The sequence below is a fragment of the Aethina tumida genome, chromosome 2, assembly GCF_024364675.1.
Source record: "Aethina tumida isolate Nest 87 chromosome 2, icAetTumi1.1, whole genome shotgun sequence".
Taxonomy (NCBI): domain Eukaryota; kingdom Metazoa; phylum Arthropoda; class Insecta; order Coleoptera; family Nitidulidae; genus Aethina; species Aethina tumida.
This window is the reverse complement of record NC_065436.1, coordinates 28,243,832-28,315,920: the sequence shown is the minus strand read 5'-3', so window position 1 is coordinate 28,315,920 and position 72,089 is coordinate 28,243,832. Positions and strand designations below refer to the sequence as shown.

The window sequence follows — 72,089 nt, the reverse complement described above, 5'->3', positions numbered from 1 at the left end:
TCATAAATATTGTTTTCTTAGCTAGAGATAACTTGAAGCTTGTTTCTTTTATGATATTTTAAAGGCAAATTTTACTACACTTTTCCCTTGAAAGTTGTACATATTATTTTAAAATTGTAAGGAGGTATTTTTTGAGATAAGTATCTTATACTAAGTAAGAAGGTGCTAATTGAAAGCTTTTATTGTATGTCAAAAATTAAATTAGGTATGTAAATAGTATTTTATTCAAATATCATAAGCTTCAACATAGACTCTAACAAAAATATAATTACATATATTATATGTTTTATAGCCAACAATATTAAGTATCTTAAAATTTATCATAAATATTTTTTCTTAGCTAGAGATAACTTGAAGTTTGTTTCTTTTATGATATTTTAAAGGCAAATTTTACTACACTTTCCCCTTGAAAGTTGTCGAAAATTAAATTAGATATGTAAATAGTATTTTATTCAAATATCATAAGATTCAACATAGACTCTAATAAAAATATAATTTTCCATATGTTTTATCTTGAAATTTAGAGATAACTTGAAGCTTTTTTTATTATATTTTAAAGGCAAATTCAACTATGTTTTCCACTTAGTAGTTGTACATATTATCTCAAAATTGTAAAATTTTTTGAGATAAGTGTCTTATACTACGTAAAAAGTGCCAACCAAATGTTTTTATCGTTGTCGTGAATCAACCTATTTGGTACACCGTGTATATCTTAAATTGGAACAAAAGTCGAACGTAAAAAGTTTAATAAAACGCAAATTAAAAGCGTAATATCAGAAAATGCCGATACAAATTCAGGTATGAAGTTCGGCGTGGCGTGTAAAAAATGTGTCGGGAGGCGTGCATTAATTAAAAAGTGGCGGCGAGGCGTGAGCCTTGAAATTTTTAATAACTATATAAATTAGTTAAAATTTTGTGTTGAACCGTCGTCAAGCGGCAACTCGCCATCAAGAACAGGCTGCAAACTTAATTAAAGCGGCTAATTCACCCGTGACGAGTTGCTGCAGTCATTATTGTAAGTTGCAGGTAACGGGAATATTGCTCCAATATCGTTACTGCTACTTGCAACTCGACAGCATTAATGAATTGATCTCGCCCCTATTCATGTTACAATCTAAGCAAAACGATCCCCCCGAATGCGATTTTAATATTAACCGTTACCAAATTACGGTTTATCGAAATTGGATATTCCGATGATTTCTCATTGTGTTCTGAGGATGGAAAACTTTTTGAATTTCACCGCCCACTTTTAATTAATTGCCACGGTCCTTTTCGTTTGATTCATTTAAATATTCCGCTGCGGTTAATATCGGCCAATTCATACTCTAGTCGAATACTTTATGTAATTTGTGCCGAATTTACACAGTTTACGATCGAATTTAGCGGTGGGTTATTGGATATTCGCTGAATACCGGTACGCAAACTGAAATAACCCATGCGATATGGACTCAAATTTTAATTAATGCATTGGAACACGTACACTAGCCAAAACTGGGTTTTATATCCAATTCGATTGTATATGAAATGTTGAAATGGTCAAATGTTACCAAGTTATTAAAACAGGACCGTCACCAATATTTTTTTTAAATGGAATAAATAGATTTTATAATCATTTTTAAGTCTTTTTAGTTCCAAAATAGGTTTCTGAATATCAAAAGTCTGTGTAGGGCTCCTTCGAAGTAAAACATTACAATTTGAAAGGAGCACCACTAATTAAAATCAATCAAAACTCTTTATATTTTATGTAAAATTATTGTATTATATTCCTTCTATAATCATTTTTTATCTACATCAAAGTAATTCCTATTTAATTTAAAATAAAAAAAAATTAAATTAGCTGTTCTAGAAACTTAGAACTTTTAGTACTAAAATTTGAAATTTCATAATATTTGAATTAAAATTATCAACATCAATCTGGTTTTCACATGTATTGACACTCTGACCAACAATTATATGCATATTTATATGGTTTGTTATTATTCATATATATTACGGGCTGTACAAGATCATGATAAAATATAAATACAATTCAATTGAAATATCAATTGATATACAATCATATTATTTATGTATAGTAAATTTTAATGTACTTGATTTTTTGCATCATTTCGATCATTGGACATGGCCATTCAAATAATAATCAAACAAAAACATTATTTCTACAATGCACAGAATATACACATTGAACTTTTCACTAAATCCATTCAATTTCACTTATAAGATATACATAGCACTATACATCAGCTGTATAACTACAGATATACTGCTATAAGCATGTCGATGACGTGAACGCACGAGATTTCACTCATCCAAAAACTGTCTAAGGCGCACAGCACACTCCGCATGCGCCAGTCATGAGCATGTCGGTGACGTGAACCCATAAGATATTCCCCTATATAGTATATGAGTTTATAGGCGCTTATTTGAAATTAAATTCTCCGACTTTTCAGATACAACCATTCATACAAATTTGATGATTATTGTTGTTTTAATCGAGATTTCATATCGTTCTATAAGCTTTCAATTGGATTCAGGTCCGGACTTTATGCTGTCCAATCGAGAACTTCAAGATGATTATCTTTTAACCAATTTTGAGAATAATTTTGGACGCATGTTTCCCATCGTTATCATGCACAAAAGTTCAAGTCACTGGTAAATTATCGTTGGAAAATGGTTCCATTACATTTCCCATGATATTTCTATTCACGAATTTTACTAATAATTTTCTGTAATGGTTCTATACAGTGCCAAGAAAAGGGACCCCAAATTTCTCTTGCAGTATTTCAAAATATTTGTAGACAAGAATATTATACAAAATATTAACTATTTTAATAAAATATGTTGGTTATCTTCATAAATCATAAAATTTTAAAGAGATACTGTACTCATTTTTAAAAGCAATGCCAAAGTTTATGCTGCGATTTCGAATTCCTTCAGATGAAGATGAATTTGTATGTTAAAAAATCCTCTGCCCAAGCCTAAATGGACCTCTTAAGGACTGAACGTTTAAACATATTTTCGAACAATTTGATAAATTTAATATGCCACTTAAGCGAGCATTAAAAAGTAGCATAAACAAAAGGGTAAAGTATGCCGGGAATGATGCAATTATGCCGAATGGTTTCGAACACGGATTTGATTTCATGAAATCCACCAGCGTGAGCCGAGGCGAAAATTATTTGCGAAACGTTTTCCCCTTTTGTGTTTTCGCATGTGTTTGACGTGTAACGAACGTTTCCGCCACACACGATTTAGATAAATATGTGTAACATAATTCAAAATATTTCGGGCGCGTCGCGCTAGAGTGTTTCGCCGCAAAACGCTCATTAATTATAATAGAGCGGTGAGGCGTTAACTTTTCTTTTTTTTTAATGACTGAATAAATTAGTGAAGTTTTGTTTGGAATTATCTAGTCATATTTAATTTTTAAAAAGCGCCCGAAAGTTTTTAATTCGGCATTAATCATCCCCCCATCAGTGTTTGAATAACTTTGGTCGGCTGTAAATGATCGACGGTGGCTTTGAATTAGAATCAAGCTGTTGCATGACCACACGTGTGAACTTTATGCTGCCTAAAAACTTCTAAGCATAAGTTAATCTATCTGCTTTCCCTCTTAATGAAATCTGATTAACGGACTTGCATGTTTTCATCGCGTAAGCAATAAATTTATTAAGGGAATTATCGCAAACCGCCTATATGTTGTTAGAATTTTAATCGGGAGTTTTAATGGGGTTTTTAATGGCCTAGATATAACCGTAACGATCACACGGAGATGTGGGAAACGAGGAGCAGGTAATATTTTTACAACAGTGTGTAATGTATTTGCAATGAAAAATTCAATACCTGCGGGATTATTGAAACGAATAAAAATGATATACATTTAATTTTATCCTTATTCATGCTGAAAAACACAAATAAAAAAAGGGACTGCGTATTTTAAGTGGGCTATTCATATATTAAACAGGAAGTTACCTGTAATACGATCATTTAAAGCACTCTTTTCCATCCACGTTAATTAAAACTCACCATTTCCTCTGCACCAATTGAGTTTCTGATTTCAGTTTTGATACGTTTAGCATATTAAAGCTTTTACTAAGATTCCGAGGAGTCATCTCCAACAATGTCATTTGGAGTTGTATTTCTAATGAGTTTTTATTTTCCTCAACAGATTTCGACTCTTTAATTTTACTACATACTGCTTTTTCTAAAAATACGAGTTTTTATTTATTATCATTTTACTTTCGAACTCAGCAAGTTCTTACATTATTACATGATTTTGCCCAAGCTCTTCAAGACGACCCTATGATACATTGTCTTTCTCACTTCTAACATTTTAAGTTGTGCTTCCAATTTTTCAGCATTTTCTACCATCATTTTGTGTAAATTATCATCCTCCTTGTCAGTTAAAGTTTAAATAGATTTGCACTGCAACTTTTTTGATTCTTCTAATTTTTCCTGAAATTATATGTAAACACATAAATATTTTCAGCAAACTAAATATCAACTTACAGGTTTTTCATCATTAATAGAAGAATGACTTTTAGATCTGGGTAAAAATTCAATGGCTTGTTGTAAATGTATAGCTGTAGCAACTTCAGGTGGAACTCTATTAAGTGCAGTTTCTAATTGCCCCAACATATCTCGAGTACAATCATCTTCGGGCAAAATATTTTGCACATGTCTCTTCAGTTCTTTGGTGAAATATACGTCAATCTCGAAGTAACCTATTTGGTTTTTATTATTTATTGATCCAAGTTTCATTATTGGATTTCTTGCGAGACTTCACCTTAGACTTGGACTAAATAATTTAATTGCCTTGAACTTTTTTGTATTTTCTTACTATTAGTTTAAGAAAGAGTCATCCCGAATATAATCATTTCATTTTTTTTTTTATTTTATTAGTATCTTGTGAACTTAAATGAAAGAATTAAATATATCTATTAAGCTAAGTTTTTGGGTAAAATTTCATTGATACATTTCTTCACTAACTTTCATCATGGTTTTTAAATCTGGGTTCTACATCCGAGAGATTAGTTTGATTTCTTTATAAGCATTTCAACACAACAAAACTTGAGTTGTTGGGAGTTAGAGATCGTAGTTCTTATCGTGGTAGTTTGTTTCGAGAGAGTAGCGTTTCTTGCGTATTTTCAGATGGCTATTTATATATTTAACATGGAGTAACTTGTAATACGGTAGCAAACTCCCTCACCCACATCAATTAAACCTTACCATTTCCTCTGCACTTTATGCAAGCTCCTGAAATAGACGCACCACCCTCGACTCAATTAACCATGTGTCTATAGATCGGTGCGTGCGAAACACGTTTTAAAATAAATTTTGATATTGGCCGCCGCGAATGACGTACATATCCATGTCACCGCATATATCGATCGGTCCGTTATGACGTTATACCTACGTCATCCTTTGCATCCAGCCGTGCAATTGCAGTGTTGCAGGAAAATTCAGAATTATGCAGGTCGGTTATCCGTCGCACGGATTAGATTGCGCGGATACGTCCCGAATATCGCGGGCCTCTCGCGACATGTTCGCGGCGAGAAATTAAGCCGAAAATTTCTGACGGAGACGATGATGCGGGATTATCGGGATGATATTGCCAAGAACAACTGGAAAGTGGCGACGAGAATGTTGGAATATGGAGTCGGCGGATGGATTAGTGTCTATTGAATGGGATTGCGAAATGCAGATGCGGTGCATTCAATGGATATGGGGACATTACGATGCAATTTCCACGTTTCATTGCGTTGCATGAGGAATATGATTACGGTTGAAGCCATAATTGAAAAATAAAAACTATATAATAGACTGCTTTTAATGATATTATAGATTCTATAAAATAAAAAGTAGGTTACAAAAATACAATTTGTATAAAAGGTATATTAATATAAAGAAATGTCACAATAATTTAATTAATTACATAGTTTACAACTAAAGATCACAATAATAAATATATACAAAATACAAGTCATAGAAATATACATTGAGCACGGAGATTCTGGAACGATTGCGTGAAATTTAGAGCTAAATAATCATGAGCTCATAGATTGTCCACTCACAGAATAGACCTGCCTTTTCAGCTCCGTCAAAACATCCTTAATACTGACTTGAGAGTTAGTTGCTTCATACAGAGGGGGTTTCTCACTATCAATTTTATCCTAGAAATAAAAAAAAATTAAATTAACAAATGTTCAAAACATGTGATAAAGGTAGGCGGAAGGTAAAAAAGTTTTCAACAGACATGGCTTACTTTAGGTTTAACGTGATCAATTTCGTTTTCTAAGTCTATCAAATTTTCAAAGATCTTATCACGGTCTGTTATGTCACCTTCCGGCATATTTTTGAACATTTCTTCTTGGCGTTTATAGCGCGGATTGCCTCTGGTGATTGGAGATGGTAAACTATCACCAGTTTCTTTTGATTCTGATATTATATCACCTAGAAAAATTGAAATATCGAATCTGTAGGTTGTGTATTAAATTGATTAAATCTTCATGGCTTTTCAATAGTAAGAACAGTATACTAATAAGAAATATTTAATAAAAAGAAAAGATGATGACAAATAATTTTATGAGACTTATCCCCTTGAAACGTTAATTAAGATTGAAATTCTACACTTACTATCACTACACGTTTGCGAAGGTAGATTGGAAAATGCGTTGCTGTGCAACTCCATCAACTGCTCGTTCACGACCTCCTGGAGCTGCGACATCTCGTTTCTGATTTCGTTTATCTGCCTGTCCCGAACGGCCAGCACGGCCATGTACTTCTCCTTCTCTATCTCGCTCAGCTTCAACTGGTGCCGTAGCTTCATTAGCTCCGCGTCGGTGTCGCTCTTGTTTTTCTTCATTTCTTTGATGAGGACGCGCAGTTCTTCGCGCGGCTTCGACACGTCGGCCAGTTGAAGTTTTAGCTGGCTGATTTGGGTCTCCAGCGTGGACTTCTCTTCCTCCATTTTGTAGATTTTAACGTTGACCGTTTCGGCCTGAAAACACGACAGTTCAAAGATAATGTAAATCAGAGGAAGATGGGCGAGTGGGGGAGAAGTACAGGGCGATGTTATAATAGAGACCCAGACCTAACAGGAGGTAGTGAACGTTGCTAGAGCGTCTCTCGTATTCTACTCACTATTTTTGCAATAAGGTGGTTAAGTAGAGCCCTTTCAGTAATTCATTTACCACCTGTTGTAAGCGCGACATTTCGCTCTTGATCTCCTCAATTTGTTTGTCGCGGCTCGCGATGTACTTCTCCTTTTCGTTTTCGCTGATCTTTAGTTGCATTTGGAGTTCTTTCAATTGCGTTTCAGCTTTCAGTTTTGATATGTTTAGTGCATTAAAGGTTTTACTAAGATCCTTACGTGTCATCTCCAACAACTTCATTTGGAGATGTGTTTCTGAAGCGTTTTTTTTACTCTTCTCAAGAAGCTAAGATTACATAATTTTAACTTTATAATAGTGCTTATTCAACTTTTACTTAAAATGTCTTAATGAATTATGATTTTGGATAACTACTTACATGATTTTTCTCTAGTTCTTCAAGACGACCCTTATAATATGCTACATTGTCTTTCTCAACAGCAAGTTTGTTCTTTTTCTGTTCATTTTCCTGCTTCAGCTTTTCTACTGTCTCTTCTAACAGTTTAATTTGTGCTTCCAACTTTTCAGTATTTTCTACCATCATTTTGTGTAAATTATCATCCTCCTTGTCAGTTAAAGTTTGAATAGATTTGCACTGCAACTTTTTTGATTTTTCTAATTTTTCCTGAAATTATATGTAAACAAATAAATATTTTCAACAAACTAAATATCAACTTACAGGTTTTTCATCATTAATAGAAGAATGACTTTTAGATCTGGGTAAAAATTCAATGGCTTGTTGTAAATGTATAGCTGTAGCAACTTCAGGTGGAACTCTATTAAGTGCAGTTTCTAATTGCCCCAACATATCTCGAGTACAATCATCTTCGGGCAAAATATTTTGCACATGACTCTTCAGTTCCTTAGTCAAAAAATGCACCAATCTCAAGGGATCATACTTATTGAACCCATATGGATCTTTGGTTTTATTGTTTTTTAAGCAGTTGGCCCAGGTTTCATTGTTTGACTTCTTGACAGACTTCATCTTGGATTTCAGATCCGGTTCTTCCAATCGAGAGATGTGTTTAGTTGGTGGGCTGGTGGCGTGGTGTTTGGTGGTTTTCTTCAAGGGCATTGAGTTGTTGGAATTCGGGCTGGTGGCTCTTAACGTGTTGGTCTGTTTTGGAAGAGCAGGCGAAATTTTTCTTGACGTTTCGAACCTCTTCTCCTGTTTCATCATGCGATTGTTGTATACTTCGCACAATGCTGGTTCAGAGGATTTGTACCTTTGTGAGGACATGCTATTCAAATGATTGTAATTACACGCGAAATTTTAATGATTTTAAACAGTTCAATTCGAATAAGTTTGACAGAAAGGTTAAGACAATTATTTGTTTACATGACAAAATCCCGCCATGTGAGATATTTGTGTCTGCGCATGACAACCGCGCAAATGTTTTTATTTGAATCCCGTTCCTACTGCAATTTATTTGCTAATTTGTTGATATCTTTTATAAAAAAATCAAATTCATTTTGTAATTGTCACTGAAACAATGCTATGAAATATTATTATGTTTTTACCTTTCTTATAGAACCTCTTGTGTTTTACAGTGTTCTGTGATGGTCACCATTACCATAACTTAGTAGCGACATATGCGGGTGAACTTTGAAATAAAAAATGTTAAAATCTCTTAAGGGTGATTTACATAATTTATAACATTTTAAGGGCGATACGCACAATATATTTGTTAATAACAATAATATTAGGTATCGGATTTATTTTACTTAAAATAAGATAATCCCATTAAAATAATGTTTATTTAGCAAAAAATTCACCATGTAATCAACAATCAAATGTACGAGATCACATTGGCAATGTGACTTTCGTGTGCTTTTATTGCTTTAAATTGGACACGAATTATAGCATTTGAATACACAATTTTTAACACAAGAAATATTTTGAACATATTTAAAATGACGTTCAAACTGAAAAATGGCAGAATTAAAATTAATTTTTTCTTTTAAATTGTACAAAGAATATGAAAAACTTGATTATTTTGAAAAATATTTTGTGGCGTAGAGAAAGAGAACGAAATTTAAACACAGTGGTATCAAAGGTTATGAAAATATAAGAAAAAGAATTTTTTGAAAATTATACTTTTTTCATTATTCAACGTGTTCTAATTGCTCCCAAATTGTGACCACCTATTTTAGAATGTCTTGTGTACTTCTTTTTTTTTCAAATAAATCATTATTATATATTATAGCATTACTTTTTTTTTTGTACCTAATATTTGTATTAACTTGTTAGTTAATACGAAATAGTTCATTCATCTTCATATTCTATTGTAGCAAGAATGAATGAACCCCAGAAAAAATATAAAAATATCAAATAATACAACGCATAGGACGTAGAACCGGCAATTCCCATCGGGAGCAGTACCGAGATTTAACCGGATCCTAGTCGAAAACAATTGTCGAGTCTCCCGCAAACCGACGCCGCGGCAAAAACGTGACGGCATCGCCTTTTGGATTTTTGCGGCGGAACAAAAGCCCGCGTAGTCCGGGCCTTGGGAGCGGCGCGTCGCCGTCGGAGTCCGGCGGGCCGTGGGTGGGGATTGGGGGTTTGGTTTATTCGCAGTGCACGATGGATGTGGGTCAGCCGGGGGTAAATATAGGTTCCCACTTCGTCCTACTGCGCCTCGCCTTGCCCTGTCTTTACCGTAAGGGGTTTCACCTCAGGAATTTTCCGGCGAACGAACGTTAAGTCGTTCGGTGCGATGCCGAAGAATTGATAATGGAAGGCGATGCGTTTGCCAGAACAATTACACGCAATTTACAGGCGTAGATTCTAAGATACCGTACATCAGAATTAAACATCATTAAATAACCTTCATTCATTTTATAAATAATTTCTTCAGTTTTAACTTTGTCAATTGATGATAAAATATTAATGTAAACGTATGAATTTACTGATATAGAAATGTTCTATAGAACTCACATGCGAATGAACCAATTAAAATTTGTGTCGATCAGAAACGTGACCAATTCCCGTCGTTCACTTTCCAATCGGCCTAGAATCCTGACACAGAGACCGGTGTGAGAGCAACAGCCGACTGGCAGGACTGGAGAACGGTACCCGGCCGGCGCTGCCGACGCCCATCGCACTCGAGGAGCGGCTGACGTCACGCGGTGCGCCCGTCGCCATGGAAACGGGGGGGACTACGTCACGAACGACGGCGGAGGCGGCGGGCGGAGGCACTCAATGGTCCAGATTTATCTCGGGGCCGGCCACCACGAAACCAGGTGCTTGCAGATCTCCACACCGACACTTCAACATAACTAGTGTACTGAATGTTTTTGAAGTAAATTCCATTTGAATGCTAATTGAGAATTGTATAGTACAGTTGAAAAATAATCCTTCAGCAAATTGAAATTAAGGAAAAACAACGTTTTTACAGTTAAGTAATGAGGAGTAATTTTCAAGTCACTCAGCGGCAATTAATTTTCGAATAATAAAGGTCGTTTTACTAAATAAACAAACGGAAATGAAGCGTATTCTTTTAAAATAATACCTAATAAATTACATGTCTCACATTATTTCGTTTAACAATAAAGGTAGTATTTGTTCATAGGTCAAAACTGGGAGATTGGTTTTGATTACAGATGACACAATAGTTATTATCTGGTTAATTACATTGATTAGAAAATTTTCTATGACTAATAAATTTTTATTGAAAAGAAAATTTGCTCTATTCTGTTTTTGTTTATTCTGTTTCTATTATATTATGTATTTTTTGAATAATAAATGATATTCATACTACACAATTTACACAAAAGTGGACTCAACATTTAAATTTTAAAATTAAAATGTTGACTTAGTGGACATGTAGTATATTAAAAAAAGGTATATTTATTTGATAAATGTTTAAGTCACATTTTTTTACTTATATTTAGTGAAAATAAGAAGGTCTTTCTTAGATTGAAAATAATAAATAACTACATATTTTTAAAACAAAAGTAGCAAACCGTTGAATAAATTTAATTATTTGTAGTTATAAAAATATTATATTTAAATAATATATATTTAAAAACATATTTATAGTTGTGTGCTTTAGGATAAATTATGAATAAAATAATAATTTCTGAAAATTATTTTATTTATATGAAAAAAAATATTATTTTTTTTATTTATCTTTTTATTAAAATAAAATAATTTCATATATTTTAAAAATATATTTGTTTTAAAAGTTATAGTGACTTATTATTATATTATATTAGACTAAGATTCATAAAATTAAAAATAATAAATAACTACATATTTTTATATTTCAAAAATAATATATTGATTTTAATATAAATTTAAAAATTTTTTGAACTTTTTATAAAATTAAATATAATAAAAGATTATAACATACATTTTTAAAACAAATATGTATTGGATAAATAACAAATAAATAAATTAAAAATATCTGAAAATATTGACTTATTTTATTTTTATGAAAAACGCAGATTGTTTATTTTTTTATATATTTTTATAAAAACAGAATAGAAGTCTAAAATAACATATTTTAAATATTTTGAATTTCACAAATAAAATAAATATGTAAATAAAACATAATGCTTTTACAACAATAAATAAAAGCTCTGATCCAAAATTAAAAATATAAATATTTTATTAAAATTTATATTCATTTGAATTTAATGCATCCAAAGATACACATTTTAATTTTTTATGAAAATTATTTAATATTTGTTAATAATTTTTAATATGCCATCTAATTGTAAAAAAGGCAAAACCTATTTGCGTCAAACAATAAAAAACAATCCCTCATTGACACAGGATATAAAATTAAACTCGCATATGTAATTATTAGAAAAGCTTTTGGAACTGCACAAAAACCAACAACAAAAAGCATTATTAACTATTGTGCGATTGCAATTGAAAATTTTGATATTAAAAACTACAAAAACAAGTCTGTGTTGGCACTAAATCCGTCGAAAACAGCATGAATTTAATTCCAACCGGATTTTTAACCGTATCGAAGTTTCTCCGGCTTGTTGTTTGCCGATGTGTTGAGCAGAATTTCTACGAATGTGCGGCGATCGTAAATACGGTGAGCAATCCGCGGTAATAAATTAGGGCGTCTCGTTTTGGTTGCATAAAATTCTCCGTCGGATTCCCGAAATCCTGAAAACAACTTGTGTCGCCTTAAATAAATTGTCGTCGAGTTTAAATATTCCGCTCATTGACACATGGCTCCCCCGGTACATTTTCTCATTACGGCTGTCGCGTTCCCAAAACACCGCGGTCCGTTGCAATTTATGTAATGAGATTTTATTTTCCGTTTTGGAGCGTGCGTTTTTCGACGGGATCACAATTTTAAACGTGTTTGATGGCCGTGCTAGGATATCGGTTCGGGGGCCAATTCAATTACAACTTTTAATGAGGACTAGTGCGAAATCTGGGGAAAACTTTAGACCGAACAAAATAGGAACCGTTAACTGTTTCAAAAACACCACCAAATGCTCAATTATCGAGTTAATTATGTTAAATTAAACAAATGAATTTTACATTCAGTTGTTAAGTTCCCGGTGATAATGTTGTCCTTTGCAAAACAATGGCTGTCACATTTTATGTTCGCGGACGAATAAATACATAATTCTGGGCCGTAAATTACGGTCAATTTATTTAATTAAAGTTCGGTCTGATTAATACCAGCCAATCCATCCCGGGCTCACATACAATGGCACCAGTAGTAACAACGTGCATAGCTTGCAATCAGAGAAGATCGAGTTTAATGTCTCTTTGTTCTGTCACAGACCACCTTCGACGCTAATTTCTAAATAAACATTGTCCCCAAACAATACAGCCCTTGATTGTGTGCACTGAATTCCGGTTCACCATTTGCTTCAAATGACAACCGATATATTTCCTTTGTAGTCCAATTTTTTCGATTAATATTACAAGCTCCAGCTCTTCGGTTGGGGGGTTAAGTACAAAATTGAAGTGTTAAACAATATCAGCAACGTATTACACAAATTGTATAAGTTTTAAGAACATTAAAGACATATTGAAATACTTGTGTGGCTGCCGAGTTGTCCACCGCTCTATATATTTTATGTACAAAAGGAGTGCGGTTAACATCAAAGGTCCAAATCTCCTTAAATCGATAAAAACTAAACGTCCGCCGGCATTGAGGCACTATTAAAGTTCCAGCGCTCCGTTGTTGGTTCATTTTTGCCACAATGTGCCGGTCGAGGTAATCCGTCCTTTCAGCGCGGGCCGCCCGGAAAAGGAGGACTCGGTCCGTTGTCGTCGTGGAAATTACCGGGGACTTTTCTTTTTACGGCCACCGGCTCTGTATAATTGCCTGTTCTTTCAATTACGATCTGGGCAAAAGGGAAGAGGTGGAGGTGGACGAGGAGGGGGCGGAAAAAAAAATGTGTCTCGCAGACGTAACTCCGTCGTCGTTAATATTCATGACCGCCGCGTTTTTTGACAGTTTTTCCCACTCAACCCCATTACGAAACTTCCATACAAAGTACCCGGGCTATTATAAAGTAATATACATATTTTATTACGATGCGTTTTATGTATTTTTAATTTGGAGCCTGACGGGGACCCACTTCAATTTCGGTTCTTGGAAAATTGGCGAAGTTTTGTTAAATGTTTTCGTTCGGCTTTAATTACACCGGTTGGCTCTTTTGTTTAAATGAATTTAGTTTTAGTTGGGCAATTTTTGTCTAATTTAATATAAGGAATTTTACTAATTATTCCGGATAATTAATTTTTTTACAATGCTTTTTTTCTTACATACAGGATGCCCATAACATAAATGGATTTATAGTTATTACTAAGCCATACGAGATACAAATGTTCAAATTGAAAATTTGTGTTTAGATTTTATTGAATATTTGTGTTTTTTATTTAGGAGATAAGATGTTGGTCATTATATTGTTGTATTGTACATCAAAGCTGCATTTGTTAATATTTTTTTAAATTTTTGTAGCAATACAACAGAATATTCGATTTGATATTTTAAAATTGCACACTGCAGTATTCCCTGAAATAAATATTTACTTATCAATATTTTATTTATTATTTATTTTTATTAACACCAAATATATTAAAAATATAATAATTAGGGGTGCAAGAATATCTATTATCATATATTTAAATATCACTCAGTTATTGTTTTGAGCTTGTTTTCACATGAAAAAGTTACATGGCCAATGGCTCTGCTAACATGAATGATAATATTCATTTAAAACAATTTGTACGTATCTCAGATATTACGACGTGTATTCACATAAAAAAGTAGTTACTCCTAATTTGCTTAAGAGGAATAAGAAAGCCATATGAATTCAAAACTTTATATTATAAAAAAATAAATCGAAAAACTGAGTTTTTTCATATTAAATATTCAGTGCTGATATTATCAGTGGGTAAAATTTTAAAGTAGGCTGTCCTACGAGATAATTTCCTTAGTCTATAACTAAATGTCCACAATCTAAATTTCTGAGTTAAAATATTTCTTTTGATACATTTTTGAAATGAAAACTTCTTTAGCCGCGTTGGGCACTTTTTCGTAGGGGAAAATCTTATGGGTTCGCGTCACCAACATGCTGGTTCATCAATTGTTCAAAGTTTGGTTAGCAACCAGGGAATCGTGTTGATAGTGACGCATGCGCAGTGTGCTGGGCGCCTTAGACACTTTTTGGATGGATGATGTCTCGTGTGTTCGCGTCACCGACATGCTTATAGCAGTATATCTGTATCTATACAGCTGACGTATAGTGCTTATATATCTTATAAGGGAAATTGAATGGATTTACTGAAAAGTTCAATGTTTATATACTGTGCATTGTTGATATAGTGTATTTGTTTGACTATCATTTGAATGACCATGTCGAATAATCGAGAACTCAGTAATACAAAATATAAAATGACATTGAGGCCGTTTTTACACGATACTTAGATGAATCAAACATTTTCATTTCTTACTTTAGTTATCTTATTTAGAACAAAATGCAATAATTCAATGTACAAAAAGTCTAAGTATTGTTGAAATTAATGATGACAATGATGCAAATAATTAAAATAATGTTAATAATCAAGTACATTGAAATTTAAGTAAATACAAATACTATCCATAAATAATATGATTGTATATTAATTTTTATTTCAATTAAATTGTATTTATATTTTGTCATGATTTTGTTCAGCCCGTAATATATTTGTATAATAAAATATGCATATAATTGTTGCTCGGAGTGTCAATAGATGTGAAAACCAGACTGATGTTGATAATTTTAATTCAAACATTATGAAATTTCAAATTTTAATACTAAATGTTTTAAGTTTTTACAGAAGTCGATAGAAATCGACAGTCTCTGTAACAACCAATTTTAATTTTTTCTTTAAAAAATTGACTTAAATAGAAATTGTTAAATAAATTTGGGTTAAGGAAGTTCTAATATAATATGGACAATTTTTATTTCCAAATACATACAGTCACCTTTCTTAATATGAATCAAAAATATATTTAATGAAATGGAAGCCAAAATTTTAATTTTACTACTTGTTTCCAAGTTGTTACTTTTAGTCAGCTTAAGAGGAACAGGAAAGCCAATTTAACTAAGCAGCTTTGGACAATTTATATTATAAATAATATATATAATATATAAAATATATATATAAAATATAATATATATTATATATAAAAATGAAAAGAAAACAAAACAAAGTAATTTTTCAATACTTACCAAAGTAAGCAAATATTTCAATGGGTAATTTTAAAGTAGTGTGGCAGAAAGTTATTATTTTAGTCTACAACCAAATGATATATATATATAATTCTCAATATACATATTTATTTAAAAATGTAGTATGCAACTACGAAACATCTTGTATAATTTGATAAAGATTTATTTTCAGTTCTTCGGAGAAAAAAACGTGTGAAAATAATTTTAAAGCAGACGTAGAAGTTTGTTTGAGTTGGGACTTCCTTTTTTCCTCTCCCACTTTCGCAATATTCCCAACAGAAATTGATTTGAATCCTCGAAAATTCATTTAAGACCGTTTAGAACCGCCGTCGCACCTTTTTAAACACGTGCGCCGGCAGCGTCGCGGTTTTTGCGACGCCGTGGGCGGACACCGGTCCTAATTCCATTTTCCGCTCGTTTGGACGGCCGGTCACGTGCCAGATGGCAACAACCGGACCTTTTCACGTACGTCCGCCCCGATGATAAATTCTTATTTATTTTTATTCCGGCGCCGAACGGCAAGATCGTCTAATTAAAATTTATTCGGTCAAACGGCCTACGGTACGGGAATAACAAACCGACGTGCCGCAGGCCCCGTTCGAATTAAAACCGTCGCCTCCGCATTTGAAACGGTTCCGTAATGTGGCGGTGCGTCGCAAACAGCCCGGCGCATCCGCCACATTACGGAAAAAACACCCATTAAAAGAATCCATTAAAACTATTGTCCGCCGAGGAACAAAGACGACCGGGACCGAGGAAGTAAATCTTCGGCTTCGGTAGTGGAACGAATCGTCCCCGTCCTCCGTCCTTAAGCGTCGCCCTAATAAATATCTTTTGCACAAAAAACAATATTTATCCGTGGAGGCGGCGCAACGATCGTTACGAGCCCGGACCGGCAATAAAATTAGCTTAAACACCGGGACCAGGGAAGACAGAAGCGCGAAGACGTCGCGTGGCGCCGAATCGGTCTTTAATTTCGAAACAAAAGCGGAACGCGACGGGCGGACAAAGACGCCCGCCCCGGAACAATGGAGAAGGCGCTGCGAAACGGCGGATCGTCGTTGCCCCCCTCGGTTCCTCTTCTTCGGCTAGGGGGACTCGATCGGCCACCCCCTCTGCAGGTCCCTCCGGTTCCGGATCGAGCCGGTTGCCCGACTATTAAGTCAATCGCACCGGGGTTCTTCTCGTTACTGACTGTCAAATATTTGGGCACTAATCATCAACGTCCGCAACGGGGGGCGAGGCGCGATCAGATGTCATAAAAAAGAAATTTAAAAGGGCCGGTCCACAAAAATAAACAGCTCCGTAGAGCGTGGAGCCGGATTCGGCGAGTTCAGCGAAAATAATATCAGTTGCGTATATCTCCGGCAACGAGCTGAAGCAGATGAGATGGCCGACGATAGAAAGGACTAAAAATTGTCCAAGCTTAATGGTCCAGGACGAATCAACGAGCCGCTGCAGAGTGTTCACCCGGAAAAAGAACTTTCGGGATGGATATTTCAACTCTTCTCCCTGCACTGTCCGGGTTCCTTTGCGATAATAATTTACAACTTTATTTGACAAATGTACGGGTTTTTGTTTGCTTTTTAGGCGGGATTTACGTGCTATTTGTCTGTGACAAATACATGGGCACCGTTTAGTTTAGTTTTCGACAGTGTTTTTCTTTACTCCTTAAATGACCCTTAAAATGGTCCTGGGTCATCACAACTTTTTTTGATTTATCACGGCAAATTACTAAATATTGCACTGAGATAATGACATCTCAGCGCCAGATTTAATTCAGTCGTTAACCCGTGTATGCATTTTCTAGTACACAATTAAATAAGCCAAAAATTTGTTTTTGTTTTTATTTAATACTAAAATTACATACATGCTTTTAATTAAACAAAATGTTAAAAAAGCTACATAACTGGTTTTCATTGCAGAATTCTGTAAATCAGAATTATAACTGCCTCTGTTTAATTAGACAGTTTATTTAATTACTATTATTATATTATATTACTAATTTTATTTAATTAGTAATTTAATTACTACTATAAATATGTACTACTGATATACCTAACTTAGAAAAACAATCTTTTATATAGACGTTAACGACATAAAATATACTTATGTATACTCATATATATTCTAATATACTATTTAGTATAACAAAATAATCCACATAATTTGTACCAAAATACAAATACATTAACAAAAATGACGGCACAAAGTATACTTATATATTTTCTTATATATTGAGCTTCTTAAACCTTAAAAATAAACCCACAATCTCCTTTCTATTGTAGGATAAAAATTTGTAAAAAATGAGATGTTGGTAACAACAACAATAAATAAGAGCTGTATAAACCAATTTAAAAAACCAAAACTTCTCGTTTCCATTGTATAATAGAAACAACGTTTTAACAACAAGAGAAGTTGTAAATATAGAAAAAATCTACATCCAAAATTCGTACCAAAGTCTGAAGAAAGTCATTTACCGTTCATGTTGTGTGGGGGCATCATCTCCGATGGCACCTGAGGTACCATATGTAGTGGCATCTGATGTGGAGGCATTTGGTACTGAATATGCTGGTATTGCACATTTGGCGGGATCTGGTATTGTGGCATTTGATACGGTACCTGATACTGGTACTCAGGAGACATCTCGGCTGGCACGTGGGGCAGTCCCAGGAATTGAGAATGTGATTCTGGGGGCATCATGACCTGCGATGCCTGTGCTTGCATCATATCATGTGACATTATGTCTTCCGCCCTATAAAAATAGGACATTCCGTGCGCGTAGTGTTGATAATATAAGTCCTTTTTCTCAGTAAGTACAGGCGTCATTAATGCCATGTTCTGAGGTGCTGGTGCCGGTGGTACTACAACATTATGATGTACGGTTTGCGCGTCCTGATAGTGTGCTTTGTCTTCCTTCCTCTCCGCAAAGGAGATATACAGCGGCCTGTTACCAATTCTGTATCCGTGCATCGCTTCCTTAGCGTTGCTGGCCGCCTCCTTTGTTGAAAAGGTTACAAAGGCAACTCCTTTATGTTTGCCATTCTCAGTTAAAAGTTTTACGCATGTGATGGTCCCGAATTGTTCGAAGTTCGATTTGAACCATTGTTCATCAATAATCTCATCAAAATTTTTAATATACAGACTGAGCTTGTTGTTCACTGCTTCGCGTATAAAATCTTCGCGCATTTTTCTTGCTTGAGCACGGCTGACGCACTGTTTCTTATCATCGTACGAAGCACTGTTGTTGGCAGACATTTTAGAAACAATTATGTAGTACTAAAACTTGGAGGATCACTGTTTGATGTTCACTGTATAGTGAATTTGTTTAAACTGCGAAGTGTGTGAAAATCTGTTGCAATTTATACCGTTTTGGATGTATCTGTTTGGTAAAAATTGGAGGTGACAAATTGTAAACTGATGACTACTGTAGTAAAGTAGGATGTTTTAGTCGATTTGGTTCAACTGTGATTTGGTAAGAAAAGTAATTCCAATATATACTGTTTTTGATGTACCTAATGTTTGCAATTAACTGTCAAATTCTAAAGGTTTACCTATCTTCTTTATTGCAATTTAAACTGTTTTGCATGAGAGTTACCTGTTGTTTATCATTGTGAATTCTCGACAACAAAATATTTTTCGTTTACCTAAATTCCATTGTGTCATACCACATAATAAAATACATAACATTAGTTCATAAAATATTCTAAATTTCTTGTTAAATCAATTATAGTATTTCCAACAATAAAATAAATCAAAATAAAAACGATAGTTGTTTAATTAGATATCAACAAAATGAAACAAAAAACCAAATTTAAATTATGAAAAACTAGAAATATGTAGCAAAAATATGTACAAGTCGTTTAAATAGATATTAACAAAATGAAGTGTACTAAATTTCTTAATATATCAATTAACAGTTTCTTTAAACAAGAAAATAAACCGAATTTAAAATATAAAAAATAAGAAATATGTACCAAAAACTGCTGGTTTCTATTGCATATTAAATTTTCTAGTAATTAATAATTACAAAGTTCTTCAAACAATAAAATAAACCAAATTTAAAATGTTATAAAACTGTATGAAAATAACAGTGAAAGTCGATTAAATAGATGTTAACAAATGAAATGTACTAAATTTCTTAATATATCAATTAAAAGTTTCTTTAAACAACAAAATAAACTAAATTTAAAATATAAAAAATAAGAAATATGTACCAAAAACTGCTGGTTTCTATTGCATATTAAATTTTCTAGTATATTAATTAAGAAGTTCTTTAAACAATAAAATAAACCAAACTTAAAATGTTATAAAACGGTATGCAAATAATAATTAAAGTCGTTTAAACAGATTTTAACAATATGAAATATACTAAATTTCTTAATATATCAATTAAAAGTTTCTTTAAACACCAAAATAAACCAAATTTAAAATATAAAAAATAAGAAATATGTACCAAAAACTGCTGGTTTCTTTTGCATATTAAATTTCCGAGTATATTAATTAAAAAGTTCTTCAAACAATAAATTAAACCAAACGTAAAATGTTATGAAACGGTATGAAAATAACAGTAAAAGTCGTTTAAATAGATGTTAACAAAATGAAACGTACCAAATTTCTTAATATATCAATTAAAAGTTTCTTTAAACAACAAAATATACCAAATTTAAAATATAAAAGATAAGAAATATGTACCAAAAACTGCTGGTTTCTATTGCATATTAAATTTCCTAGTATATTAAAAAGTTCTTCAAACAATAAAATAAACCAAATTCAAAATGTTATAAAACGGTATGAAAATAACAGTAAAAGTCGTTTAAATAGATGTTAATAAAATGAAATTACTGAATTTTCTTAATATATCAAATAAAAAGTTCTTTAAACAGCAAAATAAACCAAATTTAAAATATAAAAATCTAAAAATATATACCAAAAACTGCTGGTTTCTATTGCATATTAAATTTCCTAGTATATTCATTAAAAAGTTCTTCAAACAACAAAATAAACGAAACTGTCGTTTAAATAGACGTTAACAAAACAAAATGTTCTAAATTTTCTAGTATATTAATTATAATGTTCTTTAAACAATATAATAAATTAAATTTAAAATGTAAAAACAAAATCAAGAAATATGTACTAAAAATTGATTGATTCTATTGAAGAATATAATTTCTATTGTAGAAATAAATCAAATTAAAAAAATAGTAAAAAACCGGTAAAATCTACCAAAAACTGTTGATTTCTATTTTAGAATTCTGGGAAAAATGATAATCGACAAAACAAAATGTACTAAATTTTCTATTATATTAATTAAAAAGATACTTTGAACATCAAAATAAACCAAGTTAAAAATGTTCAGATATAGGAAATGTATAAAAAACTAAAAGTTAAAAAACCATTCAACTAATTAAAAATTAGTTGGGGCTGTATGTGTGTCTTGACAAGAAAACTTTTTTCCTTTTGCTGTGTCTGTTTTCATTTGATTATTATTATGAGTATTTTTTATATTTACGAAGAAACTTAACAGTTTGAAAGTAAGGTTACTTTGAATTAATAATTTTAATAATAGCTGTGTTTTATCTAGGCCAGGTTACATACTTTATTATATAATCCTTGTAGATAAAATAGTGATATGAGATGCATTAAGTTTTTTATTGTTGTATTGCTTATTATGCTATGAGCCATTAAAATGGAATCTGAATTAAAGAAGTTACAGGAGCGTCTCCTCCTTAAACGAGCCACTCTGTATTATCTTAAACATGGACGAAAAAACTCATTAAAACGCGGACGAGAATAGTGGCAGCGACAATAGCTCTAAAAATTGGAAGTTAAATTTAAAATGTCCTTTTTAGAAACAAGTGTCCGATGTAAGTGGCAGTTTATTTTGAATTCGAGTTTAAAAGAGATCATCAATCAAACGGTCCGTACAAAGGGCCCCGCCGTTCCATATCGAATTATGAAATAGAGCGACAAAAAGTAATGACGTTTAGTGCCCGGTTGCGTTCGAGAGAAATTTTTATCTGATGGCGCGAGAGCGAGCTCTATCGGCCGACTTACGCCAGCCGTAAATTTCATAGCCTCGGAGGCCGCCCTTAATATACAAACAATGGACGGCGGCGCGGGTGCCGTCGAAGAATGGATTCCTCTCCTTTTTTTTTCTTTTTCTCTTCCCTTTCGGGGCGTCCCGCGCGTCGCCGTCGTCCGCTAAAATGGATTGCGATAATGAAATTCCAAAATACACGGAGAACTGAAATATCAATGGCGCTAATAGAAATTTACCGACTTTGAAGAGTCTTTTGTTTGGCGTTTCGGGATGAAAATCCTCGTTTTGTCCGTCCGTTCGTTTCGCCACTTCGCCACGTCGACGGAGGAAACGAGATAAAAATATAACAAATACATCTTCGACGACGGCGGCCAGACGCAAAACAATCGCACAATGAGGCGGACGATGAAAGAAACGGCTTGGCGCATTTTCATTTTGTCGTTTGTTCCCCGTTTTCGGTGCATTAGCAATTTACTGGTTATTAGGTCATTATTAGTTAGGAAATGAAAGCTGGTTATTGGTGAAATTTATGTTTTAAGTCTGGCTGGTGACTTTTATTTAATCAATGGAGTATATACTTCAATAACAGGACAAAATACAAGATGTAAAGGAGCAGTAAATTATTGATAGAATATAAAAAGTTAAAATATGATTAAAATAAAAACTAACAAATCAAGAGGACAATTCAAGATACTGCTGTTTTCTGACTCATAAAGCCATTACAATGTAAAAGAGTGCCCTCAGAGAGATTAATTTGTTGGGTCATAAATTCGAAAAATGAGTTTTTATAGCAAAAAATATTTTTAGTATGAAAAACTTATAGAAGAATTGCTTGAGATTATTTGTAAAACTCGTCAAAATTCACTTCTGTTCACTATTTCCAGAAGATTTGGGTGCGATTAGTGGCGTACAAGGAGAAGAGCTCCACTAGGTCCAATTTTGTGAATATTTTTTTCTATTTAAATAAAAAGTACGTTTTACTAAAAATTTTGCGTGTGTCACTCATTTTGGTTATAACAATATGTTTTCCATTTTTATTTAATTTAATTACTACTATATTTATAAGGATAGTGGTATATATAAAATAAAATCTCAATTCTAGATTACAATATAATAATATATATAAATAAATAAAAAAATTACATTTTTGAAAAAGTCAAATCTTAGGATTTTTAGTGAGTTTCTGTATCTGAATATTTTTTAGAATGGCATCTATAGAGAAAATTTTGAAGAAACAATCAAGATAAGGTGTTATTATATTTATTTTTAATAATATTCATAATAGAAAATGTTTGTTTAAATAGATGTTAACAAAATGAAGTGTACTAAATTTTTTAATATATCAATTAAAAGTTTCTTTAAACAACAACATAAACCAAATTTAAAATATAAAAAATAAGAAACATGTACCAAAAACTGCAGGTTTCTATTGTATATTAAAATTCCTACTATATTAATAAAAAGTTCTTCAAACAATAAAATAAACCAAACTTAAAATGTTATTAAACGGTATGGAAATAACAGTAACAGTTGTTTAAATAGATGTTACCAAAATGAAATTATTAAATTTTCTTAATATATCAATTAAACAGTTCTTTAAATAGCAAAATAAATCAAATTTAAAATATCAAAAACTAAAAATATATACCAAAAACTGCTGGTTTCTATTGCATATTAAATATCCTAGTATATTGATTAAAAAGTTCTTCAAATAACAAAATAAACGAAACTGATATAAAACATTATAAACAAAAAATATGTCGTTTAAATAGGCGTTAACTAAATAAAATGTGCTAAATATTCTAATATATTAATTATAATGTTCTTTAAACATTAAAATAAACCAAATTTAAAATGTAAAAACAAAAACAAGAAATATATACCAAAAACTGCTTGATTCTATTGTAGAATATAATTTCTATAGTAGAAATAAATTAAATTGAAAAAACTGGTAAAATCTACCAAAAACTATTGATTTCTATTTTAGAATTTTGGGAAAAATGATAATCGACTAAATAAATTGTACAAAATTTTCAATTATATTAATTAAAAAGATACTTTGAACAACAAAATAATCCAAGTTAAAAATGTTCAGATATAAGAAATGAATAAAAAACTAAAAGTTAAAAAACAGTACAACTTAACTAATTAAAAATTACAAAATAAAATATTTGTTGAATGTTAAGAGGGCTGCATGTGTGTCTTGACAAAAAAACTTCACTTTTTTTCCTTTTGCTGATTCTGTTTTTATCTAATTATCTGTTCTCAATAATTTGGATGTGGTTAACGGCGACCAAGGAGTAGTGTTCCACTAGTTCCAATTTTGCAAATATACTTTCTATTTAAATAAATAGTACAGTGGTGAATAACTTTTTTGTAAGCCGTGTCATTTTTGACCTTAAAAATTTTGCGTGTTCATTCATTTTTGATACATCAATATGTTTTCCAATTATATTTAATTTATTTACTATTATGTTTTTAAGTGTACTGATGAATATAAAATAAAATTTCAATTCTAGATTACAAATAAAAAAATAAATAAAGAAAAAAATTACAGTTTTGAAAAAGTCAAATCTTATCATTTTTAATGAGGTTTTTGTATCTGAATATTTTTTAGAATGGCATCTATAGAAAAAATTTTGAAGAAACAAACAAGATAAGGGGTTTTAAATGCGATATTTATTTTTAATTATATTCATAATAGAAAATGTACAACTTTGGAAAATCTGCAGCAGGTACAAAATTTCAAAACTCAATATAATCTTTATTGCTTCCCATGTTATTTACCATTTAAAACTGAGTGATTTTGCATATAAATGATCTCAGTTTGAATTTCAGCAAAATATTCTTTGATTTCCTGGAAAAAAATGCTAAACTAGTTTACAAAAATCTCAAATTTTTAAATCTACTTGAATTATGCAAGGTGTTTATGAAATTCCTAAATAGGTCATATTGTGGCATATTATTGAAAGTTCCTATATGCGTGAAAATTGTGTAAATCTTTCTTGGTCGTAATCATTTGAAAAAACACCAGTTTTTGCAACAAAAGAGGAAATGTGTGAAAATAATGTCGGAAAATACAATGTTTCCCCTGAAGTAAATATAAATTATTTAAATTTGCCATAATGTCTGTGAGAAATGCAAGATTCCACAAACAATCTTCGTTTTTTAGAAGTGAACACTCATTGAGAAACTTTATAAGAGTCTATCGAAGAGTCCAAAACATTCTTTCTTCAGTTTCATCAGGAAAGAAATTACGAAAATGTCTTCGATATAATATCCATGCTCAAATTTTATTTCTTTTTCTTTGTGTATTATATAATGAATATTTCTCTACCCAAAAAATTTTCGAGAAAAACCATAGTTCCTTTTATCTTTCCAGTCATTGCCAGTGTCATTCGTAGTATAAGTGAAAATACCCTATATTAAATTGAAATGTTTATTTTTTAAAATTCAAAGAATAATTATAAATAAAAGCCTATTTTAAAATACATATACAAAGAGTATACGTTTATGTTTTTGCGTTTTCAGAAAATATTAATAATAATCAATTATTATTGGTGCGCTGAGTTAATTTTTACACAATAGATTTTCTTATAAAAAATAATCCATCTAAATCAGTATATTTCTTAAAGCCATCAAAAAACCAGTAATAATCTCATAGAAAGGTGGAGCTTAAAGTTAATAAGACAGACGCGTGGAAATTATTGACCGTTTAATCATGTAACATAAATAAATAATTCAGACCTTCGATTGTGACTATAATTAATCCGGGCCTTTGTTTTCGAAACGTTAAACGCCGTTAATTAATCCGCGTTGATAAATACTGCGTGCAGACTTGTAAGTCAGTAGAATCCGCACGATCATTCTCACAATGCATCGGTGATTAATAATAATAATGCATCTCAATTATTCAGAATGACTTCCCAGATTATAAGTACTTAGGTTTATGCCAGCACACAATGCCATCTAATGTAATTACATCGTTATATTATGTTCTAATTCGAATTTATGAGCCCGGCCTCGGCTGCCACGGCTAATAATATTGTTGCTTCCAGATTAACTGTTGGTTGATTCAAACGTGGAACCAACAAAAATTTACTGAACATCAATTATTTCACGGAAGTTTTTTCTTGTAAAGCACTAGGACAACTTATAATTAGGGCCAAATTCATTGTTCTTAATTTTAATGGTAAGAAAATTAATCAAAAATTATAGGACAAATTTTTTAGAAATTGTAATAAAATGTAAAAAGTATAAGAAATATTAGTGGGGTGTGTTCAAACAAATTTTAAGTTCTACAAAATGTAAAAATCAATATTGAAATTAATAAAACAATTTTAATATATTGTTGGTTTAATGTAATGTAATTTTATTATAAAATTGTGAAAAAACTATAGACGAAAAGTAAAACCGTCAAAAATATAGTAAATATAAAAATTTAACATATTATAACATACACATAAACAAAAATTATTTTAGAAATTATAGGAACTGGTTAAACAAATAATAAAGCAAAATATATTTATTGGACAAATAGGAATTGGTTAAAGAAATACTAAACCAAAATATATTTTTTAAATATTAAAAATATAAGAAAAACTAGTTTCTATTGTAAAATTATTTTTATAATTGTCTGAAGAGTTAAATTCTTAAAAAATGTAGAATACAACAAAATTTGGTTAAAACATTTCTTAAATTATTAAAAAAATAGTTGAAATAATGGGACAACTAATAAGTTTATTTTTAAAAATGTAATAATTAATGAAAAAATTATTGTAAAAATTATAGGAACTGGTTAAACAAATAATAAAACAAAATATATTTAAGACACAAATTTATTAGTTAAAAAAAAATAAAAAAAAATAAGTGGAAAAAATATTGTAAATATTATAGGAATTGGTTAAAGAAATACTAAACCAAAGTATATTTTTAAATATTAAAAATATACCAAAAATTAGATTCTATTGTAAAATTAGTTTTATAATGGCCTGAAGAGTTAAACTCTTAAAAAATGTAGATACAGCAAAATTTGGTAAAACATTTTCTAAATTATTAAAAAAATAGTTGAAATAATGGGACAAATAATGAGTTTATTTTTAAAAATGTAAGAATTAATGAAAAAATTATTGTAAAAATTATAGGAACTTGTTAAACAAATAATATATTAAAATATATTTATGGCACAAATTTATTAGTTTATTTCAAAATTTATAAAAATAAGTGGAAAAAATATTGTAGAAATATAGTAATTGGTTAAAGAAATACTAAACCAAAATACATTTTTTAAATATTAAAAATACCAACGAATAATAAACCAAAGTATATTTGTGGGACAAATTTATTAGTTTAAAATAATATAAATAAATATAATTTTCTGAACAGGTAAATTCTTAAAAAAATGAAGAGTACATCAAAAGTTATTCAAAAATTTTTCTAAATTAATAAAAATGTAGTTGAAATAATGGGCCAAATTTATTAATTTGTTTCAAAAAATGTAAAAATTAATGAAAAAAATATTTATGGGACAAATTTAATAGTTTATTTAAAAAAATATTGTAGAAATTACAGGAATTGGTAAAATAAATACAAAACCAAAATATACTTTTTAAATAGTAAAAATATCCCAAGAACTAGCTTCTATTGTAAAATAATTTTTATAATCTTCTGTAGAGGTAAATTTTTGTTAAAAAATTTTGTAAAAAAAGTAAAGTTTTAAGTGGAAAAAATGTAGTGGAATGCTTAAATAACTGATAAACCAAAATATGTTTTTTAAATAGAAGAAAAATATAAATTTTATTTCTATTATAAAATTGTTGTTGTTTTGGAGTTGTTGTAAAAGTTGATAAACTCCTATAAAAATAAATTTTAAAAACTAAATAAACTATTTTTATATGAAAAATTTTATTAAATAATATACAATATAACAAATTTACTAAAGTAAAGTACTAGGTAACAAAAACTACTACCAAATGTCATGAATGAATTAATTAAACTTAAATACCTCAAATTATAAATAAAAATAAATATATATTGTATATATTGAAGATAAACAAATACAAATGTTCAATTCAAGTTCAAAAATAATAAAAAATAATAAATCATTTAGCTTACGATTAAAATTTTATCAAAATCATTACATTTAATCTGTAACAAGATATAATTAAATTTAACCGGAATGTTAGTGTACAGCCACCAAAATGGGAGATCGTAAAACCGGCGGCAGTCCTTCATGTCGATGCCTGGTGGTCCATACGTTGTGTGTCCACAACCACTGTTTTATTCAGCCACTTTGGCGGAAATCACAATTCAAAATCTCGCTGCAGAACCGTGGTGTTTATAAATAATGGGACCTAGGTCGCCGAAACTAACCGATACAAAGCAAAACTACATCCGGAGGCATTTCCCCGTTGTGCCGTTTTGCGACCGGACCTTAAGGGAGCTGTTTCCTCCTCAAAACTGGTACATTAACCGACATTGAAATTGGACTTGCGGCCACTTGCTGGTTTTTCTCTCGGTTTTTATTATTAATAACACATTGTTTTAGAGTATACAAAAATCAGCCAGTTGCTTCTTGAAACGGTGACCGAGAATAAAAATTCAATTATCCGCTTTTTCCAATCCTCCGCCCGTTTTTAGCATCAATGGACAGAGATAATTAAATTTTTACAAGCATCGTAAAAAACCACCCCGTAACTCCGGAACACTTTAATTTAGTTTCTTTATTAAAAAAAAAAAAACGTTGATTGCAAAATCGATACGCTGACGAGGGTTCATTTTCAAACGAATATAAAACGTGTTGATGAAAATTAAAACATGAGGATGATAAATTATTTAGGGTTAATATTGTCGGTCGAATTTGAAGTTGTATTGCGCGGTGTGTAGTTAATAAAATACGATTTCGAAATGCAAATACGTTCGGCTGCGTCAATTTATCATCTGGCCTATGATTTGTTTTTGTCTCGATTTTTCTTTCGCCTTCGTTAATGGCATATTCAAATCGTTAGTTTTATTTATGTATTTAGGGGTAAACTCATTAATTTTTTTTAAATGGTTAGTTGGAAGTTATAACGCGTTTGCTCACGTTAGACCAAAAACGTGTTCGAATAAACATTTCCATGCTCTGTTGGCGCAGTTTAGGCGCAATAAATCCGAGTTTTGGTGCCCACTAATTACTGTAGATGAAAGTTGGATACACCATTATACGCTCGAAACAAAAACACAGTCAAAACAGTGGATTGCAAAGGAGGAACCGGCTCCAAAAAAAGCAAAAACTGTTTTTTTCGGCTGGCAAAGTGATGGCGACTGTTTTTTGGGAGTTACCTCAATTTAATTATATTCAAAAAGGAAAAACCATTACAGGAGCATAGTACGTATCATTACTTGATAAACTGAAGGCAGAAATTGCGGAAAAACAGCCACATTTACAGAAAAAGAAAATTTTGTTTCACCTCAGCGGTTGCCATGGCAAAAATCCATGAATTACGGTTTGAACTGTTTGACCATGCGCCTTACTCACCAGATCTAGCCCCTAGCGACTTCTCTTTGCTCCCTCATCTAAAAACTGCGCTCGGAGGTCAGAGATTTTCGTCAAATGAAGAATTATTTTGTAGAGAAAATCGCCGAGTACTTTGGATGGGTTAAAGAGATGGGAGCATCGCTGGGAGAAGTGTGTAGAGTTACAAGGAGACTATGTAGAAAAATAAATAAAAAATTTAAGAAAAAAATTGTTGTATCATTGTTAGGTCGGAAACTTTTCAGACCACCCTCGTATATCTTTTTTTCAAATTTCTGTAATCTATTGTATCCAATCGTATTTAAATTTGGTATATATTGTCCTAAAATTATTATTATAAAATTGTTTATTGCTACAGACACAATTCTAGCTAAGCATTAGTACAACAATAAAAGAGAAAACAGAATATTAGTTATAAAATTGTGAACATGTTTACTGATTAGTACAATAATAAAAATGAAAACAGTATATTAGTTAACAAATTGTTTGTTGCTACAGACACAATTCTAGCTATGTAACAACATGTTTACTGTTACAGTACTATTATATAATAAAAGTGAAAACAGAATATTAGTAATAAAATTGTTTATTGTTTATTAATACAGACACAATTATAGCTATGTAACAACATGTTTTCTGAGTAGTACAAAAATAAAAGTGAAAACAGAATATTAGTAATAAATTTGTTTATTAATACAGAATTGTAGCTATGGAACAACATGTTTTCTGGTTAGTACAATAATAAAAATGAAAACAGTATAATAATTATAAAACTGTTTGTTGCCATAGACACAACAAGTTACTGATTACTACAGTAAAAAACGTGAAAACTGTGTAACTGTTTGTTGTTACGCACACAATTTTAGCTAACTAACAATATGAATATGAAAATACAATATTAAAGATATGATTCACAATGAAAATTTGAAATGCAGTCCCCGGATCGATGATTGAACCATCGAACAGTGCAAACAATCAAATCAGAAAGCCGGAGTCGTCGTGCGCCACGTAATCGCATCGAAAACGTTGCGTGTCGGCACACACCGAGGCTACGGTCGAGGATGAAGATTACGGCGTTTTTGACGGACAAGTGGCGGGCGGACGGCGGGCGCAACCGTACGCCCGTAACGGCTCACGAACCGGTCCCATCCCGTTGACTCGTTAATTGGGAGAATTATAATTGGCTCGGGACGAAACTGCGGTCGCAACTAGCGTGACTACGAGATAATGTGCCGGAGTGCCGACGGCGATCGCAATTATGGGGCCTTTTCTGCCTTGCCGTCGACCCTTTCGCATGCGAAATGCGACGCCCGCCGTCTAGGTGTGTCAAATTTTATGCATTATTCATGGAATAATTGCGTATCGCTTCCGCGAGCCACCCCGTCACCTTATTTTTTTTCTATCGCGGTACGACACTAGTATCGGGTGTCTATCGATTCGTGAAACGTTCCGGAAATTTGGGCTGAAACGAACGCAAGAGTGTACGTAGAAAGTGTCTCCCTTTTTGTTATGTAAATATTAACCTGTTAAACTAATTTTTATAGGAATATTTTAGTAAAAATACTGAGTACAGGGTGTTTCTAAAATAGCTAACCAAAACTTGGGATCAGTTCAATAATAAATAAAATTTAAATAATATTAGATTCTTCTGAAGAAAATATAACCCTAAAAATTATTTTTTTTATCATAGTTTCCTAATTTTTGGTCAAATCGTTAAATTTCAAAAGTCACATTTTTAAACATATAAATATGCACAAAAATGCACAATACAATCAATTTTATTACTATTATTATATAGTACAAAAAGAGTTTGATCCATCTGAATCCTGAAAAAGACATGTGCAATAGAGACAGGAAGTCTCCCACCATGGGATAGACTTCTACTGTCTCTGTCATGCATGATGTCTCTCTCTAAATTCAGACGGGTCAAACGCTTTTCCTACTGTATACTTATTATGTTTTAATACAAAAAAATCAGTTATTTGAGTTTAACAAAAGGATTTTTATTTTCATTAAAAAAGCTACAATTAAACCATTCCAGAATAGCTTTATCGGTATTTTCATACACATAAGCGTTACCATTGAATGAGTTATCATTAAGATATATAATTGGGAAAACCTTTTATAAAATGTACTTTCATTTAGAATTTAGATTATTGTAATCGTTTAAACATAAAGTAAATTGTAGGACTTTTCAGCTTTATTCTAATCAATCGATAATTAGTCTTAGAATTGTTGCCGATAGGGAATTTCGTTCGGGCATAAGACAGGTATCATCAGAAAGCAGAAACCTTGAGGAGTTTATCTGAAGCAGGAGAAATTAGACTTATCGAAGGTTGTGTCAAATATTTTATTCGAGTTAAAGTTAAACATAATTTTAACTCCGGACCATAGAAAACCGGACGCCATTGCCAACCAATTTTATAATTATTAAATGACTAAACATTTTGTACCTCCCTTAATATACGGATATTTTTATTTACATAATTTTTATATAACTTTTTATTTTGAGTAAGGTTCATAAGCAAAAAATGCCCAGAGTTGTCCATTTATAAGTATAAATTAAACAACAAATTGCAGAAATTTTCTCTGTTTTACGATGAATGTCGATTCGAATTATTCAAATCTGACGGAATTCCATGGATCAGAAGACCAATTAATGAAAGGTATAATACCAAGTACACTAAACCTTCTGTAAAGAATGATGGAGGAGGTTTTTTTGTTTGAGGATGTTTTTCTGGGTTTGGTGTGGGCCTCTGGTTAAGATAGACTATATATGCTTCCATTTGCCGATAATATAACAAGAGTTACAAGTGGACCTTCCAACACGATAACGATCCGATACACACGTCTGAGTTAGTTAAAGAATGGCACGCTTCTCAAGGAGTATGTGTCATGTCTTGGCCAGCACAAAACCTAGACCTCAATCCAATTGAAAACCTTTGGGATGAAATTTGAATAAACTCAAGGTCAAAATCGAACGATTATATTGAAAAGCTACAGAAATCAATGCAAAAAAGAGTGTTTAGAAGTTGTCCTACTTTTCAGCTTTGAATTTTTTTTTCATATATTAATAAACGCTTAACTAAACCCCCTAATAAACAATTATATTTCCGTATTGTTGTTAACAAACATAATATTGATATTTTATCAAGACAAATGGAAATTCTTCGTTATTAGAAACTAAAAAAGGTTAATATAATAATTCTTGATAATCCGTTTAATATCAATAAAATAAACTTGGAAACAGTGATAAGATTCAAACAGTTTTGAAACAACTTTTCCTATCGAATTATCGGGTAACTTTAATTAAAACCAGTGTTATAGTAACCTATAATTAGAAGTAAATAAACTTATTACTTATTCAGGTTTGATATTGACTTTCGAATAATTTATTCCGCTTTAACGAGGAAATGTCGAGCGGGAAAAACTTTCATGAAATACATTGTACAATGATTTCAGGAAATTACGCTTCCAAAACGAATATAAAATTATGGAAAATACGATATTACATTTCTCGAAGACAAGCAAACATCAAACCGTTACATCTAGGAAATATTATATTTTCTATCAACGAAACAATTTCCCTCTTTCCTTATTTTCTCGAGTAAAATACACACCGTGCAGCAGCAAAAGGAAAAGTTTACTTTATTACCTGGTAACTTAATTAAAACGGCATCCATTAAATAAGTTAAGTGAAGGCGCCTCGATTAAATATAGATCACGTTCCGTATCAAATGCAGATTATAACTCTCGCGGACTGCGGAATGCAACGGACCGCAACAGACAATGTATTCCGGCTAAATATTAAACGGCCGCATGCAACGGCAAAACGGTTACGGGGGCTGCCGCAAAAACGCCGATCCGAATCTAATATTGACGAAACAATTTCCATTCAGATGGCACGGAATTCCGAGTTGACGCGGGGCTGAGGCCAGATGACGGCGTTAAATATTCAGGCCCGTCTTCAAGTCACTTTAGCTGCAAAAGTTCGTCGCCGGAATTGTCGGCGTGCACCCCCGGAACACGGCGTCGTCTCATCACAACGACTTGTTAATTATTTAGGCCCGCCATGCATAATACAGACACGGCCTAGTGGCGTGACGTCAAACGGTGCTGGATGCCGGCCGTAACGTCGGGTGCGATGTACGGGGTAATTTTTCGAACTGAAACTTTAAAATGTCTCGTGTAAGTAAGTACTGGAAAAAATAATACACGTTTTTAACGTTTAATTTTATAATAACCATGACTCATTCCACAAAATTACCCTAGTTTACAAATTGGACAAAAATACTGCCTGTTATATCTCACTATGATTTTGATTTTCTTAGAAACGTGGACAGCACGTTTAGAATTTTATTTATGGAAGTACACTATCGCTCACATGTAGAGCAACAAATTAAAAAACATATTTATTTCATTAAAATAACGATTCATTTTAATTTAAATTAATTTTATAATAATTAAGTCTCTAAACATTTCGTACCTCCATTTATATACAGATATCTTTATTTACATGCTTTTTTATCGACTTTCTAGCAGAAGTGCAAAGGCCTTAACTTCATTTCGATTGAGATGTCTTCTTTGTACAATAGATCTTCTAAAAGCATGACACAACATGCTGAAGGCGGCCGATAAACAATATTATTCGCGAGGTAAACCAGCCTATTCTAAATCATTTTATGATAAATTTCAATTATTTTAATTTATCTACTGTTTACATTTTAAATATTGATACCTATTTCATCTTGACAAGCTTATTTTTGAAAAATAATAATAAATGTTAGAAAATCCGTTTAACGACCCAAAATTAAATTGATGACTCTGGAACCTCGAAATTGGACTCAACGTTGCCGCAGTGAATTTTTATATTTTGTAACTTTTCATTTCTTACATGTGTTTACTTAACACGAAATTTTTTGAGTGCATTAATTGCTACAATTACTGTGGTAGTAATTGTAGCCTTAAAGAACATATAACGATGTTACGAAAAACGTAAAAATTTACTAAAAACGTAAAAAACTCCTAAAATCTCAAAATTCATTAAAAACGTGAGAAATTACTAAAAACCTAATTCCATACGATCAAATTTCATACGATCATTTTCTATACGATTAAAATCCGTACGATCATTTTCCATACGTAAAATCCATACGATCAAAATCCATACGTTCATTTTTCATACGATTAAAATCCATATGATCAGAATCCATACGATCATTTTCCACACGATCAAAATCCATACGATCATTTTCCATACGATAAAAATCCATACGAATATTTTTTATATGATCAAAATTCATACGATCAAAATCCATATGATCATTTTCCATAGGATCAAATTCCATACGACCATTTTTCATCATCATCCATACGGTCAATTTTGATAGAATTAAAATCTATAGGATTAAAATCCATACAATTAAATTCATACTGATTAAATTACATAGTTTCTCTTTAATAACTTTATTTTTATTTTTTTACTAATACTAATTTCCTGAAAAATCATTAAAGTAAAAATAAATAATTTTAATTCTTCCTGGATTTCTAAAAAATTACTAAAAGACATAATCATTTTATTAAAAGAACAATTCTTTTTAATTTAAATTAATTTTATGATTAACCAGCTGTACCCGCGACTTCGTCCGAGATGCGCCCGACGTGAAGGCCCAATAGTGGTATGCGCGTGAGCTGCGCGTGGTACTGGACAGTACTTGGACAATGCAATATTTCTTTATTTTTCTAAAATAAAAGTAGCCGGACCGGCCATAGAGATTAGCTGGAACAAACAGTCACAAAAATTATTTTTTATGATATTTTTATACAAGAAACAGGAAAAAATCAATTGTCTTTTAGATATTTTTTATTCAATTTGACATCCTGTGTTTAAAGACAAGTAAGGGACATCCAAGGTTACATTTATATAAAACATTTTGATTACTTTTGAAAAGACTATAAGTGACTAAATTCTTACTCTTATTTATTAGTGATATCCTATATAAGAATTATTATACAATGTTTCCTAAATGCTCTATATATTTAATATTCGGTGTTATTTCCTGAGTTAACTATAAAGGTTTAGGCTTTTTGTTGATTTCTTAAAAATTTTCTCGCTATATAGATTAAGGAGGGGTTTGTTAAATATATATTCGATATAATTTATTAAAAATTCGGTAGAAAATTGTTATAAATTAAATGAAAATACAATACAATACAATTTTATAGTACAAAATAACAAAAATGTTGAGTCCTTGCCAATTAAAAACGTTATCTTTAATATTTTGAAAGAGATATATGGTTTTAAAGGGCGTTGGAATTGATAATGTAGCCGTCGGCTTTAATATAAATACACACGTGAAGGGTGTATTGTAATGTGTATCGGCGACGCGCTCCTGAATAATGACCGGACACGGTGGCCGAAACGCCGGGCCAACGTTTGAATGACGCCCGCCATTCGTTATGCAGGACAGTTTGAAAAGGTCCGAAACAATGACCGGCCCCTATCGGTTTCTTTCATTGTTCGGCGGATGCTCGGTTTTCGAAGCGCACGGCGCCCGCTCAATACCTTCGCGACAACAATTAAAACCGTTAATTGACAGGAGATGTCGATTGCTTTGAACCGGCCTGATTGGGTCGCCGCCTAAAACGGCCTCGGACCGGATCCGGGGAGTGGGAATTACTTTTTAAGCAGTTCCAATCAAACTCGTGCCATTTAAGGAATTACTCACAGGAACTGGATGGAAGGAAAATTTTTCAGTTTTTCTGGGTTAATTAGTGTGTGTTTTCTACGGTAGATTGTCCACAATCACATTTTGTAATAACTTTTTGTTTTTATTTTGAGGATGTGTTAAAAATTTTCTGATGCTAATAATGGCTTTTTATAGGATGGTCCAATAATGTCCTAATGTGTGCCAAAAATGAACACTCTGAAATCTAGACCATCAATCTTTCAAAATTTTAATAAATAAATAATAAATAATAAATTAATAACTCATTGGATTTAGGTACAGCCGTTATTATATTATATTATTTACTATTTACAATTGTATGTACAAAACAAATTAGAAAAGCAGTTTAAGTTAATTCAAGTTATAATTATTATAAAAATTTCAAACCTATAACCTATTCCCGTCTTCATAATTTTCTAATTAATAAATTAGGTGAATCGTTCTGTATATATGTTATACAAAGCACCTCTAAGACCAATTTGTTTGAAACATTTTGCTTGTTAAAGAACAAAGGTAGTTAAATTTTTTCACTAACTTAGTAATTATATACAGTAGTGGTCATTATTATAGCTATTTTAAAATGTTAAACATTATGGCCATAACAATTTTTCTTAATGTGAGCTGTTAAAATAATATTATAACATTAAAGTAATATTTTCTTAATATATAAAATGTTACATTTATTTTCTGAATTGTGCTGGATATAAATATACCAATTTTAATTTTTAAATTTTTTATTTTTATTGACTAAATAGTAACGTTTAATTTAAAATCGATACTTTGTATAATATTCTTTTTGCTTTATAATTTCAGGACATCTCCTAGGCAGAGACTCAACCCATTCCACATAATCCTCCAAGCTTCTTAAATTGCTGTCAACAGCAATTTGTATGTCAAATTTGGATATTAACGTGATCCTATTTGTTTTCTGTAGGGTTAGTGTCTGGAGATTGCGTCGGCCAGGGCAAAACATTGATGGTCTAACCTTTTAACCAATTCGTCACAATTTTGAATTTGGGTTTGGGATTGTTATCCTGTTAAAACACATTACTTAACGACATCGTTTCTTCAATATGTGGAAGCACATTGTTTTTTAATATATCCCACTATATAAATCCATTTATATGCCAGAAGTAGTACTTTTAAATAAATGAAATGTAGACTCATCACTAAAACTACCCATCACCACTACTCTGTGGTCCAATGGATGTGATTCTGAATAAATCGAAATCGCCTTCAGAGTCTTAATAAAATACAGGGTTCTCTGACCAAACAAACCTCCATCCACTAATCTTCCTCTCACAGTCTTTTAACAAAATTTCATAAACCTCATTTCCTTCAGATTAGCTTTAATTTGAGTTAACAATATGAATAGATTGATTTTTGACATTCGAATTATTCATTTATTGATTCTTCCAAGTTTTTCAAACTGACTGAATGTTCTCTGAATTTTTTCTTAATACAAGAAACTCCTGACTTATTTAAGTGAAAAATAGAAGTTTCTACTCGTTTCTCTCGGTCTTGATAAGGCTGAATTATATTTTTTTTAACAGGTCATGATACAGTTTGAGTACGATCCATTATTAAACAATTATAATAATCAAAAATTGCTAGTAAATAATCGACTGAATTCACATGGATCATTGAAATACTAAAGTAAAAAGTGGCTATTATTTTGTCCAACGAAATATAAAAAATGTAAAATATATTATATTTTACATTTTTCATATAACAGAAAAACAATAAAAATTTCATGTGGTGGAGTCCAATTCAAGTTGTACAGCTCATATTTTTGATAAATTTGCCATAATTTTTTTTGTATCTTCAAATCTAGGTATGCTAAAACAAAAAATAAGAAAAAATGATTAACACATTTTTAATTTTTTAACTGTAGTTACTATGATTATGACCACTACTGTACATAAGAAAAAAATAACTCAATGAATTTATGCATGTCATAATTTTTTTTATCAAATCAAGCTGTAATGTATTTTTAGACAAAAAGTAAGACAAAATGAAGTATTAAAATATTTTTAGAATTGTTTTTTACTAATTATTTATTATTTTGTAATATTTGTTTTGTAAAACTTCTAAATACCAAATTTTCGTAGTGATTTTGGTATCTAAGAAAGATAAAATTTGTTCAGAATATATAATTTTTTTGATTATAATTTTAACTGCTCCAGATTATAATTATTTTTTAAACTATAAGTTAGCTAATATTTCCTTAGTATTACTTTAAATTTATTTTAATTAAAGGATCAATCTGTGTCTGTGAAGCTTGAGAGCAATAAAATTAGTAGTTTAAATTTATATGTCCCCCCACACACGCACCCGATAAAAAGAGTTATTGATTCACATAAAATATATTCGAAAAAAAAAAATTGTGGAGCGCGGGTGCGTCAGTTTTTCGCGATCCTGCGAATAATGCGCCGCAACGATGCCGCAAAATATTCACACCCGCAATTGGCATCGATCCGGCGACAATTGTTCCCGATTCCCTTTCGTCGTCAGCTTCACCTGTTCAACGTCGCGATAAAAAACGAATGTTTCGGTTCGCCGATATGAAATTTCACATCTTAATTTAACTTCCCGACCCGATGTGGAAAATTCGGTGCGGCCCCGACGACTTAATCGAATCGAAATTGACGACGGGCGTCGTGCACGGAACGGGGAAGCGACCACACGTGACATTTCGGTCGGTTGATAATTTGTTTGATTGATGATTAAGGCGCGGACCCTCGAAATTGTTAATTGGGCCATAAAGGCGTCGTCCTCGGTGTTCCCGTAACCTCCACCTTGAAATCTTGCCTCGTTATCGTCATATAAATTTGTTGCTGACGGTTTTCCTACGACGAGGACGTGTCCGTTTTCGTGTGGCGGGGTCGCTGCATCGGTGGCGTCGGGTTTCGGGACTCCGGCGCTTTTATGTCATAATTTTCCGGGCGGTAATTTAATCGTTTGATACCGAAATTAGAATTTTGTTGCTTAGAATACGAAAAACAAAGAACAGATTCAGGATATTTTCAACGTACTGATTTGAAATGAATAAATAAAATCCATTTAACCAATTGTATATAGAAATGACCATAGTTTTACCAACATTCTTATACCGTGATCCCTCACATGATAAATATACAGTTCGAAAAGAGTTTAATCCATCTGAATGGTGAAAGAAAAATCATGTTTGATAGGGACAGTAAGTCTCCCACTATGGGACAGACTCGTACTGTCTCTGTCATACATGATGTCTCTCTCTAAATTCAGATGGGTCAAACACTCTTCTTACTGTATATATCTTAATCTTAATCTCTATTAATGTCTAATTTGTATTCAGCACCTAAAATTTACCTATAAACTGTTGAAAAATCATCAAAATTGTTGTAGGTCTGTGATTTCTATGACTATAGAGTATTAACGGGAAAATTTTTACATAATCTATGTTGGGATTACAAAACTGGAAATGGTATATAAATTTTAATAAAACATGACAAAAAATAGATGTTTTTCTTATAAAAAATCTCTGTTACCTATAAAACAGAAGTGAACAGTTCAACAGTAAATCGTTATAATATGTATATTATATAGCCTCACTTTATTATGATGATAAAATCAACAATACATATTTTTCTAATAATATTTTTGCTGATGAATGCGATTTAATTAACGATAACGACCAAATACAAATTGCTAAAACACAGTAATTTGCTAATGAAAGAAATATCGCTCCATTTTTGAAATAAAGGACTATTAAACAATAAAAGCCTGATTGCACGACATTATAGCGTTTTTATAGGAACTTGTGCTGAAGAACCCATTATTGATCAAACTAATATGTGAAGGAAAGGAAACAAGTGTAATAAAATGTGGGGAACTTTTAAAAGAAGAAAGAGGCCAATTTATATAACAAAAATATTATTACGCTTTGCAGGGAATGTCGTTCTATAAAAATGCTGAAAATTACATTAGTTCCATTTTCTGTAATTACGACATTATATTTCAGGATGGTTGATTTGTCAGATTTATATGAAATTTTATGACCACTGAAAGCATTTTATTATTGCCGCGAACATGACAAACAATACGATTACAGAAATATAGTTTCTCATTTAGAATTTGCTATTGTTTAAATGATTGGTTTGCTATTTATAGAAATTAAATACAACGACCATACCTCAAGATTATGTGCATTATGGATGTTGCGGCCAACGTTTAGGTCAATCAATAATATGCAATAGACACTATCAAAACAATGTTAATTGGATAACGGTTGCACAAGGATCATCAATCTTAACCAATATTTGATGTAAACAAATCATAGCCGGGATATCTTGTCTGTTACTGTCTTTATTTAGGTCATACTTATTTAGACCTATTACTGCATAATTTAGAACGTGAACCAAACAAAATCATAAAACTTCAGTGAACAAATTCACGTGAAACAATTCCGTGTTTTCAACGTATTAAGTTTTCAGGATGTACATTATTTCTCTATAATAATAATATTTTGTTTGTTCCAGATTTGTTCGAGGTGTGTATGAATATTCGAACAAGGTAATTAATTATGGTGTGTAGTGAGTCGAATTAATTTACGTCCTCCAAACTAATATTAATCCGAGAGCCCTCTTGAAGTTCGAGTTCCGACCAATGGAACGCTGGCATAACTGAAACTGACGAAAAAGTTTCCAGCTAATTATTTCGCCCAGTTCTGATTATAAAATATTCACTTATCCCCCACTAGTGCTTGAAGTGTGCCGTTAAAGATAAAAATGGAACAAAGGGCAATCGAAACTTGGAGTGGGCCTGAAGAACTTGGGGACGAAAGAGTTGGAAATGATAAATAATGGGACATTTGCTTAATCTGGGTGTTCATTATACACAGAAAATCCGGAGAGCGGGAGATACAGGAGCAGTAAATCGTTCAATTAAAATGTATTTATTCAATTCTACGTCTGAGTGAATTATATAAATTGGCCGAAGAGTGTTTCAAATGCCTTTGGTCTGTCTGCCTTGCTTGCCATTCGATCTGATAAAATATTGTGTTTTGTCACCGAAAATCGAACAGAGTTTCTTTGAGTGCACTTTAAATGACTTCTCAGAGACAAGACGATTCTTTGCTCTTTTGCATTAAAAACAACCTCTTCCTAAATGAGAATTCAGAACTGCGATAGTTTTTGTCTCGATCTTCACGACTGAATTACTGTTATGACTATATTCCAAAAATTTAGTACCTGTAATTCCCCTAATGGAATACTTTCATTTTTGCAAATCTAGGTTTGTTTCTATTATTTATCTCTTTCACCATTAATAAAATTCATATTTTAAGTTTTTATTACTAAAAACAATGGGAAATAACAATTTTGTCCACGAAAGACACTCGACTATCAGACATGATTATTTAATAATTGATAGTTTCTTGTGGAGTTTTTGCAGTCATATCTGATTTCTTACAGTTCATTGGGAAAACTATTTATATGTATCCTAATTTAAAGTTTATTAAAGTTGTCAATAAACAAATGCTTGTCAAATTTTACCACCTTAAAAATATATGTTAGTTTGCCTTCTTACAACATTACAATAGTTGGACTCGATGTTTTTCTTTATTCGTCTTCCTCTGGTGATAGTTTCGCATTGATCATATTCAATATACACTTGAAAAGTGTTGTTTAATCTTCATCCCTGTAGAATGTTTTAACTACACACCTAATATTCGGTGGGACCTCGCCGTTATCGTTCCTAATGTTTTCCAAGCAATTGGCCGTCCAGCGAAGTTGTGATTCCTTGATATCATCATGCTTAATGGCCATAAGCATAATCGTTGTAATGCTGATGCTAAGTAGTTCCAATATAGCTTGGTCTTTGGCACCGTGGCATTCGCATACATTGCCCCATTCTTTCGTATTCATCGCTTTGTATATAGTCGAAAAGTTACCACCCCATTAATGTTTCTATTTGTGATGGTAAGTAAAATAGTTACCTGAAGTCCCTGCTTGTTTCTGGTGGTGGCGGCACCGGTTTTTCTATTCCCAACTGGCTAGCTCTGTAGATCAGGTTTTCACAATCCGGCATCCTGGGTTGTTGTGGTATTTTCTTGCCGGATTCTATCAGCACAACCGGTAACGGAGTGTATTTATGGCATGGAGTCTCCTCTTCCTCTTCTAGTGGACATTCTTTCCTTACCGGCGCATCCGATTCGAAACTCTCGGCTGAGTGAATTATATAAATTGACCGAAGAGTGTTTCAAATGCCTTTGGTCTGTCTGCCTTGCTTGTCATTCGATCTGATAAAATATTGTGTTTTATCACCGAAAATAGAACGGAGTTTCTTTGAGTGCACTTTAAATGACTTCTCAGAGACAAGACGATTCTTTGTTCTTTTGCATTAAAAAAACCTCTTCATAAACGAGAATTCAGAACTGTGATAGTTTTTGTCTCGATCTTCACGACTGAATTACTGTTATGACTATATATCCAAAAATTTAATACCTGTAAAACATTATTTTTCCTCTAATAGAATACTTTCATTTTTGCAAATCTAGGTGTGTTTCTTTTGTTTATCTCTTTCACCATTAAGAAAATTCATATTTTAAGTTTTTATTATTAAAAACAATGGGAGATAACAATTTTGTCCACGAAAGACACTCGACTATCAGACATGATTACTTAATAATTGATAGTTCCTTGTGGAGTTTTTGCAGTCATATCTGATTTCTTACAGTTCATTGGGAAAACTATTTATATATATCCTAATTTAAAGTTTATTAAAGTTGTCAATAAATAAATGCTTGTTAATTTTACCACCTTAAAAATATATGTTAGATTGACTTCTTACAACATAACAATCGTTGGAATCGATGTTTTTCTTTATTCGTCTTCCTCTGGTGGTAGTTTCGCATTGATCATATTCAATATACACCTGAAAAGTGTTGTTTAAGCTTCATCCCTTTAAATGTTTTAACTACACACCTAATATTCGGTGGGACCTCGCCGTTATCGTTCCTAACGTTTTCCAAGCAATTGGCCGTCCAACGAAGCTGTGATTCCTTGATATCATCATGCTTAATGGCCATAAGCATAATCGTTGTGATGCTGATGCTGAGTAGTTCCAATATAGCTTGGTCTTTGGCACCGTGACATTCGCATACATTGCCCCATTCTTTCGTATTCATCGCTTTGTATATCCTCGAAAAGTTACCACCTCATTAATGTTTCTATTCGTGATGGTAATTAAAATAGTTACCTGAAGTCCCTGCTTGTTTCTGGCGGTGGCGGTGGCGGTTTTTCTATTCCCAACTGGCTGGCTCTGTAGATTAGGTTTTCACAATCCGGCATCCTGGGTTGTTGTGGTATTTTCTTGCCGGATTCTATCAGCACAACCGGTAACGGGGTGTATTTATGGCACGGAGCCTCCTCTTCCTCTTCTGGTGGACATTCTTTCTTTACCGGCGCATCCGATTCGGAGGTCTCAGCTGTATCCTCATCGGACATTTTAGCAAGTTGTTTTTGTTACTGTAATTTTTACAAAAAAAAATGGGAATTTTGAATGATTTTCTGATGAATGACGTTCGTGTCAGCGTTGACTTTTATGTAAACTGAGTGACTAAGTGGTAGACATTTTTAATCGTGAAGTTTGGAGCCTGTTTAAAGTTTTTGGTACGTTAATTCGATGAAACATGTATCCAACAATAAGGGAAACTTTTTCCATTAAAGTAAAAGCTAATCGACTTGGACAATGGAAGTAAGATCTCGTTATAAGACCAAGTATTAAGGCATGTTATTTGATTGTAGGTTCCGTTGGCCCTGGGGAAATTAATGATTAACAATCTTAATGAATTCCAAGAGCTAAATTTTCCTAAAGAACATTAACTGATCAAATGCTAAAGTTTTGCTTGTTACCGGCAACATCGTCACCTAATAAAACCCAATGTTCCATTTAACTTTCTTGTCCGCCGCAAATAAATCAAGCCTTTCGATTTCCTATGCGCATTCGATAAAACCAACGGAACGACAACAGAAGAAAGCACGAGAGCGGCGTCGTCCCGTAAATGCGGTATTGCGTGAAACACGTTCGTCTGGAGATGCGGAAAAAGAAATACACGATATAATGAGGAGCACTCCGATGATTTATAAGACCCTAAATGCTTTTAAATTGTATTATGGCATGCGTGTTGCAGTTTTTCATGATATCGAATGGCTTATTAATATTGGGCATTCTAATCTATGCCGAGGACGCCTTCTAATCTTTGTGGTTCTTGGCGTGATTTTATTGGAGGCTTATTCTAATTAGGCCTTGTTCTTTTTCGAAATTTATAAAGCCGAGACATTCAAGTGCAATTCATTTGTAACCAATTGTGAATCTGTAGTCGGGAGCGTTAATTAAATTTACAGTTCCCGGAGTCGCGACGAAGTTGTTCAGTGATTTTATTCGACAGAACTAAATTCTCCGGTAACCATCCCTGACACGTTCCCATGTGACAACGGCGGAATTATCCGCTCAAAATATACGTTCGCCGTACGTGGATCGTCCCGATTCCGGGGCGGGTGGCGACGTGGGGGACGGCTCGGTTGAGTCGCATCAAGCGCCTACAAATTAATTACTCCAGAATTAGAAGGAAAGTGCGAAAGCTGCGGGATTTGCGGTGCAAGCAGGGCGCCACGTGATTAAATTCGTCTGAGGAGATAACTCGACACGAGTTTGTCTCCATTTTCGCGGACGATTAATTCGTCCGATTAAACTGGGGCCTTCTCGTCGGACACGCCGACGCGGATGTGGAACGCAATCAGAAAAATCCGAGCGCTAATTACTGTTTAATTTGAACCTTATAAAAAACCAATTGGAGAACAATCGTTTTGTATCAGAAATAAACAATCACTCGCAATTTTTAATTTGTGAAAGCCGCACAACCTCCATCATTCATACCGGAGGAAGTGATATATAAACCTGTAACGTCGAATCCGTGAATTCCATAAATCTTGACGTCGAATACTCGGCGTTCAACGGAGGAGGGCATTGTTTTTGATGGAAACATTATTCGTTGGGGCCGTAAACACAAAAATCAAACTATGAAACGGTCGGACGCCGAAATTTCGCCCCTCAAAACGTCCTCGGAATCGTCGATCTTCGCACCCTCGTGCACAAATCCTCCTCCGACTCCTCCGAAGGAGTATATTAAAATGCCCATCACTTTCTTAGCCGGATGCCGTAATTCCTCTAAATTCTGCTGATGAAGTTCGAAGCGGTTCGTATGTGTTGGGAAATAATTAAACTTGTAACAACTCGTCAGGAAACAAATCACTTAAATTAAAATTAGTTATCCGCGTAACTTTAAACAAGTGGGGAGTGCGGAGTACGGCGGACGGACGGTGTGTGGATTTATTTTTCGGCGTGGAACGGCGATAATGCAATTTGGTGGCGGTGGCTGGCTGACCGCCCCGGCCACCGCCTTGATATCGACCAGCAACGAGCCGCCGCCGGTCTCCGGTTCTCTTCTGCATCTCTCCACACACTTCCATGTATGTCTGTGTGTGATACCGATCTTAATGCATTGGCCGGCTATCTCCTTTTTATGTTGCTTCAATGTAAAAATTTCTCTGTAAGAATTTTGACGGTTTAGGTATACTTAACTTGATGGATGATTATTGAGGTTATGTATCATGTGGGTTGTGCGGTGTTGTTAATTAAAATCATGGAATATTTTTCACATTATTTTATTGTCGAAATATGAACAGTATCGGTTGATTATCCATTTATGTCGTCTTCATCGTCCAGAAAATCGTCCTCCTCATCCAACTCTTCGGCTTCCATTTCGAGCAGTTCGTCCCAGAAATCGATGAGGAAACGGCAAAACGCCTTCAACAGCTGGATATAAATGGACACAAATATGAGAAGAGTGGCGATCTTACGGATATCTCCATCATAAATGGGAACAAGGAATAACGTGACAATCATCTTGACATACTTGTCAGTTTTTGTCATTTACAAACAAAATCATGAGTAAAATTCCCAAACCACTTTCAGGTAGCAGTCCGCTTCCCAATTTCGATCACAACAAAATCCCAAAGCCAGATGAGACTAAAGTTTCGCACAAAATTTTAACAGCACGCCCCCGATGTTGCAGCGCACAAATAAAAGAGGAGTTAATCAAAGAAGACAGATACGCCAAGTATTTTAAACGTCTGGAAAAACGTTCCAGTAGCATTAACTTCGAGATTTGGAAGAGAAAAGTAACTAGTTTTGCAGGTTTTACGTTTCTTAAATGTATTAAATGAATGTATTTTAGCAAAATCGAGAAAAAATAGAAACCAATTTCAATGGACAGCCACCTGCTGGTTTGTTTAAAAAAAATCAATTTTCGAAATGAGGAACGTAACATCTTGTTTTGATGATTGCACCATCTAAGTTAAATAAAGGACCATTTAATGACATGAAATGTCATGGTTTTTAAATTAATGTATAATTTTTAGGGTCTATTTGTCACTTCTCTAACAAATTTAACAAATATTTAGACGTGTTAAAAATAAAAGGTTTCATCTTCAGAAGAATGCTTGAAAACTGGTTGTCATAAATAAATGCAAATTAAAGCTGACTTCATATAACATAAAGAATTCGTTGATGGAAAACTTGTACTGATGATACCATATAATATTTATAGTTATATGTACATATAAATGTGTCTAGAAAAGTAAAAAATTCTAAGCATGCCATAAACAATAATATTCTCATACAAATGAGACTTACTTAATATATTTACTCTCAAAAAATTATGATATTTTTTTAATGTAAGATTAATATCCATATAAAATTTCATAAAAATTATTGTAAGTTCTCTTCATTATCATAATTATTTTATCTTGTCTGATCAACTAAACCTAAAGTTGAGGTAATAGTTCTTTCATACACTTCAATTTTTACTGTTAGAGCCAAGAAGACGATACATTCAATTTTATCTGTCCACTGTGCCTAAAATGCGTAAAACACAAACATGTTACTGCCCCTTTGCGGGCATTTATAACTATTTTCTTTGTTGCCAATATCGTATCAAACTTTATGGTATTGTAATATGTATCTATGTAAGTCTGCAGCGTATTTGCCAATTAATGAATCTCATGCCATAAAAACGATTTCTTCATACAAATTATATCCACTATACGTATTTTACACTAAAAAAAGAAAAAATTAGGATACTTTTTTATGTAAGTTCTTCATCCATATAAAATTTCATAAAAAATATTGTAAATTACATAATAGATTTTTGGGTAAAGTTGGGTAATTACAGTCATTCCAAACAGTTTAATTTTTACTGTTAGAGCCAAAAAGACAATAAATTCAATTATACCTAAGTACTGTACCTAAAATTCCTAAAACAAACATGTTACTACCCAGTTGTGGCCACCTATTAATCTTCTTTTTGTTGCCAATATCATATCAGAGTTGTGTGTGTGAGATTCATTCTCTTGATATGAATAATAAAAATCAGTTTCAATCAATCATTAGTATTTTTGTATTGTGATTTGTATTTATGTAAACCTGTAACGTATTTGGCAATTAATGGACTCCTTTATGATCAATATATTTGAAAAACATGTATTCTATGCATACCATAAAAATGATCTCTTTATTCAAACGAGGTCTTCTATAAATTGTTCTAAATTAATAAATTTTTGTCAAATTTGGAAAATGACACAGGTAATAATACTTTTAGCGCATGCGTTAACTTGATATAAAATCATCTGTTTCGGAGATTTTAGACAGCATAGTTGCCAGATTTCATTTTTAACAAAATATATAGAGAAAATTGTTATTAGAAAAATCTATATGTAATTTATTATGTTTTTCATGTACTTATGTCATTTATGTGGTTGAATTTTAAAATTCGGCTAATCACGTTATTAATTAGTATATTAATTTTTTATTTATTCTATATTTCTTTGATAGTTTAACTATCTAATTAAAAATTCAGAAATTATTTAATAATTAGATAAATTTACAAAGGGGAATGAATAATTTTTATAAAAAATAATACATTAACATAAAATTAACAAAAAAATATATTTATATATTATATAATGAAAAGCAAAGTCAATTAAAACAAAAAAAATCTATTCCACTGGATATTGCTCCCTGATACAATTTAAAATGTTCATAAATATATAATAATTTTTAAATTTATTCCTCCATATGAATTCGTGGAGGTACGATGAAAATAGATCTTCCAAGGAACAGTAATGGTCTATGTAACTCGAAAAAAATTGCACAATACAAATATAGTATAAAAATTATTAATAAATTGGGGATAAGTAAAAAAATAGTAAAAATACATTTTTAACACAATACAATTATCTATATAGTAAAATATATTAATTAATTAATGTCCCATAACAATAAATTAAAATTGTACTTGCCAAAAAGAAAAAAAAAATAATATTAAATATACTGTAGCACACAAATAACCTATAAAGTAAAATAACTTAATATATTACTTCCAATAAATTAAAAATGATTTTACTAAAGGAAAAGTATAATATTTTAAAAAGGGAAATAATCTATAAGTAAATCTATAAGTTAAATGAGCATACAATATATTAAGAATGTAATTACCTGAAGAATAGGGATAATATATGGTTTTTAAAAATACCACGAGAATATAACCTTTGGAGGATAATATTTTAATTAATGATTAATCATCAAATCAGAAGAAAGAATATACTTACTAAAAAAATAAAAAATATATAATATTAACAATAATTCAACCACAAAGAATAATTCGAATATTTTAACCGTTGCAAAGCGACAACACTGCACTGTAAATTGTTCAAAAAGCGCAAAATCAGTGCCTCACGACGCATGCGTTGGAAAATGTTCCTTAAAGAAGCAAATTCTGCAGGATTACCACGACAGATTCTTCTAGTTATTATATATTTTTAAATATTAATTGTCAAAAACAGTATAATTGTACCCGTTTGCTGACACCTATTATTCTTCTCTTTGTTACCAATATCGTATCAGACTGTGAAATTCATTGGCTGGATGAATATTAAAAATCGATTTCAATCAATCATTAATATTTTTTGTATTGTGATGTATATGTATGTGAATCTGCAATCTACTTGTTAATTAATGAACTCCTCTATGATCTATACTTGAAAAACATATCACATTCCAAATATTTATTATTATTAAAACTTTAGGTCTTTATCCTGCTACAGTGATACTAATAAGGTTTAAAAAAATTAAAAATTTTGTTATTATTTGTTGTCGGACTTTAAAACAATTTACCATTAAAACTAAGTCATTAAATATTTAGATATTTTTCATTTTATTATTACCCACCGGTTCCTTCCATTTTTATGAAATCATCTAACACAAAATTCAAATATCTTTGAAGATTGTTGTTTGTTGAATAATCTCAAAAATAGCAATAACTAATTTAATTTAATTTGTTTTTAATCACCCAAACTAAACTATCGACAACATCCAGATGCATAAATTACAAACGGCAAAAACAACCATCCCCCAACAAAACACGGGCCTGACATCGGGTTTACTTGACGGTTTTTTTCGGGCGGTCCGAGTCGACGCCGGACAATAATCTGGCGGTGTGCGGAATTGTCTCATCTGCGAATATGTTTTGCGGACGGGGTTATTTGTTATCTGGCGCGCGACCCCAGCCGCACCCCGCGCCCTCCGTGCCCGCCATCCAACCCCGCCGACGTCCCTGTAGCACAGTTGTAAAGCGCACGGAATGCAAGTACACCGCTGGGTGTGCTTCGGGCGGGTTTTCGGCGTCATTTCCTGCAACCCCCCGCGCGCGTTCGCCCACCCCCCCGCCATCGCACGGCACCATGTTTTATTCAATAGTGAAATATCACTTATTTCCGACGAAACTGGATTGATATTCGTTGCACACCTCATTTTTTTTTATATGTCGGTCATTTCTCAAATTGAGTCGTGGTGCGGTGGCTGGCCTGGTCTTTTTTTTTGTTTCGGGCGGTATGAAATCCAAATGTATCGAGTGGAGTTTCGCCGAATAAATTTATTGCGGGCCAATAAAAATATGTTTGGAATGGTGGATGGGACGTATTGTGTGCGGAGGCACGATTGATTGCTCTGCACCATAAACTTTGCAAAGTATAATTTGTTTTATTTAAAGCCTGTTGACAAATTGTGCGGTAAAAAGTATTTTTGATAAAAAAATATATTTATCAATTAAAAAAAAATAGTGAAAACCGGGACCATGATACTAGAAATATGTACGAATTATTATTATTACACTCGACTCTATTTTTAAACTACTATTCGAAGAATATATATATATATATATATATATATATATATTCTTCAACACACCAATTTTATTTATATGTATAACTAGCAATAGCATTGTATTTGCTCTTCGTTTTTCGTGAAACACTTATCGCTAGTTATACGTGAATACAGAAAAAATTGCCAAATTGTAGTAAGTCTGTTAGTGTAACGATATATACTACTTTGATTATAATAAACAATCAATTTTTTTAGTAAAAATCTATTTATTTAAATAAAATGCTTAATTGCTCAATTTTAAGCAGTAAAATAACATTAATTTAATAAAATTTTTAGTTTTCTGAAGATAACTTATGATCTATAAAAAATATCAAAAAATTTTTCGGAGATAAATTATAGAAAATTGAAATCTCTGCAAAAAATATTATATAAAATTTTTCCATAAAGTTGATGGTTGCGTCAGAAAATGAGAAAAATGTCAAAATTTTAAATCAATCCAACTTTAATGTTAAATAACTTTTGAAAAAATGAATATATCAAAAACGTGTAAGAGATATTTTTTGTAGAGCATTAAATTTACTATAAAAATCTATTTTGATCATTTTGAAATATTATCTTTAACGAGAGTTAAAAAATTTCAAAATCCAAGAAAACACCGTTCCCGTGTTATTTAAACGGAAAATTAAATTTTAATATAAAGAGCTGTAACTTTCACAGTATTTCATGCATGACAGAGACAGTAGAAGTCTGTCTCATGGTGGAAGACTTACTGTCTCTTTCAGGATTTAGATGGATAAAACTCTTTGTGTACTGTATATATGTAACACATTAAACATTAAAAAAGGTATATATATATATATATATATATATATATATATATATATATATATTCTGCTGGGTAGATTTCTGTTAATTTAGCATCAAAGAAAGAGTTTTCTATCTTCTATATCTTATATCATTTTTACATCAACTATTGGACTAATATGGCCACTCTAGAAAATTAACCAATTTGGTAATGTTACTTTTTTTCAAAATAATATTAATCATTATTAACTATCGCTTAAATACAGGACCTGAACATACATAGTAAAATTGGCCGATTAGAATTAAGGATTCCCTTTAGAAACTGAATTTGGAGTCAAACATTTTTTTGGAATTATGAAGACATTCGAATTATTAAATAAACAAAACATTCAAATAGTTGAAACTAAAAATCAAAGTAATAGAGAAAAAATAAATTAATAATAAAATATGAAACAAATTTTTAAATTTGTTAAATTTCTAGTTGCTAGTGTCTCTAATACAACTAAATTAACGGAAAAATCTATTCTTCTTTCGAGTTTATCAATTGCAGGTGCATTTTAAGATATTTGAGTATTTATCTAACATTTGCCATATTTTTTATTTTAATTTTCTTAAAAACGTTGAAGAAGATAAAACTCTATATCTTCAATTTGGCTGGATATAATTGTAATTAATTTAGCATCAAAAGAAGAGAAAATTAAAGATTTTTTAAAAAATATATAAACAATTTTAAATTATTACTTAAATGGAGTATCTAAACATAAACAGCCTCAAAATTCATCAGCCATGAAAGACATTATATGACCAATCTATAAAATTAACCGCTTTAGTGATGTTAAAATCCATCAAACGGTTGAATTTAATATATTTTTGGAGTGATTAATACATTTTGAATTATTGAAGTTTACTAGTAATCCTTATTGGTATTGCCAAACCAATTTCATTCGAGTTATCAAAACTTCACGTTATCGAAGTTCGATTGTATTAGAAATTTTAATAAAATCAATCTATACACCACAATAAATAATAAAATATCAAAATGATGTGATCCAATACATCATTTAATATAAATTCTGAATGCGGTATTTATGCCACATAAAAAATATGTCACTTTTAATACCGCATTTATAGCAAATTAATTTTGTTAAATAACGCCCTAACCGTGATTTATTTAATATATAATATTTTTATGGCCTTTCGCCACAACCAACAACAACCATTAGTCCAGTAATAACGGTTTCCCATTTTAATACAGAAACGGTTCGACTGCAACAGGAGACGTGGTAAGCAAATCAATAAATCATGCACGAATCGATTTTCTTTGTTATCGCACGCCTCAACAGTGTAGACCTGGTGAACAAAAAAAAAAAATATGAACCAAAAGAGCAGTGTGAATCATCATCGGTGGTGGTGAGAGTATGGCGGAATGGTGGAGCGACGCCGGGCGAGGAGAACGGAGCGCATCAAGCATGGCGCCGTGTCCCTTGTGAATATTCAGTATATTTATGTAAATTCCGATTATGTAAATGATTATTTCGTGCAAGCTTGATTTTCTTTTCAATTCGGTAAACGGCGCTCTACTGAAAACGACGGTTTGTTGCGGAGACACATCTCTGACGGGGGCGGGCACCGAACGGGGCACGGCCTAATCAAATGTTTACGCAATATTTTATTTTCATTGCTCGTTTAAATTTTACAATTTGGCAGTTGCGATTGTTTAAAATTTCTGTTAAATTTATGGTAATGATTTTTATGAAATATATTTTATTTTTATCATTATTATACATATAAAATATAAAATAACTATTTTTTTACATGAAATTTGCAAATTTAATAACTAACATTAATATTGAAATATTGGTTATCAAAATTAATCAATTAAATACACTTTTATTTATATTTTGTTAATTAAAACGGACGATTTAATAATTTAAAACGTTTCGATATTTCAAAGCACACCGCAAATATTTTACCAGCACGTATAAATAAAATTTCGTTCTCAAATGAATTAAAAATTGTTATTATCATCGCCATTAATTGAATTACTTATTGAAATATTGAATTCAAATTACGTAATTCAATTCGCCGTTATTTCATTTTTGTTTTGAATATTCAAATCGAAATAATTTTAATGAAGTTTAGCATTTATAATAAATATTTATTAAACATGCACGTTTTAGCAAAATAATTTTGTGGGATTATAGCGATTTTGGTAGTATTTTATATTTTATAATTAAATTAATATATTCAATTTAAATATTATTAATTCGCATTTATTTTATAATTTAATATAATTTACACCACTGTAAACGGCTTTCGAATAGTTTTATTAAACAATAAACTCATTACTAAGCATACGTGAATGAAAATTTTATAATTTGATTAACATTAATTTGTATTTTCCCACAAAATTATATTATTTATTTAAAGGGATATTTAAATTTGCTAATTTTCTAACAGAATGTCATAGGTGGTCAAATTAAGGTGCTGCAACACACTGTTTATGTATTAAAAAATAATAAATTAAATATGTACTATTGTTTTTATAAATATTTATGTTATTATATTTAACTATTTAATTTAGTTTAATAAAATTTTATTTTTTAACATTAAAGGAAAGAAGCTATTTATCTGGATTGAACTTATAAATTTAATTTTTATAATTAATTTAAAAACAAAATTGTTTCCTAATTTTATATATTTTTAACAGTCAAATTTCACGTTCAAATTTATCAAAAACTTTATTATGTTTTATTTTTTTTTTTTTTCCTGAGACTTTTACTATCTGATCAGTCTGAAATGAACCGATTAATTTAATTTATATTTTTAAGATTTTAAATTTAAATTTCATTATTTATTATAATTTACAAATATTTATATATAAATTTTATCTATATTTATATTATTATTTATATATTTTTTAAATATTTGAAAAAAATAGAAAAAAATTATATACGCATATTATTTAAATGTTATTTAAAATAAATAAGAAATATTTGTTTTTAAATATTAATAATTTGCACAATATATAATATTCTATACTGAAACAGGATTAAAACTATAAATTTTAGTCTCTTAATTAAATATAATTATTAAAATATTTATATTACATTATTATTTATAATTTTAAGCTTTTTAAAATATTTTTTTTTATAATCACAGATTATTTAATTCTAATAAAATAAACTTTTAAGTAATTTAGTATTTGAATTTATTTTAATATAATTTACACAATATATAATACTTCAATGTTAAAATTTAATTTTTTATTGCAATATATAATAAATTTTATAAATTATTCAATATCATGTTGTTATATTGTTTGACAAAATTAAAAATTTTTCATTTGCATCTATTATTTAATAGTAAAAAAATATATTTTATCATCTTTTTTTGGATATTTTTAAAAATTGAATTTTGTTTACGAGTTGATCGAAAATTTTTTGTTGCTCCACATTTTTTTAGTACTTAAATAATAATTATAATGTAATTAAATTGTCATATTTCTGAATTTTTACAATATTAATAATTCACAACTATTTTTTATATTATTGTACTAAATGTTTCTTATTTTAATAACGTTTTATTATTTATTGTAATATTTTTAATTAGCACAGAATGGTTTTAATATTTAAAATAAATCCAAAAACCCATTAGTAAAAAATTAAAAGATTAACTAATTTTCGTTAATTATAATTCCCTATTTAATAATAAAATAAAATGATGTCTCGTAAAACTCTTTATATTAATTGAATTTATATTAAAATACATTGTCAATGTTTATATTATAAAATGTTGTACATAATTTCAATAGCTTTTATTAAATTAGTTTGGAAATTTAAATTTAAAATTAGTTTTTGTAGGAATACTGTTCTAATTAAAATTTCTGTATTTCTATTTGTACACCAAATTAAATAAACGTTTCATTTATTTTTATTTATTAATGTTGTAAATATTTAACATTTACAATTAATAATACATGTATAAAATTAATGAAATAATACCATAATAACATTGTAGGTATTGTACTGTAAATAAAGGTATTTCGAAGTATTTTAATGATTATGAAATTATTCATTATAATATAAAAAATGTATTACTTTAATATTAATTAATAATTAATGTTCATGTTAATTGATTCGTTGAATATTTGATTAATTTGATATTTGTATTGCGTTTAAATACAGTCAATAATTGGTTTAAACATATTAAATCCATTTGTGATTGGATCGTTATAAAACTCAAGGCAATGAGTTTTAATAATGGGCACGTTAATTAATTATGTTTCAAACACAAAAATATGATTTCAGTTAATGACAAAAATATGATTTCAATCATTCCCATTAGGGAATTGAAAATTGAAACTTAATTTGTGTGTTTACGACTCATTACTTTAGTCTTTAAGAATGAATAGAAATATGTAAGCTGGAAATGTCCCTATTTAAACAGATACACACAGACAACGGTTCATCCCGCGTTCGCACACCGAATCTGGAAATTCGCTCGCGATATGTCGAAGACGGGCGGGGCCGGCTGTTGGGTCTCGGCAGCGGCCGGGTGCCTCTGCCGCCGCCGCCGCCGCCACAGATCAATAGTCCGGCCGACGGTGGTATTCCGTCCGCGCGACACGCTCGCACTCTACGACTCTGCGAGCGTGCCGACACACCAGAAGCCGCCGCCGCCGCCTTCGCCGCCACCCCACCACTCCGGCTCCGCTCCACGTGCATTACTGACATTGACACTGGGTCACGGGACCGTCACACCGTTAACACTACATCTTCTTGCCGGCTCCCGGTGGATGTGCGGCTTTAGGGGGGTGAAAATCAATCAAGATTCGAGCCGGGTCAACTTGTCCGGCCGGTTGGTTCTACGGTGGGGCAGGTGGACTTGCCGGTTTACTTTTGAGGCAAACGTGCGCCGTGTGCCGAATGTTAAGGCGTCCGTTGTTCCGGCCGAAGAATCATCGAAGGGCGGCATATGATCAATTGAATTAGGTACACGGCGTACGTAGGGTTGCTAATGGTCCTGTATTAAATAAAATATTTACATATTTTTCTGTTTTCCCTATATACAAAATTTAGTAATTTATTATGTTAATATGCCGAATATTTTGCTAAAAGTCCTATAATATGCTATGTTTTTATACAAAATAAAAAAATTATTATATCAATAAAAAACTAATTAGTGACATAAAAGGATAACTTTATTCATGAAAAAAAAAACAGTTTTTTTTTAATCAAAATATTGAATATAAAAAATTATGTATAATCGTTTCTTTTGTAATACTTATAATATTTGAAGTTTTAATAAAAAGGTTTTCTTGAAATCACAGATTTTACAAATATAATGATTATTATATTATTTGACAAAAAATAAGCACAACAAAAAAAAAATGATATAGTTGTAAAGCCAAGAACATAAAATTTATCAAACCATAAATCTTGAAATTCAACCCTTTCCAACTATTGATAATTTTTTCTTTTTTGAACTCATGTTTTACCAATATAATGGATATAACAGAGATTATTTATTGTTTTTTTTATAAATTTGAAGAGAGTATTATATAAATAAAAAATGTAATAAGATAACATTTATAAAAAAATATTTTAAATAATTTCCAATTATTGACAAAAATAACCACAAAAAAATGATATAATTCTGAATTTTATTTTTATAAAACTTCTAATTAACTCCTCTGATCTCCCCATCATCTAATCTGAACCGAATAGTTGGCAACCCTAGCCAGTCTCCTCGTTCAATCTGTCACCTCTATTTGTATGGCAAACATGACACGTTCCGCTTTTTAATATTCGTGAATTTTTTCAAAAAGTGCTTTATCGGTGGGTTGTGTAATAGTCAATTCGATCGGCATAGGTGCACTTTATTGGTGAACGATACTCGTGTGTCGGACTACAAAGAAAGATAATTCAGTTTACAGACCTTTTACCGTCAGAGTATTATTAATTGAGGCAAAGTGCATCCATATACACATTTGCTCTAAAATCAATTTCAAAAATAAAAATGGCGAATGCGCAGGCTTTGTAGTAGTTTACATCTGAATTTTATTTGTTTTATTTTGTAGAGAGAATTTTCTAAATATTATCATTCAAAAAATTAACCTTAATTATTAATTATAAAACGTGACGTAAAACGTTATTAATAATTAATACTCCAACATATTATAAATAATTATAGTATTTAATTGGGCGGCACATTATAAACATTTTATTTTTTAAAAAACCTTTAATTAAGGTACAGTATAAATTTTTTTTTTTTAGTTTGCCTTACCTCGCAATTTATTATTTTGATTGAAAATCAGATTATAGCGGAACAAATATCCACATTTATCCGAATTTAATGAATCAAAATGCATTTTACAGACGAGGAATACCCTAGTTAACATTTTTTATATTACACTTTTAGAAAAAATGTATTTAATCACTATTTATGTAACTTGAATGATTGTGGTTAATGATTTTTAAACACTGAATTTCTTTATATGATTAATAAGGTTTTAAGTTTTAATTTCAAAGATTAATAATTTAAAAAACAACATATAATTTTATTGAAAATGGCGAATGCATCATTGACAGATATTCTCTATTCTTTAATTTTTAAATTTATCTCTTTATGAAAAGAATTCTGTTTAAAATTTAAAAATTATTAAGAATTTATATAATTTTAACCACTTCAAAATTAATAATTAGTGAACAAAAGACAATTGAAAAATGATCTTTTAAAAAACCTTTAATATTCATTCATATTCCAATGATTGTGATTAATGATTTGTTTACAATTTTTAAAAATCTCTTATAGTAATCAGATTTAATCTTTTGTTAAATGAATGAAGTAAAATGTTGAGTTTATTGATAAATTTAAATAAGATTTTATATTTTATTAACAAATATAATATTTTATTATTTGCAATATATAATAATTCTTAATGATAATTATTAAATTAGATGGTAAAAATTATAAAATTAATTCTTCAATTTTAAAAATTCAATATTGGTATCCTCTCATCTCTAAAATATGACTTGGATAAATTATTTATTGAAGAATAATATTATTATGAGATAAAATAATTTCGAATGATTTTTTTAACACGAAAAATGGTAATGCATTTATTAAAATATACATTTATTACTTAATTCCAACAAAATTAAATAAACAAAATTGTTTGTTTTATTTTCAGTCGAATTTTGTTTACAAATCTATCGTATAATTTTGTTTTTTTTTAATATGAAAAATTCATTTAGATAGTTCTTGTAAAATGAAATTTTAAACGAGCAGGATTTTCGTCGTTTTTGGTTATTATTAGTGTTTCTCTATTAACTTTTCATTAATATATTTTACTTTTTTATCTCTAATTAAAAATTATTATTATTATTATGTTAATAGTTACTGTATTTAACATATAAGTTTAAAAGCTATTATTAGAAATTAGATAAAATTAAATGAATTAAATTCTAATATTGCACGTAAACTAAATTTTTTAAACATTTTCCCAACGAAATATGCCATAAATTTCAGCAATTTCCATCTGTTATAAAACGATCGCGACGAAACAAATCGAAACATGGCTCCAAAGGATTTTTAATGACTTCGTGCACAGCGGTGATTAAAATATCGGAATTTGCCTTTTGTACGCGGCAATTAACGGCAAAAATGTTTACCGTGTGACCCGCGTAGCTGCATAGCAATATGTTATAGGAATGTTTAATAATGTTCGTCAATCAGACTATCCATAAAGCCTGTTGCCCGTGCAGATGCATATTTGTCCTTTTCGAACGTCCTTTGAAGTCCACTGTGAAGGAGTCACTTTTCAACGTTGCCATACAAAGTACAAATTGTTGTTACACAAAAGTATAAAAAGAGATTGTTCGGTGCTTTGTCGAGTGCATGGGACAACAGATATCACAAACATTTGCTTTAGTCTTGTTCAATAGTTCAAGGAGACGCTTTTTCTGAAACAATCTTGAGCATCACCTTGAGTTACTGTTAAGTTCATTCGAATGATCAAAAATTGTTGTCCGTGTCAATGCGTTGAAATTTCACGATACTCAAAATGTTCCGCTTGATTACATTTTCAATGTAATTATTTCCAACTATTTCCGTTCTTCCAGAGAACATAGAGCTGTTAAATTTTAAATATATTAATAATTATAATTATAGTTTTCCAGGTGATTTGGTAAGATTGGACAATTTAACAAATATAAATAATTTCCAGTAAGAAATTAATAAATTTATTCTGTGTATAACTAAATAACTTCTAAGTAGAATTTTTAAAACATTTCAACAATTTTATCAAACATTTTATATTTTAAATAGATTAATAATTACAATTATAGATTTCTAGGTAAGATTGGATAGAAATTTTTTCATGTAATAAATTCATAAATTTAATTTGTAAATAAATAATTTCTAAGCAGTATTTATAAAACATATTAACAATTTTATCAAACATTATAAATTTTAAATAGATTAATATCCACAATTATAGATTTTTAGGTGATTTGGTAAGTTTAACTAGTATAACTAATTCCAAATAAAAAATTCATAAATTTATTTTTTGTATAAATAAATAACTTCTAAGGAGAATGTTTAAGAAAATTCGACAATTTTATCAAAACATTATAAATTTAAAACAGATTAATAATTACAATTATAGAATTCTAGATGATTTGGTAAAATTGGACAATTTAACAAGTATAAATAATTCCAAGTAAAAATTCATAAATTTATTTTTTGTATAAATAAATAATTCCTAAGCAGCATTTGTAAAGCATTTTAACATTTTTATCAAACATTATAAAGTTTAAATAGATTAATATCTACAATTATAGATTTCTAGGTGATTAGGTAAGATTGGATAATTTAACAAGTGTAAATAATTCCAAGTAATAAATTCAAAAATTTATTTTATATATAAATAAATAATTTCCAAGCAGCATTTATAAAACATTTTAACAATTTTATCAAATACTATAAATTTTAAATAGATTAATATCTACAATTATAGATTTCTAGGTGATTTGGTAAGATTGGACAGTTTAACAAGTATAAATAATTTCAAGTAAAAAAATTCATAAATTTATTCTTTGTATAAATAAATAACTTCTAAGGAGAATGTTTAAGAAAATTAGACAATTTTATCAAACATTATAAATTTAAAACAGATTAATAATTACAATTATAGAATTCTAGGTGATTAGGTAACATTGGACAATTTAACAAGCATAAATAATTCCAAGTAAAAATTCATAAATTTATTCTTTGTATAAATAAATAACTTCTAAGGAGAATGTTTAAGAAAATTAGACAATTTTATCAAACATTATAAATTTAAAACAGATTAATAGTTACAATTATAGAATTCTAGGTGATTTGGTAAAATTGGACAATTTAACAAGCATAAATAATTCCAAGTAAAAATTCATAAATTTATTCTTTGTATAAATATATAACTTCTAAGGAGAATGTTTAAGAAAATTAGACAATTTAATCAAACATTATAAATTTAAAACAGATTAATAATTACAATTATAGAATTCTAGGTGATTTGGTAAAATTGGACAGTTTAACAAGTATAAATAATTCCAAGTAAAAATTCATAAATTTATTCTGTGTATAAATAAATAACATCTAAGCAAAATTTTTAAGAAGTTTCAACAGTTTTATCACACATTTTAAATAAATTAATTATTACAATTATTGATTTCTAGGTGATTTGGTAAGATTGGATAGTTTAACAAGTGTAAATAATTCCAAGTAATAAATTCATAAATTTATTTTGTGTATAAATAAATAATTTCTAAGCAGCATTTAAAAAACATTTTAACAATTTTATCAAACATTATAAATTTTAAATCGATTAATATCTACAATTATAGATTTCTAGGTGATTTGGTAAGATTGGACAGTTTAACAAGTATAAATAATTCCAAGTAAAAAATTTATAAATTTATTTTGTGTATAAATAAATAATTTCTAAGCAGCCTTTAAAAAACATTTTAACAATTTTATCAAATACTATAAATTTTAAATAGATTAATATCTACAATAGATTTCTGGGTGATTTAGTAAGATTTGACAATTTAAGAAGTATAAATAATTCCAAGTAAAAAATTCATAAATTTATTCTGTTTATAAATAAATAACTTCTAAGCAGCATATTTAAGAAAATTCAACAATTTAGCAAACATTATAAATTTTAAACAGATTAATAATTACAATTATAGATTTCTGGGTGTTTGGACAGATTAACAAGTATAAAGAATTCCAAAAGAAATAATTCATAAATTTATTCTGTGGGAGCAAAATGTATAAACTAATTTAAAAAAATTTTAATTAATTATAGATTTGAAGGTGGTTTGATTTAATTAATGTCGTACACACAAGAAATACAGAAAATCTGTAATGTATAGTAATAACACAAACATTAGAGCATTCGCCATTTTTTGAAATTTAGCTGATGATGTTCAATCATGATAACTTTAATTACATAAAACACTTCAGAATACTAACAGAATTTGCAAATAAATCTGACAGCCCGAACACTGGATTCACAGCGGTTTATCGCGAACAATGCAATTTGGACGCGGCGACCGTTCGTTCTGCGGCACATCCACCGAAACTTCCATCCATCAGCCGTGTCCGTTCTCGTGTTACGTTCAAGTGGATGGATTAGCATATCCGGTGGCATATTCATGTAGCACTTAACAGGTAGCGAATGCCGGACATCCATTTACGTATGTCCGTCGCATTCCTGCGCCTCGACGGAGAGACGAACGGCCTGGCCCGGCCCGGGAGGCTGGACCGCCGAAACCGTTGCATATGGATGTGTCTTGGTTTAATATTCTGACGGGGCATCAGCCGCACGCCGTGCACGAACGCAAATCGCCGATGAATTATTGCTCTTATCGCGCCGCTCCGCCGCAGGATAATGCATGAGTTGTTTGCTTTACGGTTTATCGTTGGTACGTTGCACTTTTGCCGAACGGCCTGATTTCGCGTTGCGACAAATCCACGAACCAACGCTGACGCTTTAAAGATCCATTACGCGTCTTTTTTTTCCCGCCTGCCAGTTAATTTGCCATTACTTAACACCGAATAAAAAACTGGCACGTTAAAAATTGTTGACGTTAATCTCTTTTATTGACCGCAACCGTTGACTTTGCGACCGACGTTGTAACAGGTCTAAGGCGGTATTTAAAATATCCTAATTACGAATTTAAGTTCAAAAACTCTCCACCACGAATAGATTTTGACTTACAGTGTGTATTAGTCATTTTAATTTTCTTCTAATTTTTTATGTAATTTGTAATAGTACTTATATAATTCTTCTACAAATTTTTTATAGTTTTCTACTCCTTTATTTGGTAAAAACTCAGAAAGAATTCTATTAAAATACCTCTACAGAGCCAATTCAACTTCGCTTTTTTCAAAATGCTGTTTGATAAAATTAAAATAAAATAATAAATTATTAATTATTATTATTATTAGCTTATATAAATTACTTGATCCAATATTGTAATTATTAATGTATTAAAATTTATATTAAAATTATTAGAAGAAATTTTTTTACAAAATATAAATGTAAATAATTCATAAAAATTATTATTTATTATATACTGTGGTGGAAAATATGATATATTATTTATTTGTTACTAATGCTACTTAATCTTTTACCTAATGTGTCTATTCAACACAATGATCATTATATTCAGGTTTAATAATTTATGTTATTTCAATTTGAATAATTTGAAATACAACTAATTAATTGCAAAAAATTCTTTCGTTTTTTAGAACTTTGATACTGAAGGATAAATAAATTTAATAATGAGTCTGACATTTAAAAAAATAACGGTTTACAAAAAAAGTCTCTATGATTTTTCGCTAAGTGGATTGGTTCAAAAGTTATTCAAGCTCAAAGTTTATTTTTTTATAATTATCAATATCATATTAAACCCTAAACATTTTTTTAAACATAAATATAAGCTTTAAATTATTAATATACATATACTTATATCTAATTGTATTTATTAATTTTAAATTTTTATTATTTACCTGTATAATCAAAAAATATTATTAGTAAGTTTATTTAAAATTATAAACCTTCGTAACTAAAGTTTATGGTATATTTATTTATATTAAACAAATTTTCATGTTAAAACTAAACTGAATTATTATAATTTCATTTTAAAATATTTAATTTAATTAACAGAACTACTGAAAATATATAAATATAACGGTATAAAAAATGATATATTATAAATTAGTTACGTTTAAGTATACTTTACTTAAATCTTTATATCATTTATATTACTCAATTTAAAATGAATGTCCTTAATTTCAATTGAACTAATAATTTACATAAACTAACTATAATTATTTAAAATGAATTTATATTGCTGAAATTTAAATTCCATCAAAATCAATTTTCTAAACGAAAACATAAGCTTCTTACCTAAAGTAGTGGTATTGCTGAAATCCTTTGAAATATTGTTATTGTTATAATTTAGAAATTCTAAGTATAATTCTATAAAAGATGTTTATAAATACTTAAATTTACGTGTACTGCAAATAAATTTTCTACATCATTTAGATTACCACTCTTAAATTAATCTCCTTAATGCTAGAATTAATAATATAATAAAATTTTCAAAGGGAATAAAATTTGTGACGTCCCTTTAAAATTTTTTAGTAGTATTGCTGAAATCCTTTGAAATATTGTTATTGTTATAATTTGAAAATTCTAAGTATAATTCTATAAAAAAAGTTTATAAATACTTAAATTTAGGTGTATAACTCAAATATTTCAATATTTTGTAGCGTTACCTTTAGATGGCATCTTTTTGTCTCAGAATCTACCAGTCTCTGCGTTGCGTCAGTAGCAATTTGTTGTCACTGCCCCTGTATAGTTTGAAGAAATCCTTGTTTGCTTTTGATGTTTATTGTTCGGATGTGACGGTCTAATATTTCTCAAAGATGTTCAATAGGATTTAGATCAAGGGACTGAGACGGCCATTGAAGCATTGTTAAGTTCTTGATTAGACACCACTTGTTGAAATATCCAATGAAGTGGAATATTTTCCATTGAGAAATGAGATCATGGTGTTTTCTAGTACGTCCCTGTATTGAAAACAATTTAACCCTCCATTTGAATCAAGGGTGCAACTTTGGATCGAATAAAGTATCTCCAAAACATAATACTTCTGCCACCATGTTGAAACGTAGGAATTAGGTCCCAAATAAATTAAATTTACTTTCGTTACTCCAAAATGTGTTCCACTTTTTCTGCGTCTATGATAAGTCGGATTTTACAAATGCCACACCGGACGCCCTGTTTTTCTTTGATAGCAGTGGTTTTTACTCGGCCATGTAGTCCCGCATCAATAAGGCGAATTCTCACTATTTTACTACTAACATCTAGATTAATTAGTGTTGAAATTTCCTCCATTATTTGTCTTGATCTTTGAGGGAGAGCCTTTTTATAATTTTGTCTTGCTTGAGAGTGGTCTTTCGTGGACTTTCTGGCTTGCGTCAATTTTCAACACCACCTTGAGTGCGGAATTTATACAAAATTATTACGAATTTAAGTTAATTAAGTACAACTGACCACAAAACGAAAAACGATAAGCATCATTACAACAGACATGAGAAATTCTAGGGGATGAAAATCCAATTTTTGAAAATATTCCATAAGTTATTTCTCCACTGTAAGTAAGTAACATTTGACTTGCTAAATGTTAAATTATTCTAATAATGATTATAAATACTTTAAAAGCTTAAATTTTTCACAACAATTCTTAATACATAAAACTTATTTATAAAAATAAAACTTTCAATACAGTTCCTGCGAATTTTTCAGAAAGTAAAATTAATGTCGGCTTGGCATTACACAACGATCGACAAAACGATAATTTAAACGATGGAAGCTCAAACTGGAATATTCTTATTGCTTTATTAGACGAAAATATAAATCGGCCGTCATTTTTCACGTGCATTCGAAGCCATTCATCCACTTTAATCTGCGTCACTCTCGCTCTATAACTTTTCCGTCGTTCCGTTGCCTCGCACCCCGTCCCTGATTAATACGCTCCGTTATTGCTTTTCCTCTTCCCACCGCTCCGACTTCATCTTCACCATCAACACGCATCTCAAACACCATGTATGTAATCCGAGATGCACCACGATCTTTTATTTAGCCCCCAATCATCGATGGCCTTCATTAATTAGACCTGATATTTAGGAATGTTCAAACACTCGAACGTAGTCGGCGACCCGCGGTGCTCCAGGTGAAGATGATTCGCACTCGATCCGGTGACTAGGAGGGACGGCTCTTTAGCAGCGCCGTTTCACCACTCGTCGCACCACTTCGCGGCTTTGTTTCAATACTTGAGACTGTGTTCCTAGACGGTTGCCGCCACGCTGCAACATCAACTACTTTGATTATCGTTAATTAACACGTCGGCGATGACGAACTCCTCCAGAGGATGGCGGCAGTGACGGAACGCGGTGGCTAATTATTTTCGAGGGACACTCGTGTGACGTGCTTGAAAATTAATCGATTTTCGAGATCAAGTCGGGGGTAACGATCTTTGCAACCTTGTTAAAGGAAAAATGCATTTTGCAAATTACCAACGAATATTTTAAACAACACGATGAAAGTTTTCCTATTTCACTACTATTGAATATTTACTTCGAAAAAAATATGCAAATTTTTCTCTTCTAAACAAAACCTATAAATGAGTTTATGTAAATTTGAAAGTGAATGAAAACTTTAAAGTGGAATAAAAAGCTGTAGGTTTTTTATATATAAATTATTAATTTTCAATATTGTCAATACAAATAAATCCATAATTATTAATATTTAATTAATAATATATAAAATATAATAGTAATAATAATAATAATAAATAATTTATGATGTTTCATTTTAAATAATCTGAAATACACCTAATTTATTGCAAAAAATTCTTTCGTTCTTTAGAATTTTGATACTCAGGGATAAATAAATTTAATAATGAGACATACATTTAAAAAAAAATAACGGTCTACAAAAAAGAGTCTCTATGATTTTTCGTTAAGTCGATTGGTTCAACAAAAGTTATTCGAGCTCAAAGTTTATTTTTTTATTATTATCAATATCATATTAAAATTAAAATATATTTATAACTTTATTTAAAATTATAAAACCTTCGTAACGTCATAACGTTAGTTTATTGTATATTTATTTATATTAAAGAAATTTTTATGTTAAAACAAACTGATTTATTGTAATTTAATTTTAAAATTAATTAAATAAATATAAATTTCAATTGAACCAATAATTTACATAATCTAACTATAATTATTCAAAATAAATTTATATTGCTGAAATTTAAATTGCATCAATATCAATTTTCTAAACAAAAACATAAGCTTTCTTACCTAAAGTGGTAGTATTGCTGAAATCCTTTGAAATATTGTTATTGTTATAATTTGGAAATTCTAAGTATAATTATATAAATGATGTTTATAAATACTTAAATTTAGGTGTACTGTAAATAAATTTTCTACATCATTTGGATTAACACCCTAAAATTAATCTCCTTAATGCTAGAATTAATAATATTATAAAATTTTCAAAGTGAATAAAATTTCTATTGTTGTGACGTCCCTTTAAAATTTTTGAATGGGTAAATTTTGAATAAATTGTAATTATTCATATATTTTAATAAAATTAAAAAATATATTATTTATACAATATTTAAATATGTTAATTGTAAATTATTCTTCAAAATATTACTATTATTAAGTAATATAATTATTTTGTAAAATTAATGATTGTAAATATAAATATATTAAACAGTTTGTATATCAAATAAATTACTAAAGATTAATTTAAAATTTATTTTAGTATATTGTCGTTAAACTCCAAAATATGTATTTTATTCAATTAATCTCTTTATTTCCAATTAAATTAATAATATACATAATCCCAAATAACTAATTATAATTATTCCAAATAAATTCCTTCTATTACTGAAATTTAAATTGTAGAGAATATACCTATTTACCTATTTATAAATTATTCATAACTACATAATTTTATTTCGTGGATTTTTATTGGTTTTAACTTAAAAAAGTTTTTCCACATCATCATTTATTTTTTAATAATGATTTTATAATCTAATAAATAAAATGAAGTTAATTATATACAAAAATTCAAATTAATTAAAATAAATCTCAAATATTTATAAAAATCTGAGTTATAATAATTAATATTAATTTAAACTAAAGAGGTTTTCGAGTTGAAACTTGAATAAAACTCACTTTTGTAATATTTCTAATTTTTGAAAAAAATATTGTTATTACTTATTTATTTTAATAAAAACAAAAAATATATAACAATATTTTAAAATACTAATTGAAAAAAATATTCTTTATAATATTAATATTATATACAAGTGCTGAATTCCTTTGAAAATATAAATTTTAACTTTTAGTAATTACAAATAAAAAATTTAAACATATAAATTTGTAATTATAAATATAAAGTAGTTAAGTATATATTTAAATTTACTTTTTAATTAACCTTTTTGTTTCCTATTAAATTAATTAAATACTAGTTATAATTATTGCAAATAAATTTCTATTATTGAAATTTATATTGTCGTATGATAAATCTCATGGAAATTAAAATCATCTACCATATTATTATTATATCTCAAATGTTTTTTAAAACAAAGATTTTTCTGTTAAAACCGTTGTTTTATTTATTTAATAAAATAAGCAATTATACGAATAATGTACAATACAATAACAACTAATTATAAATATTAATTGCATAGACGTAATTAAACTTGATTTAATGGGGTTTGATTGATTTGAATTGAATAATTTACGCCAAACATAATATATATTTCAGTACAAAGCTTTTTACTAATGTAGTTGTCATGTAACAAATCAAACGTCATTAAAAGTGTAAATGTGAATTTATAAATGAATTTCATGCTATAAAGTGATTTGTATAATTCGTACGATCGAAGCGTCGATATAAATTGACGCTTCCACAATTAGCGAATGTCAACATCAAATATTTATTTTTCCTTAAACGTAAAAGTAAAACGTTGGCTCGTAATTTCACAAGCGAAATAAAAATAAAAAAAAATATGCAAGTAAAGTTCGTGGCGATACGTGGTTAAAGTCAATTATTACTGGCGATATAAGCCCGATGAAAATTACCATGTACGCAGAGAAAAACTAATTAAATGTGTCGTCGACAAGAGTCCAGATTTATCGTTAAACTTCCAGTTATAATTACTTATTACAGAAACTTAAGTCCATAACATTACGTCAGAAACTTTTACTATAAACTATATTTTATTTGAGCAACTTTGGACATTCATTTCGTAGACGGTATTTGCATAGGAGATTTCCATATTCTCGATGCGTTCCCTTCTTCTCCCAGACCGTCGGGGAATCTTGCAAACACATATTTTTTAACCGTGGCCAGGGACTCGGAACGTTTTAAGTAAATTTACCGGAACGACCGTCTTAGCGGACACACAATTTAGACGTGTTCTCCAACCCTCCACGGCCGGCCTGCGAGATGCACCCGTCTTGTCTTGGGTCTGGCGACGCACACGATTAATCATCGACGGTCGGATTATAATAAACGTTTCGCATCACGCATTGTTAATTAAAATTTCGGGCCGAGGCCGCGTCCGTCGGCGCGAACCTCAATAAAATACGGTTATCAATTTTCACTATGAATAGACGGGCCTTTACACGTGTAACCGAGAGTGACCGTAAAAATCATTAATCAATTTACATAGAGGCACGACTGAGTGACACGGTAACCACCCCCGAAATTGATGTTAACAGTACAATTGACTGGTGAATATTGTCGGTCTTAATGATGATTAATTCGACGGGAGTTCATTGTTAGATTGTGACGTGGACTGGAAAAAATTTGATAATATATCGAAGCTATAATTGTCAATTGCACAGCGTAAAAGTCCTTTCAACGATGAAGTTATTATAAATATTATGGGGTGCGTTATAGAGTATTGACGGACAATGCGGAGGTAATTATGGAAATTGTGTGGAGTATTGAAAGTTTAATAGGTTTTTCGATTGAGTTGTAAAAATGTAATTTATATATAACATTTTATTATCATGAATTTTAAAAATTCCTTAAAATATTTAATGATTTTTTTTTATAAAATATTTATAATTTTAAAATATTTTATTTATATCATGATTTCTATAAATAGATATAAGTAAATAAATAATAATTTCTTATTTAAATCTATTAATTTATTAACTTTTTTATTAGTTTATAATAATATATTATGTTAAAATATAATTTTTTTAAAATCTCTGGAACTAGAAAAAATTATGTTTTTTATCATAGATTATTAATAATATATTTTAATTACATCTTGTAGCCTCTACAAACAGTTTTTTATTAAATTTCAAGTAATTTAAAAAACAATTTTATTTAAATATTAAAAATTAAATACAAAATAAGAGGTTTTTTTAATAGATTAAACTTTTAATTTAATGTAATTTAATATATTATTGTAGTAACATTTCTAATTATAAATATATACGTAAAACGTTTTGATAATTATGTTTACTAATAATTTATATTCTGGAATTTCCATAAACAATATTTTATTAAAGGAGTAAAGATTATATAATCTAATATTATGAAAATAAATTTAAATATATTTTTGTACAGGAATAGATCAAAACTTTTTAAAATAAATTACTAAAACATTATAAACTAAAAAAAAATCATTTTTTATTATGTTGTATGTTTTTTTTTTATTGCCGTTTCTATAATTATCTTTTATATTATTTTAGAAATTAATTATAAAGTCACCTAAGGAGCAAAATTAAAAAATAATTGATTAGATTAATAACCAATAATAATTGGTAAATTAATCTAAAAATTAAATTATCATCTGTATCAGTTAAATTTATTTTACCTTTTATAAATAGTTTTAAATTGGTAGTAATGTAAGTCTTTAATAGTTGTAAATATTATTTAATAGTATGTGTATCTTATTATTATCTTATATTATAATAGCAGTAAATTTAAACTTGAAAATTCTTTTGCAGGAAAAAATAATATGTTATAAATATTGTGTTAAATTTATTTTACAATTTTTATAAATAGTTTGAAATTTTTTGTAAAGTAAGTTTTAAAGAATTTAAAATTTTTTATAATTTTTTTTGAGACAAAATTAAAGAAATTTGAAATTTTTTTTTTATTTTTATTTTTAAGTTAAGTAAATTTTTAGCGATTTTCATGGAAATAGATTTAAATGTTTTTTGCACAAGACAATATTTCAAAAATCTGAAATAGACCATCCTTAAACAATATTTTTTTACTAAATTATTGGAAAATAACAATTTTTATTTTTTTTTAATTTTTGTTTTAAGAAAAAGTCATTCTAGTAAATTATTTTTTTTTTGTAGAGCATGTGAAATTTAAAAAATGTTCAATAGTTATAAATATTTTTAATAGTATTTTTATCTTAATTTTTATAAATAGTTTTTTAAAGAGATATTATAATGGCTTAAAATATTTTAAAATTCTATAAAATTTATAAAAAAAACTAAATTTAATATATAAATAAATATCACTAAAAATGTAAAACAATCTTTTTAATGTAATTTGTAATTTCTATGAATAATTTTTAATTAACACTTAATAATTAAAAATTTATACTTTGCACATTTGTAAAAAAATTAAGATTGAAGATTTATTACATCTTTTAGTAATATTTTTTATGATATTATTGAAAATTAAAAAACAACCATAAGTATTTATTTGTTTTTATTTCAATCTAACCATTAATGGTACTCAATATTTTGTTGTAAATTGTAGTTTGTAATCTCTATAAGAGTATTTTTGAGTTATATGTAGGTTATACATTAAAAATTGATATTATAATGGCAGTAAATTTATATATAAAAATTCTAATTAATTTACATTTCATTAAAGTTTAGAAATAAAAAATTCTATTAAATTTATTATATTAGTTTAATCTTTTTTGTAATTTCTATGAATGGTTTTTTAAGTAACACAAAACAAAAACATTTCTATTTTTTTTAGAAATTGCAAAACTAAAAATTAAGAGAAATTATTATTAAAATTAAATATTTATTAAATCTTTTAATATTTTTTATTATTTTATTGAAAATTAAAAAAGATATACATGTTTATTTGTTTTTATTTAAATCTAACCATTAATATTCTGTTGTAAGTTATAGTTTACAATAAATTTAAATATAAATAAAAAAATTACAGTACATTTGTAAATTAATTTAAAAATTTAAATCCTACCAAAGTATTGATTGCAATAAATTATTACGATACGATTGCAATATATAGTTTTATTGTTGATTATTATATGCCTTTATACAAGTATTTTTTTTTATTAGGAAAACTAATATTTTAATGACAACAAATCTAAATATGAAAAATACTGCTCATTAATTACTTAATGTTTTTGTTGCAGGAAGTGTAAAGTGTTATAGTGACGCCCAATTTGAACAGAATCAGAAGGTCATCGTCTTACACCAAAAATTTTCCATGTTAACAATACGGAGTAGGTAAGCCAACAAATATTTTTCCCATTAACCGTGTGTTAAAACAATTCCCCTCGACTAAAAACTTGTTTGTGTTATTCGTTAAAATTTTCGACCATCAGATCGAATCGATCGAACGCCAAAAAACAATACGTGTCGTCCGGCGAATTGTTTTTGCGCTCGTCGGACATGTCGCGTCGTGACGCCACCCCCGGAATCGAAAATACGCCCCAGTAAATCTCGGTGACGTGACGATCACAATTTGTTCGGCCGGAATGGCA

At 30.0% G+C, this 72,089-nt stretch overlaps 4 protein-coding genes and 3 long non-coding RNA genes across 10 annotated transcripts in view; 3 read left to right on the top strand and 4 right to left on the bottom strand.

Annotated features, from left to right (window-relative positions):
- Window positions 1-5,875: 5,875 nt before the first annotated feature.
- On the bottom strand, window positions 5,876-8,749 carry LOC109599270 (uncharacterized). 3 transcript variants are annotated; one of them, XM_020015231.2, is made up of 6 exons: window positions 8,673-8,749; window positions 7,831-8,377; window positions 7,531-7,776; window positions 6,637-7,000; window positions 6,266-6,453; window positions 5,876-6,173 (listed from the first exon to the last, which is right to left on the bottom strand). In XM_020015231.2, the coding sequence occupies exons 2-6, from the start codon at window positions 8,329-8,331 to the stop codon at window positions 6,048-6,050; spliced, it is 1,425 nt and encodes a 474-aa protein (XP_019870790.1). In that variant the 5' UTR covers window positions 8,332-8,377; window positions 8,673-8,749; the 3' UTR covers window positions 5,876-6,047. The 3 variants fall into 3 exon arrangements, with proteins under 3 accessions (XP_019870790.1, XP_019870788.1, XP_019870791.1); XM_020015229.2 differs by lacking the exon at window positions 8,673-8,749 and having other exon boundaries at window positions 7,831-8,487; XM_020015232.2 differs by lacking the exons at window positions 6,266-6,453; window positions 8,673-8,749 and having other exon boundaries at window positions 6,035-6,173; window positions 7,831-8,492.
- Window positions 8,750-18,332: 9,583 nt separating this feature from the next.
- LOC109599264 (uncharacterized) lies at window positions 18,333-19,118 on the bottom strand. The gene has a single exon (XM_020015224.1). It carries the CDS (start codon window positions 19,116-19,118, stop codon window positions 18,333-18,335), a length of 786 nt encoding a protein of 261 aa, XP_019870783.1.
- Window positions 19,119-42,724: 23,606 nt separating this feature from the next.
- On the bottom strand, window positions 42,725-43,730 carry LOC109599273 (uncharacterized). The gene is made up of 3 exons (XM_020015235.2): window positions 43,387-43,730; window positions 43,113-43,328; window positions 42,725-43,062 (listed from the first exon to the last, which is right to left on the bottom strand). Exons 1-3 carry the CDS (start codon window positions 43,632-43,634, stop codon window positions 43,011-43,013), a joined length of 516 nt encoding a protein of 171 aa, XP_019870794.2. The 5' UTR covers window positions 43,635-43,730; the 3' UTR covers window positions 42,725-43,010.
- Window positions 43,731-43,758: 28 nt separating this feature from the next.
- LOC126264686 (uncharacterized) lies at window positions 43,759-44,480 on the top strand. Its single transcript, XR_007547351.1, has 2 exons — window positions 43,759-43,799; window positions 43,935-44,480. It is a non-coding gene; the product is annotated as an uncharacterized LOC126264686 (long non-coding RNA).
- Window positions 44,481-45,838: 1,358 nt separating this feature from the next.
- Window positions 45,839-46,121, bottom strand: LOC126264687 (uncharacterized). Its single transcript, XR_007547352.1, has 2 exons — window positions 46,050-46,121; window positions 45,839-45,996 (listed from the first exon to the last, which is right to left on the bottom strand). It is a non-coding gene; the product is annotated as an uncharacterized LOC126264687 (long non-coding RNA).
- Window positions 45,968-46,688, top strand: LOC109599274 (uncharacterized). Of its 2 annotated transcripts, XR_002191547.2 has the most exons (3): window positions 45,968-46,107; window positions 46,165-46,370; window positions 46,427-46,688. It is a non-coding gene; the product is annotated as an uncharacterized LOC109599274 (long non-coding RNA). The 2 variants fall into 2 exon arrangements; XR_007547348.1 differs by lacking the exon at window positions 45,968-46,107 and having other exon boundaries at window positions 46,114-46,370.
- A 25,050-nt stretch (window positions 46,689-71,738) lies between these two features.
- The window catches only part of LOC109599275 (glucose transporter type 1), an 85,304-nt gene continuing 84,953 nt past the window's right edge, over window positions 71,739-72,089 (top strand). The window contains exon 1 of the mRNA XM_020015245.2: window positions 71,739-71,832. The gene's annotated coding sequence lies outside the window, so the exon portion shown is untranslated. The remainder of the gene's footprint in view (window positions 71,833-72,089) is intronic.

Coding starts and splice junctions, on each gene's coding strand:
- LOC109599264 (XM_020015224.1), bottom strand. CDS start 19,118: ATGTCTGCCAACAACAGTGCTTCGTACGATGATAAGAAACAGTGCGTC.
- LOC109599273 (XM_020015235.2), bottom strand. CDS start 43,634: ATGTCCGATGAGGATACAGCTGAGACCTCCGAATCGGATGCGCCGGTA. Junction 43,329..43,386: donor GAAACAAGCAGGGACTTCAG/GTAACTATTTTA, acceptor TAACTTTTCGAG/GATATACAAAGCGATGAATA. Junction 43,063..43,112: donor GAGGTCCCACCGAATATTAG/GTGTGTAGTTAA, acceptor AACACTTTTCAG/GTGTATATTGAATATGATCA.
- LOC109599270 (XM_020015229.2), bottom strand. CDS start 8,391: ATGTCCTCACAAAGGTACAAATCCTCTGAACCAGCATTGTGCGAAGTA. Junction 7,777..7,830: donor CTATTAATGATGAAAAACCT/GTAAGTTGATAT, acceptor ATATAATTTCAG/GAAAAATTAGAAAAATCAAA. Junction 7,001..7,530: donor AAGAACTAGAGAAAAATCAT/GTAAGTAGTTAT, acceptor TCGTGTTTTCAG/GCCGAAACGGTCAACGTTAA.